The sequence below is a fragment of the Panicum virgatum genome, chromosome 4K (genome assembly GCF_016808335.1).
Source record: "Panicum virgatum strain AP13 chromosome 4K, P.virgatum_v5, whole genome shotgun sequence".
Lineage (NCBI taxonomy): Eukaryota > Viridiplantae > Streptophyta > Magnoliopsida > Poales > Poaceae > Panicum > Panicum virgatum.
The window spans coordinates 41,792,430-41,861,703 of NC_053139.1; the positions used below are offsets into that span (position 1 = coordinate 41,792,430).

The 69,274-nt window shown below is 48.8% G+C and overlaps 5 protein-coding genes, 1 long non-coding RNA gene, 1 other non-coding gene and 3 pseudogenes across 10 annotated transcripts in view; 7 read left to right on the forward strand and 3 right to left on the reverse strand.

Annotated features, from left to right (window-relative positions):
* The first annotated feature begins 2,512 nt into the window (after nucleotides 1-2,512).
* Nucleotides 2,513-17,056, forward strand: LOC120704894 (DNA-directed RNA polymerase 3B, chloroplastic-like). Of its 2 annotated transcripts, XM_039989434.1 has the most exons (19): nucleotides 2,515-3,420; nucleotides 4,117-4,314; nucleotides 4,398-4,531; nucleotides 4,672-4,738; nucleotides 4,971-5,029; nucleotides 5,164-5,281; nucleotides 5,605-5,718; nucleotides 5,835-5,966; nucleotides 6,076-6,492; nucleotides 6,856-6,906; nucleotides 12,933-13,003; nucleotides 13,649-13,733; nucleotides 13,839-13,991; nucleotides 14,097-14,171; nucleotides 14,333-14,422; nucleotides 15,170-15,217; nucleotides 15,296-15,410; nucleotides 16,061-16,164; nucleotides 16,287-17,056. In XM_039989434.1, the coding sequence occupies exons 1-19, from the start codon at nucleotides 2,698-2,700 to the stop codon at nucleotides 16,395-16,397; spliced, it is 2,865 nt and encodes a 954-aa protein (XP_039845368.1). In that variant the 5' UTR covers nucleotides 2,515-2,697; the 3' UTR covers nucleotides 16,398-17,056. The 2 variants fall into 2 exon arrangements, with proteins under 2 accessions (XP_039845369.1, XP_039845368.1); XM_039989435.1 differs by lacking the exon at nucleotides 6,856-6,906 and having other exon boundaries at nucleotides 2,513-3,420; nucleotides 16,287-16,408.
* Nucleotides 17,057-17,291: 235 nt separating this feature from the next.
* On the forward strand, nucleotides 17,292-22,148 carry LOC120702246 (annotated as a pseudogene).
* Nucleotides 22,149-25,711: 3,563 nt separating this feature from the next.
* LOC120704895 lies at nucleotides 25,712-27,671 on the forward strand (annotated as a pseudogene).
* Nucleotides 27,672-28,323: 652 nt separating this feature from the next.
* Nucleotides 28,324-29,316, reverse strand: LOC120704896. The gene is made up of 3 exons (XR_005687722.1): nucleotides 29,182-29,316; nucleotides 29,025-29,106; nucleotides 28,324-28,371 (listed from the first exon to the last, which is right to left on the reverse strand). It is a non-coding gene; the product is annotated as an uncharacterized LOC120704896 (long non-coding RNA).
* Nucleotides 29,317-33,855: 4,539 nt separating this feature from the next.
* On the forward strand, nucleotides 33,856-35,974 carry LOC120702247 (annotated as a pseudogene).
* Nucleotides 35,975-36,019: 45 nt separating this feature from the next.
* Nucleotides 36,020-38,840, reverse strand: LOC120704898 (heptahelical transmembrane protein ADIPOR2-like). The gene is made up of 3 exons (XM_039989436.1): nucleotides 38,204-38,840; nucleotides 37,912-38,062; nucleotides 36,020-36,859 (listed from the first exon to the last, which is right to left on the reverse strand). The coding sequence occupies exons 1-3, from the start codon at nucleotides 38,494-38,496 to the stop codon at nucleotides 36,158-36,160; spliced, it is 1,146 nt and encodes a 381-aa protein (XP_039845370.1). The 5' UTR covers nucleotides 38,497-38,840; the 3' UTR covers nucleotides 36,020-36,157.
* A 9,921-nt stretch (nucleotides 38,841-48,761) lies between these two features.
* LOC120704899 (putative GDP-L-fucose synthase 2) lies at nucleotides 48,762-50,030 on the reverse strand. Its single transcript, XM_039989437.1, has one exon. It carries the CDS (start codon nucleotides 49,963-49,965, stop codon nucleotides 48,958-48,960), a length of 1,008 nt encoding a protein of 335 aa, XP_039845371.1. The 5' UTR covers nucleotides 49,966-50,030; the 3' UTR covers nucleotides 48,762-48,957.
* An 11,992-nt stretch (nucleotides 50,031-62,022) lies between these two features.
* On the forward strand, nucleotides 62,023-63,500 carry LOC120704900 (probable GDP-L-fucose synthase 1). The gene is made up of 2 exons (XM_039989438.1): nucleotides 62,023-62,148; nucleotides 62,249-63,500. Exons 1-2 carry the CDS (start codon nucleotides 62,127-62,129, stop codon nucleotides 63,211-63,213), a joined length of 987 nt encoding a protein of 328 aa, XP_039845372.1. The 5' UTR covers nucleotides 62,023-62,126; the 3' UTR covers nucleotides 63,214-63,500.
* Nucleotides 63,501-65,167: 1,667 nt separating this feature from the next.
* Nucleotides 65,168-69,274, forward strand: part of LOC120704901 (E3 ubiquitin-protein ligase GW2-like) — a 5,065-nt gene continuing 958 nt past the window's right edge. Inside the window, exons 1-6 of one of the 3 annotated variants that reach the window (XR_005687724.1) lie at nucleotides 65,241-66,082; nucleotides 66,183-66,234; nucleotides 66,809-66,854; nucleotides 67,134-67,215; nucleotides 67,297-67,427; nucleotides 67,516-67,882. Coding sequence is in view for 2 of the 3 variants with exons in the window: in XM_039989440.1 (XP_039845374.1) it covers nucleotides 68,489-69,274 (786 nt within the window). In the remaining variant the exon portion in view is untranslated. Of the gene's footprint in view, nucleotides 66,083-66,182; nucleotides 66,235-66,808; nucleotides 66,855-67,133; nucleotides 67,216-67,296 lie in introns of all 3 variants that reach the window. The other 2 variants (XM_039989440.1, XM_039989441.1) reach the window with 2 other exon arrangements.
* TRNAE-CUC lies at nucleotides 65,370-65,442 on the forward strand. The gene has a single exon. It is a non-coding gene; the product is annotated as a tRNA-Glu (tRNA).

Sequence of the window (69,274 nt, forward strand, 5' to 3'; positions counted from 1 at the left end):
TGGATGTAGTGCCTAACAAACTATGGAGGAATCAAACCGTTGCCAATTATTGACTTATGACAGCCTCTGCTTTGGAGGGTTTTTTTTTTTGAAAACTAGGCAGGAGCACTGCCGATGCTTTTAAGTAAGGAATCAAGAGTTAACAGTTAACACAAGTAGTTGTGATTACAAAAAAAACAAATAAATCTCCTCGACTCAATCTCTGCTTTGGAGATGAGATTTGATATCTTTGTGCAGAAACTTCGAGAATTTTATATTGTGATCAACTGGTTTACTTCTGGACTTAACGTGCCTGATCAGAACAGTTGAACAGAATTATGTACTTGAAAAGAGACACTGATTAACCCAAACCGAAGGCAACACTCCGCAAACAGATTGCCTCAGGCAGTATCAGATCTGTTCAATGTTAGATCCAACAGCAGCAGCAGCAGGCTACACTAGAAGGTACAGCAAGCCAATTTGCCCATGTTCCTTCATGTGTTTGTGGGTTGCTGTAGGTGCAGAGTTACCGACCAATCCCAGTTTCTGTTCAGGATGCAGGACGGGAGTCGCCATCGTCATGCACAAACGAGCTTTTTTTTTTTTGAAAATACAACGAGCTGAAAAATACAAAGAACTGAAGAAGGCTATGCGCAGGGCTTTTGTGGAGTCCCGGACGGTAACTCAATGACATGTGCAGTAGTTAGCCCAATCATACGGTTGAAGTTGATGGAACGAGCACCTCCCAATACCCGTGTACTACTCCAACTCCAACTAGTTGGGGATGGAGCTTTTTTTTTCTCTCTCGATATAATGAGATCTGGTTGCAACGGCACTGCTATTTTTCAGTTGTCACGACGTTGGCTTCATACATTTGAGAGGAATGCTTCTGTTAAACGCCAGTTGAACAGTCTTGCTGTCAGCTACACTTTGGCCGTGTTTAGTTACAAAAATCAAAATTCCAAATTTTTTTCCGGCACCTGCATGGAGACTTAAATCTAGACGAAATAAAAAACGTATTACGACTGCTGCCTGTAAATCGCGAGACGAATCTAATGAACCTAATTAGGTCGTAATCAGAAGCTAAATTGCTACAGTAATGCTACAGTAAACAACCTCTAATGACGGATTAATTAGACTCATTAGATTCGTCTCGCGATTTACAGACGAGTTCTGTAATTTATTTTGTGATTAGTTTATGTTTAGTACTTCAAATGTTGAAAGATGCTTTTTCAAAAATTTTACGGAGCGCAACTAAACGGCGCTTTTGTCTGCCTAGAACATTTCAGAAAGTCAATGCTGAAGCGTAACCAGTGCTCAGAGTTTTGCCAGTAACATGCAAATGCAAGGCACACAAAATTCAGAAAACTCTGCATCTTCAGAGGAACCACACGTCCAGCAATGCGAGCGTGCATGTTCTCCTTCTATCTCAAATCTAGATGAGCTTTTTGCCAAAATAGTACTTCAAACATTTGGCTTCGCCGATTTACCATCTCAAACAACTGACTCGCAGATTTACCATTCCAATCGTGGGTACCTTGACAATTCTACCACTTAGACATTTCTACCCATGGTCCCACTTGTCATAATCTTCATCTCCCCTCTCCTGCATCCTCCCCCACGCCTCCCACTCGCCCGACGGTGGCGTCTGGATCCCAAGCTCCGGCTTGGCCGCGTGGTAGAACCCGGGAGCGGTCGGCGAGTAGCGTGCCGCAGGAGATGGCGTGGGCAGCGAGGGAGAAGCTGGGAGGACATGCGTGAGGGCCTGCGCCACGCGCTGCACATCCTGGCGGTGGCGGGCGCGGCGCCGGCAGCGGAGATCGGCACCCACCGCAGCGACGGGGCAGCGGGCGCTACGAACGCGGCGCTGGAGGAGTTCCTGGACGACGTGGGCGTGGTGCGGAGGCCCCAGTCGAAGGTCGAGGCCTGGAGCCTGTGTTGCATGGCGCACCAGATAGGCAGGCTGCGGTGGAGCGGGCAGAGGGCGGCGCGCGCGGTCAAGCACGCGGCGGTGCTCGCGGTAGAGGGCGGTAGAGGGCGCGTAGGGCGGCGGTTTTCACCTGCGGGCAGCCGTGGAGTGCGCAGAGGGCGTCGTGCTCGGGTGGCTCCTCTCGATGTGCTGAGGAAGATGGAGAGGTGGAGAAGAAAGATCTGACATGTGGGGTCAGGGGTAAGATGGTCTAAGTGGTGAGATAGTCAAAGGAGCAGCGTTTCGGATGGCAAATGGGCCAATCTAATGTTTAGCAGGGTAAATAGGTGAAGCCGCTTCTTTGAAATGGCAAATCGGCAAAAATCTCAATCTAGATTGGATTTTGTATAATACGAATCGTTGAACGTATAATCTAGATTGGTTAATCACTACTTAATCTAATTGGCGAACATATATACGACTAGAGTGTCACAGAAAGGCTAGCTCGTTTACACGGGGTCTCATCTCACCGTCCGATGCGACCCTGCGAAGGCGATCCAACGGCCGCGGTCTGCGGAAGCGGTCTCCTACCTCCGATATTCCCCCTTCCCCTTATCGCCACCGCCCTCCTCGCTCGTCGTCTCCGGCATCCCCCAAGGTTCTGCCGAGGTTTCTCTCCTCCTCCTCCGGCCACTACCAGGCCCAGCTACCCACCCACTCCCCTTTCCCTCGACCCACCACCCACAATCCAATCCGACAATCCGAGGTCGCCATTGGAGCCGGAGCCAGGGAAGGGACCCTAGGCGCGCATGCCGCTCCTCCTCTACCCGTTCTCCGCGTGCGTGCCGCCGCCGCGGGCGCTGCTCCGCCGCCTCTCGCCGCCGCCGCCCATGGCGGCCGTCGCGCCTCCGCCGCCCGCCGTGAGGATACTCCCCTCGGTGGGCGCGCTCGACCTCCCGCCGCTCCCGCCCCCCGCCACCGACGACTTCCACTGGCTCGACCTCTTCGCGTTCCTCAACTCCCCCGCCGACACCTACCACCAGATCCCCCCGCGGGGCGGGGAGGAGGAGGAGCTGGAGGCGGGGCTGGAGCTCGAGCTGGAGCTGGAGCTGGAGAGGCACGCCGAGGTGGAGAGGCAGCGGGAGCGGGCGCGGAAGGCGCAGCACCGGCGGCAGCGGCAGCGGCAGGTGAAGGCGGAGACGGAGGCCTGGGCGCGGGCCGCGGAGGAGTACCGCGAGATCGAGCGGGAGATGCTCGACCGCAGGCTCGCGCCCGCGCTGCCCTACGTCAAGTCGCTCTTCGTCGGATGGTTCGAGCCCCTGCGCGACGCCATCGCCAGGGACCAGGACGTGCAGCGGCGGAAGCGGGTCAAGCACGTCTACGCCAAGTACCTGCTCCTGCTCCCCGCCGACAAGGTCGCCGTCATCGTCATGCACAAGATGATGGGCCTGCTCATGTCCAGCAAGGACGGCACCGGCAGTGCCCGCGTCGTCCAGGCCGCGCACTGCATCGGCGAGGCTGTTGAGCGCGAGGTGAGTCAGCTTGTTTACTGCTATGTTTAGGAGACTGGGAGTGGGAGCAATACTAGACCATTTTGATGACTTGTGAGCCGCTCGAAGACATCAATGTGGCACTTACAATTGTCTGCCACATGATGGTCTATGCCTTAGAGAATTTGACAGTAGACGCCTTGCAGTGTTTGTTGGTGGTGGGGCATGATTCGATCTGATATTGTTTTTTATTTGACAAATCAAGCAAGAGGATCAATCAAGCTTGGGTAGCTAATTGGAGGTAGAGGAACTGATGAGGGCATTATGCAAGTAACATGTGCAACCTAAACTAAAATGCGCGATTATATAATCTCAGAACTGTGTTATGATGCAGCAATTATCTGAATTTTGATCGCTGAATGAGGATGGATTTGGCCTACTTGACATTGTGTGCGATAGCTGGCGTATGCGCATATGTGTCGGTGCATGAAAAAGCTTAGTAGAGTTAAAAGTTTGGAACTACTAAAGTGTGATTTAGAATCTGTCTTCTTGTAGAGTCAGTTGACCTTGTGCGCTAGAGTTTAGCTTCCGTACTTTTGGTAAAGTACTGAGTTCGACCACATCGTTTGGAGTAACTTAATACTATTTTTGGCTTCTTGCTTTTCCATTCATGTCCCGTAGTGAAAATTTATTTGGCAGTCCACTGAGAACTGGTGTTTTGCCTTCCTTTCTTTACAGTTCAAAGTGCAGACATTCTTTCAGAAAAGTAGGAAGAAGAAAGATCAAAGTGTAAATGATCCAGCATTGGAGAAGGAGCAAGCAAAATGCCGGAAACATGTTAAGAGTTTAGTTAGGAGGCGGAAGATGAGTGATGCGCAGAAGTTGGTTCAGCAGGAGTTGGAATTGGAGGAATGGGGCACAGAAGCCCAAGTGAAGGTTTGTTTTCTGCACAGTGCACACAGAAACACAAGCTTTCTCAATCATATTCTAAGATTCTAATACTTATTTCATGTCTACAGTTGGGAACTCGTCTGATTGAATTATTACTGGATTCAGCATTTGTGCAATCGCCAGCTGATCAAACACCAGATAGCTCTCCAGATATTCGACCTGCATTTAAGCACGTACTACGGCAGCCTATAATAGAAAATGGGTAGTGCTGTGCTTCTTCTTTACAATTTTGCGGCATAGGTTGTACTAGCATGCCTTGTTCCATCAACATCCTCTGTTTGCTTAGGCATGTATTTATGGATGTATGATGATTCTTCCGTGACATTTCTCTTCAACATGCAGGAGGCTAAAGAAGAAACATTGGGTGATAGAGTGTGACCATCTTGTGCATGAGGGGTTTGAAAGCACTGTAAGTTTATTTTTGCATCACCAGCCATGTCAGTTTTTTTTATCCCAAATAGATTTTTTGGTCATGACAAATAAAAGATTTATTGGAAAACAATTCTGCCCGGCTCGCTTTTCCTGTGGGCTTATGTTGTCTCAAGCTTTAAAATGTGGGGACAAAATTACAAATTTCCCTTTTCTGCTTGACTATTGTTTTGTTTGAATGTGATGGTTATTTGAATTTGAATTTCTTGCAGGCTAGATATGTTGATATACCCTACCTTCCTATGCTGGTACCTCCAAAAAAATGGAAGGGGTATGTTGGTGTTCATGTTTTGGACCTTTCCAGCAAGTTCTTTAACATGAAACAATTCATAATTGGATTCATTCTAGAACTTACTCTATCTTGTTGCTAGTGATTTGAATCATGCCAACTGTATTTTGTTGCAGTTATGATAAAGGTGGCCACCTTTTTCTTCCCTCATACATTATGCGTACACATGGTGTGAAGGACCAAAAGGATGCCATTAAGAGTGTTCCTAGGAAACAGTTGCGAAAAGTATTTGAGGTTTGCTGACCACTCATCTATGTCAGAACATGCATTTATGTTTCTTAATGTTGTCCTTGTGATTGATACTTCACGTGGGCTCTTTGTTGCTCTACTGAGTATTAGCCTGATGATAGCAGGCGCAGCAAACCATGATAATTATATAAATCTTTATCAAATTATATTTGTTTTTTTAAAAGCTAAAATCATTTCCCCAGGGCTACAAATACAGACCATGCTTCACGTGATTATATCCCTTGGGCCTTGGACCATTACTTGTAATGCCTGCTTAATTTCTGGTGAATGAGTCAGATATCGACCCTAAAGTATTAGCTTGTTGCCAGGCATTAGATATCCTTGGAAGTACTAAATGGAGGGTCAATCGTAGAGTTCATGATGTTGTTGAGACTATCTGGAGTCGAGGTGGAGGCATTGCAGGGCTGGTTGGCAAGACAAATGTGAGTGATTGCATTTGATTAGCATTTCTAGGGCTGGTTTTCTTTCCCAACCTGTTCATATTCTCTTCCACGTCCCTTTTTGAACATTCTTTCTATTTATTCTCTTTTGTTTATAGATTCCTCTGCCTGAACGACCAGAATCAGAGGACCCGGATGAAGTGCAGAAATGGAAATGGAGTTTAAAGAAGGCGAAGAAAACAAACCGTGAACTGCATGCTGAGCGATGTGATACTGAACTTAAACTCTCGGTACGCAATATAAATAATCACCAGTCATACTTCTTGAGATACTGGTGGTGTGATTCATATGCTATTGCATCGCTGGAGCTATATTTATTCCTTTTTGTTTTGTAAACAGGTTGCTCGTAAAATGAGAGAGGAGGATGGATTTTATTACCCTCACAATTTAGATTTCCGTGGTCGTGCATACCCTATGCATCCACATTTGAGTCACCTAGGCTCAGATCTATGCCGAGGTGTTCTAGAGTATGCTGAAGGGCGGCCACTAGGAAAGTCTGGATTGTGTTGGTTGAAGATACATTTGGCTAACAAATATGGTGGAGGTGTCGAAAAACTTTCTCATGAGGGCAAGCTAGAATTTGTGGAGAACCAACTGCTTGATATATTTGATTCAGCAGAAAATCCTGTTGATGGAAACTGCTGGTGGATTAATGCTGAGGATCCTTTTCAGTGTTTAGCAGCATGCATGGATCTTTCTGATGCCTTAAAAAGTTCATCACCTTACCGTGCAGTTTCTCACCTGCCTATTCATCAGGTATTGGTTTGTGCTGTATATCCTTGGACTATTCCTGCACTATATGGTGTTCCTTTGCTTTGTCGGGAATGGTGATGATTTTGGGATTAATTATTCACTTAAGATGTAGATAAATAGAAGGGTACCCTAGTTTGTTAATATAGTTAATGTCATATGCCTACTCGGCGATCACTGATATGCTTCGTGTTTCAAAGACAGTTGCTTTATATCATAAGCATATGACATTTTCAACTTCTTTTTATGTTGAAAGTATGGTTAATCCGTTGGAGCACTAAAGGGGCATTTGATGATGCTCCGAGCATTCTGCATAGCCTACATTTCCATGAACTTACTAACTGTTGGCTACATTTGTTTCCTTATCAGGACGGTTCATGCAATGGTTTACAACACTATGCCGCTCTTGGGAGGGACTATGTAAGTGTTGTGCTCTGTTGCACTTTCTGTCTTGTTAGACAAATAGATTATCTGTCTTGCGTGTACTGGGCCTGGGCTGTGTCATGCCTAGGCCCATGGGCGTCTCATCCGAGCCTGCTAGATGATAGGGAGGGCAATCTCGTGGGATCCTGTTTCTTTAAACCCTAACCGAGATTGCCCTATATATGTACACCCTTGTATACCCTAATCATCAATCAATATACGCAATTATCATTGCCTACATGGTATCAAGAGACCGGGCGCTTCCCGATCTCGCTTCCGCTCCCTAGCGTGCGCCGCCGCCGGCGCCGCGATTCGCACGCGATTCCCTCGCATTGCGTCCACCAGCCCCATCTCGCACCGGCTCCTTGCCGTCGCTGCCCGATGGTTGGCACCCTCCCTGCCGCGGAGGCCTCCCAGCACGGCGCCAGCGACGCCGCTGCAGAGTAGGCACGCGCCGCCCGCCGTGCGGCCCGCTAGGCCGCGCTCACCCGCGCCCTCGAGGCTGAGCAGGAGGCCGCCGCCGCCGCTCAGGAACAGGAGGCTGCAGCCGCCCGCGCGGCTGCGGAGCGCAAGGCGGCTGCTCCCTCGGACGACGAAGATGGCGACGATTCCTCCGCCGTCGACTCCGAGCCCCCTGCTACTCCCGATCCGCTCCTTCACGAAGCTGCGGCCCTCCTGAACCTCCACGCTCAGGCCGTCACTGTCCAGAGTATCCGGAGCCTCGTCCCCGTCGTCCTCGACGTCAACTCCGGCAGCTACTCCCATTGGCGTGAGCAGTTCCTCCTCACCCTCGGCAAGTACTTCCTCCAGACGCACGTCTTCGACGATTGCCCTGCCGCTCCTTCCGCTGACTGGACCCGCATAGATTGCGTGGTTTGGTCATGGCTCTACGGGACCCTCTCCGGCGACCTCGTCGACATCGTCTTGGCTCGGAGCGCCGGCGGCGCCACCGCTCGCTCCGCTTGGCTCGCCATCGAGGCCCAATTCTTGGGTAACTGTGAGGCTCGCGCCCTCATCCTCGACGCCAAGTTCCGAACTTTTGTGCAGGGTGATCTCTCCATCACCGATTACTGCAAACAGTTCAAGCGCATGGCCAACGACCTCGCCGACCTCGGCGAAACCGTTCAAGACCGCACCCTCGTCCTCAACGTCATCCGCGGCCTCAACGAACGGTTTGCATCTATTGGGCGTCACCTTCGGCGTGGCCGTCCGTTCCCCTCCTTCATTGAGGTCTGCGACGAGCTGATCCTTGAGGAGCTCACCATGGCGTCCCCGGCATCCGCTTCTTCCACCGCGCTCTTGGCCGGCTCCACCTTTGGCGCCCCCTCTGGGCGCGCCTCTGGCCAGCCCCCCAGCGCACTTCTGGGCGCAACTCCGGCTCTGGGGGTGGCAAGGGCGCTGGTGGCGGGGGCTCCAACGGCGGGAAGGGCGGCCGCGTCAAGCGTCGCACCAACAATACCAAGGGCGGCTCCAACACCGACTCCGCAGGCGGCAAGAACTCGAGCTCTACGGGCGCCACCTCGTCCTCTGCTCCTCGCCAGGGCTCCGTCGTGCCCTGGCCCTCGTTCTTCAACCCGTGGACCGGGACGATCGCCATGTATCCCGGTCCGCGGCTGTCTGTCGCCCCTGCTCCGGCCGCCAGCCCTGCTGGTGCTGCTGCACGCCTGCACCCCACCAGCAGGTGCTGGTCGCCCAGCAGCTCGCCATGCAGGCCATGCAGGCGCCCTTCCCCTTGGTCGCGCAGCACCCCTACTACGGCGTCGTCCCGCAGCAGTTCTACTACGGGTCGGCCCCTCCACCGCAGGCCCCAGCACCTGGATCGGCCAACCCCACCACCGGCCTTCCATCATCCTGGGATCAGCAGTCTCTCGCGTCGACTTTCAGCACCATGACGCTGCAGCAGCAACCTCAGACCGATTGGTTCTTCGACTTAGGTGCTACCTCGCATATGACCTCTCACCCCTCCACTCTTTCTCATATTTCATCCATGCGGTACCCTTTTCCTTCATCAATTGTCGTCGGCGACGGTTCCTTACTACCCGTCACTGCTACTGGCTCCACGTCTCTTTCTGGACCTTTGACTCTTAATAATGTTCTTGTTTCTCCTAGACTTATTAAGAATCTTATCTCTGTGCGCCAGTTTACCACCGATAACAATTGTTCTGTTGAATTTGACCCCGCTGGTTGTTCTGTGAAGGACCTGGAGTCTCAGAGGGTGATCATCAGGTGCAATAGCTCCGGTCTGCTCTACCCCTTGCGCCTTCCTGCTGCGCAAGCGTTTGCTGCTTCGTCTTCTGCTACTGCACTTTGGCATCGTCGTCTCGGTCACCCTGGTCGTGAGGTCTTAGCCAAAGTAGCGTCGGTCATTCCTTTTTGTAATAAAGGACCCAGCACTATATGTCATGCTTGTCAGCTTGGGCGCCACACACGTTTACCGTTTCAGTCATCATCTTCTCGTGCTACTAGTATTTTTGATCTAGTTCATTGTGACCTATGGACCTTGCCTGTTCCTAGTGTTTCTGGATACAAATACTATTTATTTGTCCTCGATGACTGCTCTCATTATTTGTGGACTTTTCCTTTGTGCCAGAAGTCTGACACTTTCGCCACTTTGGAGAACTTCGCCCATGTCCGTACTCAGTTCGGCGTCGTCATCAAGGCCGTCCAATGCGACAACGGCCGCGAGTTCGACAACCTCACCATGTGCACGTTTCTCCTCACTCGTGGCGTCCATCTCCGCATGTCGTGCCCCTACACTTCGCCCCAGAACGGTAAAGCCGAGCGTATCATTCACACCATTAATAATGCTACCCGCTCATTGCTGTTCCAGGCTAGCATGCCTCCCTCCTACTAGGTCGAAGCTCTTCATGTCGCAACGCATTTGCTGAATATTCTCCCCACCAAGACTCTAAAGTCCTCCACGCCACACCTCAGTCTGTTTGGCGTGCAGCCCTCTTATGAGCATCTTCGAGTCTTTGGTTGTGCCTGCTACTCTAATATTTCAGTAACTGCGTCCCATAAACTCGCTCCTCTCCACTCTGTGCGTCTTCCTTGGCTATTCTCCCAATCACAAAGGGTACCGCTGTCTTGACCTCCAGTCTAATCGTGTCATCATCTCTCGACATGTTGTCTTTGATGAAGACTCCTTTCCTATGTCTCGACAGTCCTCCACGCCTCGTGCCGAGGAGTTTGAGTTCTTTGATCACACTAATTTTGTACCAGCCCCTATTGGTCCCGTACAAGTGCCTACTGCTGCAGGTCATGGCGCTCCCGCACAGCCACGTGCGGCCCCCGGCGTTCCCGCATAGCCACGTGCGGCCGGCGTTCTCGCACAGCCATGTGCGGCCCCTGGCGTTCCCGCACAGCCACGTGCGGCTCCGTCCTCCTCTCTGGTGCGCCCAGGGACCACGCCCTTGCGTCCCGGGCCTGCGCCTGCTGCAGCTCGGCCGACTCCCAGTCCGACTGCCGGCCACTCGCCTGCAGGCCGCACTGCTGGTGCGCCCAGCCCTGCTGGTGCTCGGCCTGCACCCCTGCAGGTCTACTCGCGCCGTCCCCGACCTGCCCGAGTCCTTCCTCCTGGAGCTGTCCCGGTGCCGCCCGTGTCTAACCAACACACCATGGTGACACGCGGGAAGGCTGGTTTTCGACTGCCGGCCATCTACCACGCGGCTCCTCTGTCGCCCGTGCCTCGCACCTATCGTGGGGGTCTTGCTGATCCCAATTGGCGCCAGGCGATGCAGGAGGAGTTCGACGCCCTGCTGGTCAATCACACGTGGGACTTGGTTCCACGTCCGTCTCAGGCCAACATTGTCACCGGCAAGTGGGTATTCAAGCACAAATATCAGGCAGATGGTTCTTTGGAGAGGTACAAGGCTCGTTGGGTGCTCCGTGGCTTTACTCAGCGTCCAGGGATCGATTATGATGAGACTTTCAGCCCTGTTGTGAAGCCGGCTACCGTGCGCACAGTTCTCTCCTTGGCACTCTCTCGTTCTTGGCCGGTTCATCAGTTGGATGTGAAGATCGCATTTCTTCACGGCACTTTGTCTGAGACTGTTTACTGCTCCCAGCCCACAGGTTTTGAGGATCCAGCTCACCCTGATTATCTTTGTCGGCTTAATCGCTCTTTTTATGGTCTTAAGTAGGCTCCACATGCTTAGCAATGTTCTTATGGCGTCGCCTAGGCGTCGCCTAGGCGACAAGGCGCTCCCTATTTTGGCCCGCCTAGGCGGCTAGCCGGTGGTGACTCGCCACAACTCGCCTTAACGCCGTAAGAACATTGGTGCTTAGTATAGTTGCTTCGCCTCTTACCTCGTTCAGCTTGGATTCGTGGAGGCTAAGACGGACACTTCTCTGTTCGTGTACCACCAGGGCGCAAATACTGCTTACCTTCTGCTTTATGTCGACGACATTGTCTTGACTGCCTCCTCGACTCTTCTACGCTGCACCATTGCAGCACTGCAGCGAGAGTTCTCTATGAAGGACCTGGGCGCCCTTCATCACTTTCTGGGTATGCATGTGCAGCGTTCTGGCAGTGGTTTTCTTCTGTCTCAGAGGCAGTATATGATGGATATTCTGGCTCGTGCTGGTATGGCTGATTGCAAGTCTTGTTCTACGCCAGTTGACACCAACAGGAAGATGTCTGCTGATGATGGTCCCCCCATGGCTGATCCTACAGATTATCGTAATCTTGCTGGTGCCCTGCAGTACTTGACCTTCACTCGGCCTGATATTGCATATGCTGTTCAGCAGGTGTGTCTCTATATGCACGATCCTCGGGAGTCTCATCTTGCCGCTCTGAAGCGCATCCTGCGCTACATACGCGGTACACTGCACTTAGGGCTTCTCATTCGGCCTTCTTGACACTCGGCGCTCTACTTCTAGCTATGCAGTCTTCTTGGGAGATAACCTGGTTTCCTGGTCTTCCAAACGTCAGAATGCTGTGTCTTGATCCAGTGCAGAAGCTGAATACCGGGCTGTTGCCAATGCGGTGGCTGAGGTGTCCTGGTTGCGCCAACTCCTAGCAGAGTTGCATGCGCCCGTCAGTCGCGCCGCTCTGGTTTATTGTGATAATATCAGCACAGTTTATATGTCTTCCAACCCTGTCCAGCATCAACGCACTAAATATGTGGAAATTGATCTTCACTTCGTTTCGGGAGCGTGTTGCCACTGGAGCTGTTCGTGTTACACATGTTCCTACCAGCTCTCAGTACGCCGATATCTTCACCAAGGGCTTGCCATCGTCGGTCTTTGCTGATTTTCGGTCCAGCCTCAACGTCCAGGCTGCCGACGTTTCGACTGCGGGGGGTTAGACAAATAGATTGTCTGTCTTGCGTGTACTGGGCCTGGGCTGTGTCACGCCTAGGCCCATGGGCGGCTCATCCGAGCCTGCTAGATGATAGGGAGGGCAATCTCGTGGTATCCTGTTTCTATAAACCCTAACCGAGATTGCCCTATATATGTACACCCTTGTATACCCTAATCATCAATCAATATACACAATTATCATTGCCTACATGTCTTTCATTAAGCCTTTTTAGCCACCTCATGATGTGTTTAGGGTAGAATTAGCAATTTGTGCTTATCTGTTGTCATATGGTCTGATTACCCTTTTTACAACGTTTTGATAATCACAGGAATCTTCTGTTATCTTTAACAAATTCTTGAATATAGTTAATAGTCTGATTTTCTGCATGCATTGTTCAAGTGAGAGGACTAAATCTGTGAAGCTTACTATCATCCTCTGGTTTATAAGCATGTTGATGCCCTAGAAATCCTCATATGTACATGGATGATGCTGTCGATATGCTAGAACCAGCCTTGAATGTGAACCATTTGCCAATTACGACCATATCTTAGTTATTACTATCTGCAAGTAATCAATAGAGAACACTTTCTGGATTGTTCATTTGAAACCTCAACTTACAGAGCTCATTGCTTGTTATTTCATGAACTTCTAGACTGCAATTACCCAGATATACACTTTGGAAAATTAATTGCTAACACTAATTTATGCACCGCTATAGATGGGCGCGGTTGCTGTAAACCTTGTTCCCGGAGAGAAGCCTGCAGATATCTACTCAGAAATAGCTTCCAGGTGGGTTTCTTCTTGCTAGTTCCCTTTTGAGAGGAGCACTACAATCCAGGATGGTTGCTTGTTAATTTTGCATAGCTATCGGTTCTTGATGTCCTTTTTAAGATTTCATGATGTCTTCTGAATGCTTACACGAAGATGAAGCAACAAGGTCTATTTGATCCATAGTTCACGTAGTTCAAAACTTCTTGCTTGCAACTTGTTTGTTCTTATTTCAGTTCCATACAAAATGTATTTAAATTACTGTTTTCACCTGTATTTTTAAATTAAAATCTTCTCCACATGTGAAAATGAACATTTTTTTTTTCAGATATTGAAAATCCTCCTTTATTAAAATATAGGTTCTGCAAAATGCAAATCGTTTAAAACAATGTAACCCCTGAATTAAATATTTAGCTTCTTAAAAGTGAAGTAACTTGTGGTAAACTGAGTATTATTTCTGTATACACAAAATTCAAGTAACTTGCCTCTGTACTTGGTAAATTGCCAAAATAGAATGTGTCGGAGAAATCGAACTTGTCAGGTACTACTGTATAGGATGATCAACTTTGTAGTTTATAGATGATTGTATCATAATTATATTATCCTAGTGTTAGAATACTATTGAGGGTGTGGATTAATAACAGTTGTCAGCAAAATTGACTGAAGGGTACTGGATGTTGTACGCAAAGATTCATTGAAGGATCCTGCTACTAATCCAAATGCTTCATTAGCAAGAGTTTTAGTTGATCAGGTTAGCCCTCTCTCCAATCTTCTTCTATTTTTATAAAAGAAATATTCTTGAACACTCCATATCATCAAACAAACAGTTGAGGACTTGAGCATTGGTAGCTTACAGGTTGATAGGAAGCTTGTTAAGCAGACAGTCATGACATCAGTCTATGGTGTTACATACATTGGTGCTCGTCAGCAGATTACAAAGAGACTTCAAGAGAAAGGGCTGATCACAGATGACAAATTACTCTATGATGTATCCTGTTACGCTACTAGGGTAAGCAATATACTAGTATCCAGCATATTCTGGTGTATTTATAATTTCGTATCGATTGCTTTAGAGAGATGAGGATATGCTGTGACTTTTGAATTTCTGATGAAGGTAACTTTGGATGCACTGGGTCAAATGTTCCAATCTGCTCGTGGTATAATGGCCTGGCTGGGTGATTGTGCAAAGGTAGACCTCCACTCCTTTCTCATATGAAGTGATTCTATTTCAACCATCTAAAATGTGTTGACGTAGACATCCATTCTCTCACACTTGTGGCACTTTGCCCACCCTACATGTAATCATTTTTGGTATTTGGGGCATTGATTATTGCTTCCAATTCCTTATAGATGATTGCGTCAATAAACCAACCAGTCAAGTGGATGAGTCCAGTTGGTCTTCCAGTTGTTCAGCCCTACAAGAAATATAAGAACTACATGGTCAGTTATCTATCTTCTTTTTCTTTGTTTGCACTAACTAGATTTTTGCAACAGATGATGCGTAACGCTTCCCTGAACCTTGATAATCTGAATGAAGATGATTTTACATATGTTGGGAAAAAAAATCTAGAAAAATAAACACATATATGATTTCTATGTGCTATATTTTTTGTTTCTTATTAAATACCCCCTCCGTTCCAAATTGTAGGTTGTTTAGCAAATCTAGATATATAGATTTTTCTATGCACCTAGATATACACTGTCTATATACGTAGTAAACACTATGTATCTAGATTTGCTAAAATGACCTACAATTTGGAACAGAGGGAGTAGAAGCTATCATGTCTTATTTCTCTAGTACTTGCTTCCTGTGGCTGGGTGAAAGCTGTTTGGATCCTATGTTGGACTTGGACACTTGTGGTAGCTAACGCTAGCACCAAGCATGCAACAGGATCACAATCACTAGTTCGCCACCCCATTTTTATTCATGTATGAATTAATTATATTACTTTCTTTGAATACATATACATGCTTGGGAAAAGCTGAAACACAAATTGGTTCCATATCTTTGTAAGATCTTATGAACAACTTGATTCAAATATTGCATGGTTTGATGATATTATAGTTTGACAAGGCTCAGATTCAAACACACTTGATTTAACTTCTTTTTTGCCTTCAAACCACAGCTGCCCTTATATTTAATACATTTTCGTTTTTTGAACACGATTCGCTTCACCTATCATACAGATACGAACTTCCTTGCAATGTCTGGCTTTACGGCGTGAGGGTGACGCGGTAAGATAAGTTATTTTGTCAAACTTCTTTCTGTTTGTTTTCAGTTCTCTTAGCTAATTTAAATGCTATAATTTTCAGATTGCAATCCAATGGCAAAAGGCAGCTTTTCCACCGAATTTTGTGCACTCCCTGGATAGTTCACATATGATGATGACAGCTATTGCTTGCAAGGAGGCTGGTCTTCATTTTGCAGGTTTGTTTCTTATTGACATGAGAAACTGTTTTTTATTGCAAGCCACATATATTGAGCGGTACATATCATGTGGCACGGGAGTACAGGACAGATTTCCTGGAGAACTTGTGAGAATTTAGAAGTGAGTGGGAGCATCATTCTTTTTTTTTAAAGGATGGGGGCATGATTCTTAAAATCGCTAAAAACTGGTGAAACCGGTTTAGGCCCGAAATCATCCTACCCCCATTTCAGATGGAATTATCTTTTTTTTCCCTTAATGCCTGTTAGATTTCTCCTAGCATAAAAAGTCTTGAAACTACAATCAAATTTGACCTGAAAATGTGCAGAAGCTGCAACATGATTTTAGGTGTAAACCTGACAGCCCTGAAGCCTTTCACCATTAATTGTTTATTTGATGTAAGTTTAATATGCAAATTTCTTATTTTGAGTGGTGCTGGATTTCCAAACAACCAATAGAATGTCTTATCTTGAGTCTGTTTTGAATGCTGATCTGAGAGATCATTGCCTATTCTCATTTGTGTTGTGTGCATATGAATTTTGTCCGCAAACATCTCCTATGAGCTCATAAGAAGTGGAAACAGGCTTGCATTTTTACATTCTGTGTTCAATCTGTTATTATTGCTGCTTTTTGTTAACTACTTTGGATGCAGGGGTGCATGACTCATTTTGGGTGCATGCATGTGATGTTGATCAGATGAATCAGATCTTGAGAGAACAATTTGTGGAGCTTTACAGCATGCCAATCCTTGAAAATGTATGCCATTGGAACTATCCTCCCCATAGAACCTTAAGTTATCTCTTCATTTTTCAACTGTAGCACTGATGATTATGTGTGCCTAATGTTTTGTTTCCTGCGATTTGAATATGTTTATTCAGTTGCTGGAGGAGTTTCAGGAGTCATTTCCAACACTAGAATTCCCCCCCTGTCCGCCGCAAGGGAACTTCAATGTGAGAGAAGTTCTGACTTCAACATACTTCTTCAACTAGCACAACAGGGGAACCTCTGCACATACAACATTCTTAAAGTTACGGTGCTGTTGGACTAGCCTCCATATCGTTACACCGTAGCCATGCTGGAGCCAAGTATAAATTCTGATACAGAAACCGCCTCATGGGCTTTCTTTAGCATAAGAAGCTAGAGAACAGCAGCAACAATCTGGACCCCAGAGCGAGTCGAATGGTTCCAAGGAGTGTGAGATGAAAAGACTCAAAGTAGTTTCTGCTGAAGTTTTTAGGTTGATGCAGGATCTACTAGGATATGTTCAGGCTTCAGGTCAGACAGACAGTCACTAGCATCCATGACAAAGCATGTCAAGCTCTACCCAGAAGCCATTGGTTCGAATACTTGACTGATAGAAATCTTGCTGATCGTGCTGACTGCTGACCTCATTGATCATAGACAACAGTCGAACAATAAGTTCGCTGTATATACGTGTACCATCATCTTTTGTTGCCTTTAGGGCTTTATAGATGGTTGCGTAATGTTGCGGCATCACCCTGTAATAAAGTGTATAAGATGCTGTAGCCAAAGATAAATGTATACGAGAATTGTAGTTGCAGTTAGCAGCAAGTTTTGTAATAGAGAAATACACTTGAAAAATAAGCAGGCTTGATAAGAATTGTAATGCGTATTATGACAGTACAAATACTGTATGATTTTTTTTAATTCAAAAACGATAAATAAATAGTTAGTTAATGAGTGATAGTATATAGAGGGAATAGATATGGGGGAATGGTTGGAGAGGAGTTATAGGGGGAGGAATTTTTTGGAGGGAGATAGTAAAATATAGTAAATAGTATGTTTAGGGGAGTTGGAGAGGGGGAATGGTTGGAGATAGCTTGAGGGGAAATACAAATCCCAAAACCCTACCGGGCAACCAAATGGCGGCGGCGGCCGTCGCCGCGGCGTGCAGGAGGGCCGTGTCCTACACCCTCACCGGCCCACCGGTCGAGTTCTTCTGCGTCGCGGCCGCCGCGGCCACCACTGTCGACAAGGCGTGGGCACCAATAGCGCCCGCCGGCGCCAGCGACAAGTTCGTGCACCTGTTGCTGCCGGACGCCGGCTTCAAAACTCCGGACGCCACGCCGCCGCCGGTGAAGACGCGCACGGAGAACAACTCGCCGACGTTCGCGTCCTCGGGGGACCCGTGCCTCGACTTCTTCCACGTCGTCCCGGACACCCCGGCCGAGTACGTGGCCTCGCGCCTCGCTGACGCCTGGGCCGCCGAGCCGCTCACGGCGCTCCGCCTCACGTGCAACCTCCGCGGCGTGCGCGGCATGGGCAAGTCCTACCGCGAGGGCTTCTACGCCGCCGCGCTCTAGATGCACGAGCGCCACCCCAGGACGCTCGCGCTCAACGCACGCACCGTTGCGGGGTTCGGGTACCTCAAGGACCTCCCCGAGATCCTCCACCGGATCATCCACGGCGGCGTCGCCACCACGGGGCCTGCCGCCGCCGCCTCGCCGGCGACGAGGAGACGGAGTACGACAACCACGACGACGGCGGCACGCAGACGGAGGGGTCCAAGCCCGACGGCGGCGGCACGGATGCGGAGGAGGAGGACAACCCCGTTGCTGCCGAGGATCATGGGTTCACGGCCAGAAGACCAAGGCCGAGATCTCCGCGGAGCGCCAAAGGAGGCGCGCGGCGGCGGCGGCGCGAGCGCTCGACAGGTACAACCGTGACCCGAGCTACCGCTTCCTGCATGACTGCACGGCCGACGTGTTCGCAGACCTCCTGGACGAGGACATGCTTGTGACGGAACCGCCAAATTAAAACTCTAATTAAGCGTAATGGCCGTCATTTGAACACATCGGGCTCATTAGCTTAACGGTTTAATTTGGCGATCCTTTCTCAACCCACGTCCCGATCGAAACATCACCGATAGTCCCACGCGAAGGTGGGCGCAGATGGTACAAGCACGACACGTATTTGAAAATACAACAAATATACATAAGACTTTACCTTAAGTTTTACAAACCAAGTTTGGAATAAATACATAATTTACAAATTTTGCATTACTGAAATCCGGGCTCAACTAGAGGAAAGGGGCCTACAACTACCAAAAGTGTGCCCTAGAGAGATCACTAATTAAACGTCTGGCTCCACAACCTCTCATCCCTCTGCATCCCGGCGGATAAACTTGACGCAGTAGGGACAGAAGTCTACGTCTTCATGTCCTTAAATAATTGTGGCAACAAACCCTGAGTATACTAATACTCAGCAAGGCTTACCCGACCAGTGGGTATATCTTAGCCCACATATCTAGACATGCAAGGCTTTTGGCTGGTGGTTATTTTTGCAGGAAACAGCGACTAAAGTTATTCCTCACTTTCTTTATTTTAGCCAAAGTTCTATATAAATTAATATCGTCTAATATTTGCATAACCAAATCTAGAGCAACATAGTGGAACAATAAATAATAATTCATATGTTCATCAACATAGGTATAGCAATTTTTCCATCACAACACGACGCTGCGACGCAGTGACCAAGGTGCTCATATTCGAGAGCGACTGACGGCGAATCGATTCGATTTAACCTTGCAAGGTGGACCTAACCAACACGGCACGCGAATGCCCCGTCGGACCACACGCACCAACTTTTCCCCTCCCTGTCTCGAACTACAGAACCGCCCCACCTGCATATAGTCAGCCGAGTCCTATGAGAGACCACCAAAAGTAAACTCATGCATCCCAATTCTCTGCGGCCACTCGACTCGCCCTAAGGGGTGGGTAGAAGTTCTGTACTTCCGAAGTAAGGCAGTACTCGGTTTACCGGTTTCGACTACCTCCTACTCCCGGCATGCGGTTAGCATAGTTCAAACATGATCAGCATGGCCAACAACGGTTCGGTCCTTAACCGACACAGGCGGAACTACACTTCTCCCGCCCGGTCTCATATTCTATTCTTGCTTTCATTCCAAAACTTTCATCAAAAAATTAGTAACTCATATATGGAAACATAAAACTATCCTATATCTCGCGAGTAACCAAGAATTACTCGACTTCTACCGAACCCTATCTAGCATAGCATTTCTAACGTCCTATACATACTAGTGCAACTCAAGGACACATAGAGTTCATGCAACTAGGGTTTTAAACAACTCCTAACGTAATGCATAAGTAATAAATACATATATAGGTATCATAATTTAAATTAATAGGATGTGCACAGGGGTTTGCCTTCGGGCTGCTGCTCAGAGCTGGGGTCAGACGGGCCTTGGGCCGGGTGCTCACACCTCTCCTCCTAGGCTTGCGTCGGCTGCTCCTGCGGTGCCGCAATCACCTCAAATACGACGCCCTCAGCTGCGGATGCTACACGTATGCATATGAAATAAATGAGTGCAGCTCAATAATGTAACTATTTTACTTTAACTGAAATGCCCTGCGGACTGTCCGCACCCAAGTGGTGGACCGTCCGCCGTACCATTCTACCGACCCACCAGAACCAAGTACCTCTCTGGACAAACTTTAATTTAAACGGCGGACTGTCCGCTCACCCTTAGCGGACTGTCTGCAATACACCTACGCCAACCCACCAGAGACAACAACGTCTCTGGACCAATTTCTCATCCTACTGCGGACTGTCCGCCCCCCCTGGCGAACCGTCCGCAGTTCACGTATCCAATCCACCAGAGACGGCAACGTCTCTGGACAAAATCCTAAACTCTACTGCGGACTATCCGCTCTTCAATAGCGGACCGTCCGCAGCTCAATCCTGCGAACCCCACCAGAGACATCGTCTCTGGACAAATTTCAATTTTCAACGGCGGACCGTCCGCTCCCCTATAGCGGACTGTCCGCAGTCAGTTTTGCTAAACTACCAGAGACGAGATCGTCTCTGGACGAAACCTAATCTGACCGGCGGACTGTCCGCACCTCCCAGGCGGACCGTCCGCGATACCTAACTTTTGACCCGCGCCGCAGGCGGTAGCAAGTGCGGCGGCGACGGCGGCGGCCGTTCACCGGCGCCGGTGACACACCGCGGAAGGGGAAAAAGACCGGGGAGCGCAATGAACTCACCCCGAACCCATTCCCGCGGTCGGTTCGAGCGGAGGGCGACCGGAGTGGCGGATCAACGGTGGAGCAAAGCTTCAAGCACCTCCCATGGTGACCGGCGGTGGCGGGGATAATTCCGGCTGTAAGAAGCCGGTCAAGGGGTTGGGGAAGGTGGAGGAGGTGCCGAGGAAGATTCCCGCGCGAGGAATCGAGGTTTGGTGGCCGGAGGAGGGAGATCGACGGAAGGGGGCGACGACGGCGCGGGCGCTCGAGTTCCGCTCGGCTCTGGACGAAGTGAGGATGAAGAGAGGAATGACAGATGGGTCCCACGGCCATCTAGATAAATATCTGGGCATTGCCTGACGGACTGTCCGCCGACCCCGAGCGGACCGTCCGCGAGGCAGGTGTTACAATGCTGAAGCTCGCCGACGGCAGGCTCATCGACCTCTCGCTCGCCGCGAAATGGTGCCCGTCCATCGACTGCAGCTACGACCGCTCCACGCTCCTCTGCGAGGCCATCGGGCGCCGCCTCTTCCCCAGGGGCTCCTCGCCCGAGCTCCCCGAGGACCTGGAGGACCGGTACTACGCCTACCGCGTGCGCGAGCTCCTCCGCAAGCAGGCACTCACGCCCCTGCGCGCCGCCCTCAAGCTCCCGGAGGTCTTCATCTCCGACCGCGCGTGGGGGACGTGGCGTACGCGCGCGTCGCATCCGTGGCGATGCAGAACTACAGGGAGCACTTCCTCGAGCGCGACCCCGAGCGTTTCGAGAAGTACCTCGAGGACGTCAAGGCCGGCAAGGCGAAGATCGCCGCCGGCGCCCTGCTCCCCCACCAGATCATCGAGTCCATCGACAGCGACGGCGTCGCCGACCTGAAGTGGGAGCGCATGGTCTCCGATCTGCGGGCGCTCGGCAAGCTCAGCAACTGTATGGCCATCTGCGACGTGTCCGGCAGCATGTACGGCCTGCCCTTAAACGTGAGCGTCGCGCTCGGCCTCCTCATCTCCGAGCTCAGCGACGAGCCATGGCGCCACCGGCTCATCACCTTCAGCGAGCGGCCTGAGATGCAGCTGATCACTGGCGAGACCCTCGAGGAGAAGACGAACTTCATCCGTGAGATGGACTGGGACCTGAACACCAACTTCCAGGCGGTGTTCGACAAGCTCCTCAGCGTCGCGGTCGCCGGCAAGCTGCCACCGGAGCGGATGGTGAGGAGGCTGTTCGTGTTCAGCGACATGGAGTTCGACCAGAAGTCGTCGAATCCGTGGGAGACGGACTACGAGGCGATCAAGAGGAAGTTCGAGGAGGCCGGCTACGGCGCGGCGATACCGGAGATAGTGTTCTGGAACCTGCGGCACTCCAAGTCGGTGCCGGTGACCGCCGGGGAGAGAGGGGTGGCGCTGGTGAGCGGCTTCTCCAAGAACCCGGTGAAGATTTTCCTCGACAACGACGGGATCGTGTCGCCGAGGGCCATCATGGAGAAGGCCATCTCCGGCCGGGAGTACCAGGAGCTCGTCATCTATGACTGAATGAGCCGGCCTGCTCTGTTTCTACTAGTTCAGTTCGTTCTAAAACTCTTGTGTGGTCGCTACGGCAATTCAAATTTCCCTAGCTAATAAACATTTTATGATCAGATCTCTGATGTGCTGTAGGCAGTAAACAGAGGATCCTGGAATATTCTAGTGTTCTGTCACTGTGTGGAAAACATCTCTCGCCGGCTGCTGTTGGCAGTTGCATTATATTGTTTGTTCTAGAGTAGGTTTCAGTCTCTGACGAACTAACGATGCTTATGCCTAGTGTTCCGTTTCTCGGCATTTGGACTCCATGTTTCAGTCGAGTTGCTGGATCAAGACCCCCATTTTCAGTACTATATTCCAACTCGTACATTTCGGCGAAAAAACACTCAATGGCATGTCAATCGTCTACATTGTCCGTCCTTATATTACGTTGAATACCAGGGACGCGTCTCTTGCGCGCGTCACTGATCTTGTGTCACTTTTGATCATTTTTTTTCATCGCAGTGCATTAGCATACTAATCAACCTGTGAAATTTTCTTGCTTCTTTCCTGAAAAACTAGAAAATAAAATTCCTCTGCCTCGTTAAGTTAGTGCAAGTGTAACAATGGACTTAGAACATCTCCAAAAGCTTGCCAAATTAATTTGCTATACTTAGTTTTTTGAAAAAACAACAAAAATATGCCTCTAACAATTTGGCATATGACTTGGCAAAATTTAGCAACTTGATAAATAGAGGTCCTCCACGCGCATATTTGCGCGACGACTTCCGTCGCGCAAATGCATGTGCGTCTTCTCTTTCCGTCAGACCCGCACAAGGACCTCTTCCTCCCGTCTCTGATCTTCTGCTCAAGGAGTGCGTGGGTGTCGTCGTGTGACATGTATGTTGCCTTGCTGCTGCAAATCTACTGCAAGGACGTGGTGCTGGACGAGCACGATGGGGCCAAAGCCATCATCAAGAGTTCTCGGCGCCGCCGGCCGCAAGCATGCTAGCTAGCTACCGGCTCGTGCGTGTGCGTGTGTAGGTATCAGCTTATTACTATGTACAAGGTTTTCAAATCATAATCCGTCATGGCATATACACATATCTAGCCTTCTTGAACCACCGCCGGCTGGGACTGCAGGGCAGCGCTAGGGCACAACGAAGGGAAGAGGAGTGGCGGCGGCGTCGAAGACTTTTGCGTGCAAAAAAATACCACAAAAAAAAAAGTGGGACAAAACATTGCCATGGATCAGTGTGTGGGTCCACAAAACTGATTATTTTGGAAGTATATTATAGCAAACTGTTGGAGATGACCTCTTTTTTTTCCTCCCTATACTAATTTGTGAGTTGGCAAACTCCATATTTTGGGGAGTAAAAAATGTCAAACTCTTGGAGATGCTCTTATAGTGTATAATGAGGGGGAATATATATAGCAAAGAGAATGTGAGTCATATATATTGATTGGACGGCTGGATTGTTATATCATGGCTTGGACCATCTCCGGCAGTTCTCCAATAAATCATTTCCAAATACTAAAAAATTGCTGTCATTTCTTTTTGAAATATGTAAATCCATATCGCTGGAAGAATAGGAGTTCATCCGGTGCTCGGCGCGTCCTCGCTAGCCACGTACCTTCTGCACCTCGCTGGCGGCCATCGGCAGGTCGCATCCACCGTACGCGATGCGAATAGACGCCCACGCAAGGACTGCGAGAGGCCTACGCGTCGTTCGTGTCCGCCGACCAAATCGTCTTCGCCTGTGGAACCTCGCTTCGACGGCCTTCTCCATCGCCTCTTACCCTCGCCTCCCGCGCCGTCGACGGCCTTCTCCACCCCGCCACCATCGCGCCAGCCGCCCTAACACACCGTCACCGGTACGGTCGCCCATGGCGAGGACGAACATGTCAACACGCGTCGGCAGCCTGGACTGTCCACGGGCCAGGAGTGCGGCGGGGCATCGAGGTGTCGAGGACCTCCGGCGGTGAGCCGGCGAGGTGCTACCGGGCTCCCCGCAGGCGCAGGGCGCATGCAGACACGCGCTACCATGCTCAATCTCCGCTGCACCTGTTGTTTCACCTTTTGCCGAGCTCCTTCTCCGGCCAAAATTCCTCGCCATTGTTGGCTCCTTCAATTCCTTTCACATAAGCCATGCGCAGCACCTCATGAACCCATTTGAGTCGCTTGTGAGGTAAGCTCTTCACCGCAGTCACCTCCTCACCGTGTTCATCCCTCTCGGGCGCTGCCAGAGCTGAGCCGTCAAGCACGCCTGTGAGCAAGGTCTTTGTGGCTATGGGGATCAGTGTTGTGTGGTCTAGGGGATGCGAGGAGGTGCACAGGAGGGGTATAGGCGGTTTGCGGCGTCGTTCCATGGCCGGAGTGGCCGGAACGCGGCGTACCACTCTGGCCGTGCCGTGGCCGAGGGGACCGACGCGGAGCTCCCTGCTCCAGTGGTCCCGAGGCCCGGCTGGGGCCCATGGCTTATTACTGTGGTTGTGCTGGTGCTTCCGGAGCCGATGGCCAGCAAGGGGAAGCACTGCAGCAGCCGGCCGCCGTGGCTGGTCTCGCTGGATTTGGGGCCTGCCGCCACTGGCTTCTGTATACCGCTCTGCAGTCCGGACTGGCCAAACTTGAAGGCAATCTTTTTTTTGTTTTTTCTCCATACCAAGTGCCGAGAATGCGATCTTTTTTGTTCTGCTATTTTTGTTTTGCATGCTCCATGCCAATTGCCTAATATTGATGCTTCATTTTCTACACTTTATATTGCTTTTAGGCACTTTCCCTTCTCCGGTTAATAAAGTGAGTTTTTAGTATTTTGTATCTCATTCTCAGGTACGGTTGCGAGCTATTGTTAGTTCTTGGCGGTTTGATTTTCTCAGCTATGGGGAACTGAAACCCTTTCACATATGACTAGATTTTAATTAAAGAGGTCAAAGATGTCATTTGCATTATGCAGAAACTGTGCTGTTGAAGCGTGCATTCAATTTTATTATCACATAGAAGGCAATAATATGTTAAAACCTCTTGCTTGCCCACACGAGATACTACTATTTCATGTTCTACATAACATTTTGTTTGTGCTTTGTAAATCACATAACTCTTTACAATTTACTCAACCGATACATCAATCTTTAGCTTTTTGCCGATCTGAATAACTAGCCATTAGGCCATCATTATGGTTATATATAAAATTGTTTCATACCTTGTGGCCTTGCCTTTTCTTTTCCTTGAATTAACGTGTGTTTACACACTCAAATACAATCGGAAGGCATTATACGTGGTGACAATGCAGACCATCCACACTTCCCCAACGAGCGCGGCGTTAGCGCGCCAACCTTCCTAGTTAATTTAGAAGGACTCCAACTCGGATAGTTCCCATCGAACCTAACCAACATGCCGAATTTAATTACAAAACAGAAACGAGATAGCAGCCACGCCAACGACCGTTCGTATACGTCCAACAAGCCAGCCTGGCATTCTCTGCAGTTGACCAAAATCGATCACACGCACACGTTGGCATGCATATCCGGCCCTGTAGCTCATGCGTGCAAGCATGGGCGTTTCCACTTTCCTCTCTCCCTCTTCCATCGAATGACGAGAATTTCCTGGCCATCCAAGCACTGGCACTACGCAGACGCGTCCGTGAGCGGAGTCCGTTGGTCATCGACGACTCGCAGGTCGCAGCCTCGCAGGTCGCCGCAAATTAAATGATCTATTGACCGAGCTCACACATTCCGACTGCCGCCGGTGCATGCATCATCAGCTTATATATTTTCCAAATTCCTGTAGTAGCTAGCTACAACAAGAACTGGGCGCGATGGGGGCTCGTCTTGCGCTGTGCCTTGTGCTATGTCTGCAGGTGCTCGCCGCCGGCACCGTCGTCGCCGGCGGCGGCGCTCGGCCGCCGGCGATGTTCGTGTTCGAGTCCTCGATCGTGGACGTCGGCAACAACAACTACCTGCCGGGGCCGGGCGTCGCCAGGGCCAACAGGCCCTTCAACGGCATCGACTTCCCGGGCTCCATCCCCACCGGGAGGTTCAGCAACGGCTACAACACCGCCGACTACATCGGTAGTATATACGATGTATATACGCTTATACACAAATTATGAACATCAACCGGCCGCTTGCGGGCGCTGCAGCGAAGAACATGGGGTTTGCGTCGAGCCCTCCGGCCTACCTGTCGCTGGCGCCGAGCTCCTCCTCCGGCCCGCTGGTCCAGACCGCTCTCAGCAATGGCATCAACTACGCTTCCGGAGGAGCTGGGATCCTCGACTCCACCGTAAGTAGTTCAACATCCGTGAGCCGCGGACCAGCGGAGGGACGCCGCCGCGCTCTACGCCAGCCTTATCTCCAACTACTCCGCCGCCGTCACGGTCTGATTCTGACCATACACCAACCATTTCCCTTGCTCCAATCTTTTCCCCCCTCAAAATTAGAGAATCATTTTCCTTCAAAAAAAAAAGAGAATCATTAATGAATTTGATTGTCTTAATTACGAGTAAAATGCATCTGCAGGAGCTGTACTCGATGGGCGCCAGGAAGTTGGCCGTCATCAACGTGTGGACGCTGGGGGTGCGTGCCGGCGGTGCGGGTGCTGAGCCCGGCGGGCGCGTGCTCGGCGCTCCTCAACTAGCTCGCCGCCGGCTTCAACGACGCCCTGGGGACCCTGCTTGCGGGGCTCGCCCCGAGGTTGCCGGGCCTCGCCTACTCCCTCGCCGACTCCTTCGGCTTCACGCGGGACGCCCTGGCCGACCCACAGGCGTCGGGGTACGCCGACGCCGCCGCTGCGTGCTGCGGGAATGGGCGGCTCGGCGGGGAGGGGAGTGCCTCCCCGACTCCATGCTCTGCGGCGACCGCGACCGGCACGTGTTCTGGGACCGCGCACACCCGTCCCAGCGGGCCGTCTTTCTCGCGGCCCAGGAGTTCTATAACGGGCCGGCCAAGTATACCACTCCCATCAACTTCATGCAGCTGGCCCAGTCCAGTTAGCAAAAAAACATGGATGATTGTGAGACTTGACCCACAATTGGCAATTATTATCTCTTTTTGTTTGGGGGAAAAGTAGAGTTTACACCCTTCAACTATTACAAAGGTCCGATTTTTAATCTTCAACAACAAAACTGGAATCACAGAAACCATCCAACTATTGAAACCACGCAAAATTGACCCCTTAGGTGGTTTGGGAGATGGTTTTCCATTTTGTGTGAATTAAAAATATCCAAATTTAAACTAAAAAATCATAAGTAATTCATTTTAGACTAGAAAAATACGGAATGGGTATCAAAATTTACCTAGAAATGTAACCTATCTAGTGGCATGATATTTATCAGTTATTTAGATCTAATTGTTTTATGTTCATAATATTTGGTTGCTTATAGTATGCCTATTTTGTTAAATAACTAAGATTCAAATAGACTAATAATATAGATAGGTTATATTTTTAGAAAAATTCCGGTACTAGTTTCATATTTTATTGATTTAAAATGAATTAGTTTTTTATTTTTTTAGAAAATACAAAACTACCTTCAAAACCACCCTAAGGGTCTAATTTGGTCTAATTTGAGCGGTTTCGACAGTTGGATGGCCGTTGTTACCCAATTTTGTAATTAAAAGTTAGAAATTAGACTTTTGCGATAGTTTAAGGATGTAGATGGACTTTTCCCTTTTTGTTTACGGTCTTTTCAAGTTTGACTAGGTGTATGCCCGTACATTGCTGCGGGTGGAAAAAATTTTCAAAACAATATATAGAGTATTGGCAAGACATGATATTTTAAGACTCATTGATATCCACGAGGTAATTTTGACATAATAGACCTATTCCCTTTGTCCCAAAAAAACAAGTCATCCTAGAAATTTTAGGACAGATTAACAAGAATGTAAAATGATCATATTTGCCCCTATTTATTTTTCATATTTGGTACTTTTCAAATAGTGTAGGATGACTTGTTTTTTGGGACAAAATTTGAATCTTAGAATGGCTTGTTTTTAAGACGGAGAGAGTATGTCCATACATTGCTATGGGATATAGAAAGTATATACTTCCAACATTATCCGAATAGAGTACAAATATTTCCAATCCAACATATAGACATGAGCCAGCTGATAATCCGGAGCTTTGACAGACTACTAAATAGATCAATCAGTTAGGATTTTCAAATAATCCGGAGCTTTCAATGTTATCGTCCAATGATCAGAAAATATCTGGAACGGTCAGCCACCTGGAAGACCACCTGAGGAATTGTTAGTCCAAGCAGCAGGGGCGGAGCCAGGATTGAAACATAGGGGGGCAATTTAGATCAGGAGGGGGCCACACCTTGTTAATGAGTAATATTAGCAACGAGATTAGGGGGTTTTATGTGGAGTTGCAGCAACGTTAGGGGGGGCCTGGCCCCTGCCGCCCCCCTGTCTCCGCCCCTGCCAAGCAGTGCCCGGGCATAATATAGCTTGCCAGTGCTAAACAGGTAGCCTGGAAAGTGTAACTTCTATGTTAAAATAAACTCTTACAGAAATTCAGCATAGATGATAAATCAAGCATATCTCTTGGGGTACCTCATATTTTGTACTGGTAGAATGTGGAAACAAGTGGAAACACTCACTTCATTCGAATACTCAGAGAGAAGTTGTAATGTTAAACTTAATTTATAGTCTGCTGTCATGTGAAGTTTTCTAAAGTTAAGCAATAAGCAGCACAAGATTTTCACTAAGCACATCTTGTGTCCAAAGCAACCGCCCTACAAAGTTCCTTTTAAGGCTCCATCAATAAAAAGGATACTTAAAATCTGATGCATTATCATGACAAGTGCATAGATTATTATGGTATGCTTAGCAGCAGCATGGAGCCATGAACCACATGGCAATCCGAATCATAGTCACCAGGAACATGGTACAGTGCCCGTGTTCCCGTACCGGGAACGCGGGTACATTTTCGTTCCAATAGTGTTAAAATCACCCTTAAACAACGTACCATGTACCACGTTCCACGTTCCTCGATCCATTGATCCGGGAACTTTTGTGACTGTGATCCGAATATGTCAAACAACTGAAGCTAATACAGTAATTCTTGAAGGTAATTTATATGGAAATAAAAGGAGTGAGCAATAGATAAAATTTCTGCCTAACCTGCAACAGATAATTGAGTGATGTCAATTGCTCCAACACATATCCATTTTGCAGTTTCCATCCCAAAAGCAACAGGAAGTGACTAAAAAAGAAAAGGTAAACTGGTATGGAGAAGCGCTTCAACAATGAAAACATTTTATTCAGAAAGGAGAATAACCTGAAGCCCCATAGCTCTATCCCCCTCAATGCTCTTAAAGTCGTTTATGATAACGTTTTGTTTCAATCAAAAGGAATATTGAGTCCTAAGAAACTACTTTTCAAAAAGCACAATCAGTATAAAGAAGAAACACTCAAATACCTTGAGTCTTGAGAGGTGGTGCTGAATATATGTAGGGCAGTAAGGAACCACCCCACAGCAAGATTAAAAAAACAATAGGAAAATCGTGCCCTGCCTGAAATGAAGCAGGCCATGAGAAAATTTGGTGACAGTCAACATGTTAGTGCACAAAAGCAGTTTCTAGGTGACAGTCAACATGTTAGTGCACAAAAACAGTTTCTAAGGACTTACCCACACGTTTAACAAAGCACACAATCCAAGCCCCGCTAACAATAGCACCAGATCTGAGTAATTACCTGAAGAGAATCATTGTCATCAGTAAGACAGCCACAACATGACTACTTGGCCAGTAGAAGCTGGCAAAACCCTTGTAAATGATTTCAAAAGATCATTATCATCATGGTTCAGTTTCATCTCAAATTTTATACAGCAGTAAATGGCATTACATGCATCACAAGGGAAAATACGTTCACCCAGATGTTAACGACGATTTGAAAGAGGATATTTGCAGATAGCAATAGCACTTAGTGATAATGCATGTAATTAAAAAAAGAATACCTCTCTAAATGAATTGAAGATTAAATGCAAAGCAAAAACAAATAAATAATTTAGAAATCTATATAGATTTCATGTTTTGGAAAAAAAAATATGAATCATCATTCTATAGACTCTGTTTTATACAAATAATTTAGAAATTCGAATACAAAGAATGTCGAAGAAGGATTCACCTTATATTAACCAGAAAACAAGTTACTAGTAAAGTGTGTTGACGGTAACATTATCTCAAACTATGATGAACTCATATTTTAGACAACTGATTGGACCGGTCCGGGGAGCGGTTCGGGCAAAGCAACGTCCAATTCACTCAGTAAAGAATTGAATACCAAAACTCTGACGAACGCATCCTAGTGCACCTATCCCATATATCCGAAACTTTCTGGTCCAGTTGTTATGCAATGATTGCAGTTTGACCAGGAACGCATCACTAATTAAGCACAAATGAAAGTATTTGAGTTTAGTCTAGCATCGTTGTATGATATAATGAAAATTAGCTCACATGCCTTTTGCTCTCCCTGCCTCTCGCACTGCCTGCCCTCTACGACTCTGCCAAACAAAACTCGCCACCAAAAAAAATCATCACACTCCGCTATCCAAGGGTATCATACAACGATTCATATGGTTTAAATGCCAAAAGTATCTATAAGATGTGCTGGAATATTATTAAACCCGATGTGTTGGTGGCATTGGCAGCAGTACAAAGTGGAAATTTTAGGAACCTTCAACTCCTTAACACAACCCTGCTAACTTTGTTGCCCAAGAAGGAGGATGCTGTCTTGGTCAAGGATTTTCGGCCAATCAGCCTAATTCACAGTTTCGCCAAACTAGTCACTAAGCTGGTGGCTAATCGGTTGGCCAGCAAGCTTAATGAAATGGTGGCAGCAAACCAACAAAGTGCTTTTATCAAGGGCCGCTGCATTTCAAGTTGCAAGCTAGTCCCCCATCACACATGTGTCATCGTCGCATCTCTTCACACTCGGATCGGATGCCAAACACACACACGCACGCACCCAAGCCATTAGCCCATTAGACAGGGGGCGGGCAACTGATGAATTTTGTAGCACGAGATGGGGGAATGAACAATCAAAACGCCCTCGGAGAAATCTGCTAGTACTCCGATCCTACCTGGCTGACTTGCCTGCACAGCACTAGTCCAATCCGGCAAGCAACAGCAACCCCAACTTGCTTGCCGAACGCCCCCGCTGGGCTATAAATACTTGCATGCTCGCTACCCCTTGAAGCAGGCAGGCACAGGCACCTCCACAGACCACAGTCCACAGTACACTGCTCCGGTTGAGAACATCCCACTGATCAGCTGGCAATGGCCTTGGTGACGCCCATGGCTGGTGCTCCCCCTGAGCTCCTGCTGTGCCTCGCCGTGGTGGCTCTCGCGCTCGCGGCTTCCGCCAAGGCCTAGGCGCCGGCGCCGGCGCCGACACCATCTCCGATGCCGGCTCCGGCTCCAACACCGTCGTCTCCTACGCCGGCTCCAACACCCGCGCCGACACCATCTCCGACTCCCGCTCCGGCACCATCCGCGTGCCTGTGCCCGACCGGCTTTAGGAACATATCCGAGTTTATTGCAGCTGCTCCTGAACTGCTTGCTAAGTGCCACATCAGTATGACTCTACTTTCTTCGACCACCAGCATCCCCAGCCTCCGTCAAACCCCCGGCATTGCTGCCACCTCGAAGAGCATCGCCCACCGCACCATCAGGTGCAACTGCCACCGCCTTGTTGACTCCGCCATCAAGTGCGAACCCGCCGTCCTGGCTTGAGCGCGCGTATGCAAAACACCACCGCCTTGCCCGGGATCGGATGCGCTGCATGAGCGACGAGTGTCGTGCAGTGTGTGTGCTTGTTGCTTGGCTATATTTTATTAATTCGTCCTACATACCGCTACTCCGTATGAACTGAATAATAAGTTGCCACTTATTATATGTATTCTTGGGCTGTCTGATGATCGATTCGCGTGCGACGACACAATGGTGGTGGCAAATCGTAAATGGAAGTTTGTAACCTACCTACTTGTTGTGTGCTCATGAATTAATACCATTATTTCTTGGGAACATATCTAGTGCAAACCCGTGCAAACCTACTAAACAAAGTTTCAAAAAATTCTGAAAAAAATCATGAATGTGCTTCTAAGATTACATCATCTATATATAAAATTTCATGGTCAAATTCGTCTTACTCTAGAAGTTACAAAAAAGACAAATTTGAGATGCATTTGAACCATTATTGTTGTCAGAAAATTTGTCTTTTTTGTAACTTCTAGAGTAAGACGAATTTGACCATGAAATTTTATATATAGATGAGGTAAGCTGAGAAGCACATTCATGATTTTTTCAGAATTTTTTAAAACTTTGTTTAGCAGGTTTGCACGAGGTCTTTGGTTTGCACTAGATACGTTGCCTTATTTCTTATCTATATATATATATATATATATATATATACACACTGGAAGCATTTTAAAGGATTTATTGTCATCAGCACTTATGTTCACCCTGATTTTTGTTGGGGAACGTAATCTCCCACCAAGGGGTATGGGAGATTGGGTAATTTTATAATCTGAACCCGTCCTTGGATTGTGTAGTTACATTTTTGCAAATTCTCCCTCCCACCTCTCTGCGTCCCTCCTCTTGGATGTTGATCTGATGGTCCAGATTGAAATTTTCATAGTTTGCACGAAAAGGTTGATTTACACCTGATATATTCCTTTTTTGTTGGCCATTGATATGAGTGCTAAGTAATGTCGCGCTTGTGATAGTCGGGGCACCCAACACGCACCGCACTCTGCGGCCTCCGTCCGTACCGGCAGGCCCACGGCGGGATCCCGCGCTCGCCGACCGTCCCCACCGAATCCATTTGCATGCCTGTCATCCTCGCTGCTGGATCCTGCGCCCGCCGGATCTGAGAGAGAAAGCAGCGAGAGAGAGGGGGGGCACCGTCCCCGATGCGGCATCCCGCCCCCGTGCTGCTCCTCGTCGAACCGCCGCCACGCCTGCTGCGGTTCGGCCTCCGCGGAGGCGCTATGGGAAGGGCGGTGTGGCAACGTTGGCCGCAGCAGCGGCACGGTGTTGAGGCGCGCTGGGGAGGGCGGCTTCATGATGTCGGCGATGAGGTGCCAGAGGATGGGGACCGCCGTGCTGCGGCCTGTTCGCCCGTTGGCAGCCATTGCTGGCTCGGCCTTGCCGTCGCCGGCATGCTGGTGCTGCGGCCTAGGCTGGGGGCGTGTCAGTGCGTGTGGCGGGTCATGGATGGCGGCCGATGGTCTGCGGCTTGGGCTGGACGGCGAGCGGGGGCGGCAGTTTCCACGGAGGGGCGACGAACCCTGCCGAGATTTGGGGAGATGCGGATAGTCGCGAGCGGAGACAGTGCGAGCGGGGGGGGGGGGGGGGGGGGGGGGGGGCTCAGCAGGGCGGCGGCGGCGTCGAGCGCGAGGATGTAGCGCGTCCATCTCGCGAGTGAGACGCGCGGGGAGATTGGTCGTGGAAGCAGGTGAGTGCAACACACGGCCGTGATTAGCGTCGTCGGACTTGGGGTTGCTGTTGATTCGTGTGCGATTTTAAACGGATGAATCACAACCGTCGAAGGATTAACCAAAGAGGGGGCGACGATGTTGACGAAAAAAATGTCACTCTTAATCTCTTTTTAATAGTAGAGTAGAGATAGAGAAGAGAAAATGTTGTCTTTCGAACTTCGAAATCACGTGGACCGACGATTGTTTTCCAGGTTTGGTTCGGTCATTTTGAAATTTGAAAAACGCCTGGGCGCTTTGAATTTCGACAGCCCACTGAAAACTTGGAGGGGTTTATTAAAGGGCAGACTGATTCACTAATCCTCCCATCCTGGTCAACGCCTCACCCGTGACCGTGACAGCTCCGGCCCCACACCATCAGGTTCTCTCCTCAGTACTCACTACTCACCGCGCGCCCATTGCCTAATAGACGAATTAAAAGGAAAAATCTCGTGATTAAACCCTAGCCGCGAACCAATGGCAGCGTGCCGGCGAGCCGCATCCTCCAGCCTCGTCGGCTCACCGGGGGAATTCCTCCGAGCCGCGGCCGCGATCCCGGCGGCGTCCGCGCCCACGAAGCCGCCGCCGGCGAAGCGGCTCACGGAGAACTCGTCGCCCACGTTCGCCTCCTCGGGGGACCCCTGCCTCGACTTCTTCTTCCACGTCGTCCCCGGCACGACGGCCGCGAGGGTCGCCTCCCTCCTCGCCGACGCGTGGGCCGCCGAGCCGAACACGGCGCTCCGCCTCGCGTGCAACCTCCTCGGCGTGCGCGGCACGGGCAAGTCCGACCGGAGGGGGTTCTACGCCGCCGCGCTCTGGATGCACGAGTGCCACCCGGTCACGCTCGCCCTCAACACGCCCGCCATCGTGGAGTTCGGCTACCTCAAGGCCCTCCCCGAGATCCTCCACCGCATCGTCGGCGGCGCCGTCTCCGCCAAGAGGCCGGGGAAGAAGGTCGAGACCCGCCTCGTCGGCGCCGCCCAGGGGCTGCTCCGCCTGGACACCAACGAGTGCGCCGCCGCGTTCCAGGAGCTCGAACGGAAGGTCGAACGGAGGTGGCGCGCGGAGGCCGCGGCAAGAGCCGTCGAGAGGTACAGCGGTGACCCGAACTACCGGTTCCTGCACGACTGCACGGCGGGCATGTTCGCCGACCTCCTCGCCAGGGACTTGCGGAGCCTCGCCGACGGCAAGCTCTACGAGATCTCCCTCGCCGGGAAATGGTGCCCGTCGCTGAACTGCCGCTACGACCGCTCCACGCTCCTCAGCGAGGCCATCGCGCGCCGCCTCTTCCCCAAGGGGTCGGCGCCCGATCTCCCCGAGGACATGGCGGACGTCCACTACGTCTACCAGGTCCGCAACCGCCTCCGCAAGGCGCTCGCGTCCCTGCGCCGCGCCCTCCAGCTCCCGGAGATCTTCATCACGGCTCAGGCGTGGGGGGACGTGGTGTACCCGCGCGTCGCCTCAAGGGCGATGAGGAGATACCGGGAGCTCTTCCTCAAGCACGACGCCGAGCGCTTCGAGAAGTACCTCGAGGACGTCAAGGCCGGCAAGGCGATGATCGCGGCGGGCGCCCTGCTCCCGCACGAGATCCTCGCGTCCGTCGACGGCGACGGCGTCGCCGACCTGCAGTGGGAGCGCATGGTCAGCGATCTGCGGGCGCTCGGCAAGCTCAGCAACTGCGTCGCCATCTGCGACGTGTCGGGGAGCATGTCAGGGCCTGCCCATGGACGTCTGCGTCGCGCTCGGCCTCCTCGTCTCCGAGCTCAGCGACGAGCCGTGGCACCACCGGCTCATCACCTTCAGCGCGAAGCCTGAGCTGCATAAGATAACTGGCACGACCCTCACGGAGAAGACAACCTTCATCCGTCAGATGCACTGGATGATGAACACCGACTTCCAAGCAGTGTTCGACAAGCTCCTCGGCCTCGCGAAAGCCTTCAAGCTGCCCCCGGAGCAGATGGTGAGGAAGGTGTTCGTGTTCAGCGACATGGAGTTCGACCAGGCGTCATCGAGGCCGTGGGAGACAGACTACGAGGCGATCACGAGGAAGTTCGAGGAGGCCGGGTATGGCGCGGTGGTGCCGGAGATAGTGTTCTGGAACCTGAGGGACTCCATGTCCGTGCCTGTGACAGCGAGTCAGAAGGGGGCAGCTATGGTGAGCGGCTTCTCCAAGAACTTTGTGAAGCTGTTCCTGGACAACGATGGGGTAATATCGCCGAGAGCCATAATGGAGAAGGCCATCTCCGGGCCGGAGTACCGGAAGCTCGTCGTCTTTGACTGATCGGCTGGAGGGTAAATTAGGTTCGCTCTCTGCTTCATACACATGCTGTGTTTCTAAGAACTCGCTGCTGCATCTTCACTGAAATCCGTAGTTTTTGTGTTTTGCATTCCACTGATTTTGGTGCCTCAGGTGCGAAAAACTAAGACGGTTTCGAAATGCATTTGAAATCTTATCATTGTAATTTATTTAGATCTGCAACTTTGCTCTGTTTTGTATGACATGTGGAATTTTCTTTTATTATTTAGATTGTTATTTCACCAAGTCTCATGTTTTCATCGCGCACTGCTGAAAATAGGAAAACTTGGTGGAGGAGTTGGTGATGGCGAGATTGATGCCACGGCACGGGCGTTGGCGATTCCATATATAATTTGCATATGAAATGCCAAGAAGAACAAATATTTTTGATTGATGCATGTCGAGTACAAAGAATGAATGAATGAACGAATCAATTGCGCACCCTTTGCCTACATATACATTGTTCCGCCAGCGAGCCACAAGTCACAATGTCAACGCTGGCGCCCCGCCGGCGGTGGCGACGGCGGCCATGGCCTCCCGCCAGTTGATGAGGATGGCCGTGGCGGCGTAGTGCGTGAGCGCGCCGACGAGCACGAGCACGTGGAAGATCTGGTGGCTGTGGCCGACGCAGTCGAACTTGCCCGGCCTCCACCTCTCCGGCACCCGGCTGACGTAGAACCCGGCGCCCGCCGCGTAGACGAGCCCCATGACGAGCTCGAGCGCCAGGGCGAGGTGGCACTCGCGGTGGCCCCAGTGGAGCGCCAGCGCGTGCAGCGCCGGCACCGCCCCCGACAGCGCCATGCACACGAACAGGCCGGCGCGGAAGTGGCGGAGGCGCGGCGACGACCGCGCCGGCGACAGCATGAGCCCCACCACGAGCAGGCCCAGCGCGGTGATCAGGGACAGGTAGAGGAGCTGCGTGCGGGCGTCGCCGAGGAAGGCGTAGTAGACCGGCGGGAAGAAGGAGGCGACGATCATGACGGCGATCCCCGCGTAGTCGAGCTGCCAGAAGAGGCGGTTGAAGCGCCGCGAGTGGCACGCCAGCAGGTGCGCCGCCGCGCTCACCGCCAGGCACGTCATCGCCCCCGCCAGGAACACCGTCCGCGGCCACCTCGGCACCGCCTGGGCGAGGCCGCTGCTCCCGCTCGCCAGCACGGCCGACAAGTCCGTGCTCGCCAGCAAGCTCTGAAAAAAAGTATCAAAAACATCTTCAGGTTAGCAACAACAATTACACATCTTTTTTTTTGAAAAAAAAACACTACAGTATGGTATACAACAACTACTGTACTAGTAAGCTGTTAACCATGGCAATTACTGAAGAAATTTTACAGCTTTATTTAATGAGCACTGAAACAAATCTGGAATTTTGTCGGCACATACATGGTTTTTTAAAAAAAAATGCTGCGCCACTCGACCTCGGCACCTCGCCATGTGCAACAAACGACATGGATTTTTATTAGGACAAAAGGCCTGCATCAAGTTGGTGCCTGAAGACCCGGGACGCGATGATTGCGTTTTTCAGTTAGCTGGGCGGAAGCTGAAAGTCTCAACGGAACAGCGCGATGGACGCAGTTAGGTAAGTGGGGATTGATTGATCGATTAGGAAACAGTCGTCCAGCTAGAGGAGACTAACGCACAGTGCAACCGTTTTCCTACCAGATTGTTTTTTCTTGATGATGATGACAGTGACAGAGATGATTGATGTACTAATCTAGGACCTCACATTCAGGCTCATGGTACTTAGCCATTATCAGGCATCGCCATGAGCTGTGCCTGGGACTGAAATCTCACCAGGTCCAAACATATGGCTGGCCATCAGCATGCAACAACCTGATCTTTCGTGGTGGTCTGGTGGACAACGGGGCGTGGCCTGGGCCTCTGTTTCGCGCCTAGTCTCGTCTCTCTCTGTGGACAGCTCATGGGATGCGATCTGGGCCTCACGATCCAGCGCTTTTTTTTTCGAGCTGTATGCTACACCAGTAGTACTATTTTTTTTATAAATATATTATATATTCTGTGAGTAATACTATACTGGATGCAGTGCAGGCAAGGGGCGCTTGGAGATTCTGCTGGATTAGTGGCCGAGCTAGCTGCCAATGATTTGCATAGCTGGGGGAGTCTGTTCTTGGCTGCTTTTCTCATCGGGAAGCTAATAATATGCTATGGTTTGTGAAAAGAAAAGGTCTAGACTCGGAGACGGAAAAGTCTGTGCGAAGGTTGGTGGTTGCGTTGCTTACCGAGTTGCCGCTGCGGGTCTCCCACGACGCGTTGGCCGACGTCAGGACGAGCGTCACGATGCCGGGGGCGGCGCGGGCGGCGGCGGCGGCCACCCTCCCCGTCTCCTTGGCGACGGCGAGGTAGAGGAAGAGGAAGAAGCCGCCCAGGTGGCTGCAAAAGCGCGCATCGCAATGCAAACGAGTCAGATCATCAACCAGAGACCCGAGAACCAGAGGAGAGGCCGGCCGGGCCGGCGGGCGGGCAAGAAGGGGCGGCGCCGGCGCCGGCGGGGGGTGGGCGTGTTCTACATACCTCCAGACGTTGAGCGTCTCGTTGTGCCACGCGAAGACGCTGCGCAGCGCGTCGCGGACGGACCACTCGCAGCGGTAGTGCGCGTGGATGTACTCGTTGTCGCGCAGGTAGTCCGGCAGCTCCTCGAACCGCACCAGCCGCGGCAGCTGCTTCCCCTCGCCCCCCTCCCCCCGCGACGAGAGCACCACGCCGGCGGCGGCGGGCGTCGCCGCCGCGTGCCGGCAGCACCCCCCGCCGTGCCGCCTCTCCATCGCGCTCGCCGTCGCCGTCGTCGTCACCGTCTCCGTCGCCATGTCTGCTCCTCCTCCTGCTGGACCCTGGCGAGCGTGGGAGACGGCGCGCACGGATGCCGGACGGACAGGGGAACTCGTGTGTCTTTTGGGCTTGCGGTCAAGCCGCGCACGCCGGGGGCGCGGGCCTTATATGTAGAGGGGAGCTCTGGGCAGCGCCGTCACGACTCGGATTCCGAGAGCCCCCGGGCGGGCGGCTCGGTTCCGTCTCGGCAAGGGCTCGGCTTGCGCCGTCTCGAACTCGCTCACGCTGGCGCCGCGGGCGGCATCCATCACGGGCACGTTTATACTTGCCGTGGCCTTGGCGTGGGCGGGCGGCGAGGGCGGGTGGGGAGGTTGGCCGAGTTGGCGCGACGGGCGCGGCACGGGCCGCGGGTGGGGCATGGGGCGGGCGGCTTCGTTGCCGCTGCCGCCTGCGGCATGGCGGCCACGAGGGAGGTTCGCTTGTTCTGGACGGGCTCGGGGGTTGGGCTGGGTCGCGCTTTGACCGTGGACTTCCGCCGGCGACGTGAGGGATGACACTGGCAGCAGAGAGCGGTCGGGGATGCATCCATGGCGCGCCTTGAGCGGAGCGGAGTGGGTGCTGGTGTGGGGCACGGAAGCGACCTCGGGTTGACCCGTGCTCGGGCATTGAATGGACTCGACGGGGGTTCAAACTCGAGCGGGGTTTGCGAGCGAAGTTTCCGCCGGCCGTGGACTTTCGGGTTGGACAGCGGGCCGTCGAGCCGTGCAACGCCCCAGCTCCTCCCTGCGTCTGATCGCGCGGAAGACGACGTGGAGGGAGCCGGAGCCGGGAGGGCGGTGACCGGCCGCACCCGTGCATGTGAACGAGGGGGTCTCATCAGAGAGGGTCGTGGCGAGTGGCAGCCGGCATGGCCTGCGTGCGAGGACTCGCCGCGGCCACGTGGCTGCTGGGGATGGTGACGAGGAGGAACCGAGCACGAGTTTTTGGTGACGCCGATCGGATGGGCAGCGACGGCGAGCCAGACCAGGCACGTGCGATGAGCGAGCGGAGCATCTCCCCGTGTATGTGGCGTGCTCGGCTCGCCGACGGTGAGCACGCGTCCCGCGCGGGGGTTCCGAACGCAAGCTGGCAAGCTAAACACGAGCCAAGTGGCTCTGGACTTCTTTCTGGGCTCACGCAAAGCTCGGAGGCCGCCCACGGGCCAACCTGCAACGAACATGGCACCATTTATGTCATTTCGAGTGATTTTGGTGATCGAATGACAACGCAATCAATGGGACTAATTATTTTGTTAATTGAATATTTCTAGATCCCATAGATGAAGTAAAAAGTCCATGCAAAGCAAAATACGAAGAAAGAACTCAAAAAAACACTGAATTGGACGAGTTCTACTGAAATCAGTAGCACTGGAAGATCCGACGGCCTGACTTTGGTGCAAGACTGAGCGCCTCTGGAGATCAAGTGAAGAAAGAATGAAGCACCGGTTGAACCGACGGTGTCAAGAGAAGCGTCGGTGCATTCAACGTACTATGTTCAAGAGACGTTGTCAAGCGTGCAGCAGCCAAGCCTTCAGCACCGGTTGAACCGGTGGTGCGTCGGAGCAAGGCGTCGATGCAATGACGTCAGCAAGAGCAACGGCTATCTACGGATCAAGTGTCACCGGAAGAACCGACGTCTAAGCATCGGTTCAACCGATGGTCCCTGAAGGAGCTGCGGCCGTGTCAGAGAAGCCAACGGCTAGTTCAGAGCGCAGAGTGACCGGAAGAACCGATGTACTATGCACCGGATGTTCTGATGCCTACGCAGAAAGCTGCTAACGGCTACAAACAGCTAGTTCGACTTAGAGGCCTATATATATGAGCTCCCCCGGTCATTTGAAGATTGCTGGATGTAACGGCCTAGGTTTTTAAATAGCCAATTTAGGGTAATTAGAACCAAATCATGCATCATGTGCTTGAATTGCTTGAAAAAGGATCTTTTTGTAATTATAAAAGATTATGTGTGTAATTATGATTTTATGCAAGGTCCTTTCTGTAGTTATATAGAATAGGGTGTGCTATTATAGCTTTGTGGAGGGTGTTTTTGCAAAATTCAGTGCATTTATTGCTTGGCAAGAAACTTTTCAAATCAGCCCATATTTGAAGTGAAATTGCTTGAAAAAGACAAAATTCCTAGAACTCAAATTCCCTTCTATGTTTTAAAAATTAGCTCTTGAATCTTTGGTCAAATAAATTTTTGCACAACATCAAAGTTGTAGATCTTGAAAAGTTGAACAACTTTCCTGTTGGGCACTTTTTCATTTGAGCCCTAGATTAATAGTTATCAATGTTTTACAGTTAGGTCCTTGGAATTTTCTGAAATTGCGTTTAGGTCCCTGTCTTCCTCCCCTGTCTGTCTCTCTCTGCTCTCTCTCACCGCCGACAGCGCCACGCCGCCCGCCGCCGCGCTGGGTCGCCCCGGCCAAGTCCGACTTCGCCTCCGCTTCACGTGGCGCCCCCGCAAGCTTCTAGACCCACTGTCCCCTCGTGCTGGAGCCTCCACCCTTCGCCACGCCCCCGCCGAAGCTTCGCGCGGCCGCCACCGCGACGCCGCCGTGGCGAGCCCGCTGCAGCACCAAGGACCCCCAATTCGCGCGCGCTTCGGAACCCTGAGCACCGTAGCCTTCTTTTCCCCTCACTTGTTTGGCCTCTCGCCGCTCCGGAAGCCCAGAACAGCGCCACCGTCCGCTCAAACCCCGGCAGTTCGACCTCGCCGTCGAACCCACCTCTCAGCAGCTCCTCTGCCCACGCTGACACCGCATTCAGCACCTCTTGAGCCTCGCACATCTCCCTGGCCTCTTCTCGTCGCCGATTGTCCACCAAAACCCCTCGCCGTAGAGCTCCGCCGCCGTGCCGAGCTCCGCCGCCGCCTGCTCATCGTGGAGCTCATAGCTCCGGTCTTCCACCATTCAACCCGACCCCTCCATTAGCTTCGCATCGATCTCAGGCAGCTCACTCACCCCTTCCCTTCGCCCAGAACCCGTTGGAGCAACCTCACCGACGATTTCCCTTCTCCGCCGCCGCACCTCGCCGCGGGGAACCTCCAATCCGCCCACCCCGAGCCCCAAGAAGACGACCAAAAGGTTCGCAAGGGCGTCCTCTTTCTTTTACCTAACCTTCCCCTCGCTCCCAGGGCCGGACCTCGCCGGTTTTGGCCGGTCAACCGTCGCCCTTCTCTCTGACCCAGCCAAGGGCCTTCGGTTTTGAATTCGAAGAAGCCCAGGGGGCTGTCTGCAAACCCAAGACACATATGAATAGTGCCTTCAGGGACTTGTTTGTTAGGATTTGCTGTAAACTTTGAAATTCAGTATAAATTCATAGGAAATTCGTAAAATAACAAATCTTGGTGTTTTGGAATCCTCTTGAAGAGCTCTATGCAGTAGAACCATAATATGTTAGGCTTTAGTTGCAAGTTTTTGCTGTAGATTTTGTTTTGTGTTACTAGTGCATAAATATTGGTTGATTTTATCTTTTTCTTAACTACTGTTTGAAGCTAGGTATTGCAGTGAAACTTTTATGGTAGTTTGTTCTTATAACACTAGTATTGCTATAAAAATTTCATGATTAGTTCTTTGGTGTAGCTATTTATTTGATTTAATCCTTGTTTAGTAGACTTTAATTATGGTAAATAGTTTCTGTTCTTATTAAATCCTGAAAATATTCCTGAGTGTTCATCTAGAATATATTAACTTGTCCAGAAAGTTTGAGCCTTAGTTCATGGCTATATCAGGGGCTAAAATATAAATCTTGCTAATCTGTTGTCTGTTTTATTTATTTTCTCAGAATTATTTCGGTGTAGATAAAATCATGAAAAATTCACAGTAGATAGATCTTACCTGTGTAGATCTCCTGTTAATTTTTGAGCTTCTACTTTGCTATATTTTAGTCTGTATAATTCAAGCTTGTTCTAGGTGTTGCCTGCATAAATGATTTATTGTGATTAAATGGTTACATGTCTTCATATGATTTTTGTAGGGTAGATTACTTTGTTCATGTTCTGTTTAGTGTAATTTTGGTAGATTTTATTACTATTTGTACTTTGAGTTGTTGGTTTATTTACAAACCATGACTTAATTGTATAGGAAATCACCACCACTCGTTTTATGAAGTTAGTTAACTTCTTTTGTGCTGTTGATCATGATGCCTTGTGTAGTTAAATTTGTTATTTAACTACTCTATAAACGATTGCCCATGTTTGTTTATAATGTTGTTCTTGCATTACATATAGATACGACTACTTTGTCAGACGGGACGTACGAGTTGATTCCGGAATCTGACGGAGGTGATCTCGAAGCTCAAGTGAACACTGCGGAACTAACTGAAGCCCCGAACCAAAGTTCGGAAGAGCCTAGCGCTGAAATAGTTAGCAATTACCGAGAAGGCAAGCCCCGGACATAACCTATATTTCAAATTATTATCATTTACTGTTGTTACTTACTTGTGCATTTACAGTTCTTAGGATTTGAATTGAAACCCTAGATGCATGATCCTAGGAACCTATGTACTGAACACTAGACCTGAGTTCGACTATCTGCTAAGCTTATAGGACCGGTAAAAGTCGAGTGATTGCCTGTCACTCGCGAGCTTTGTAGGAATTGCCTGTTTACTTTTGTTATCAATATAAGGACGACGGACGGGGTTGTGTTCGAGATCATGTCCTATGTGAGACCCCGTCTGTGTTAATGAACTTGCTAAGGTCGCGGTGTGTGGTAGTGCTGGTTAAGTTTTTGAAAGTACTAGTCACATGCCGTAAATATGGTACGCGGCAAGCCTAGTAGCCGATTGGACCGGGGAGTGGATATACCTCCCACTCTCTCAGTAGGGATAGGTTTTATTATATGTTGCGCAACACTACGACTTCTAGGGACAAGGTTCGGCCTTGGAGCCCTGTAGTCGGGGAGAGTGGCACTATCCACAAGCCGGAAAGAAAGGTTAACGGTTGTTTGGGAATGACCCGACGGTATTCCAGACGTGTGTGCTAGGTTACCCTTGCAAGGTTGAATTTCGATTCAGAATCGTCCGCCTCTCACGATGAAATGAGACTGCTTGATCTCTTTGCCACACAGAGTAATAAGAGCAACAATAGTCTTATTAATCTTGATGTTTGCTTAGAAGTTTCACCATGAATGATTAGTAGATGCTTACATAGAATGGTTAATCAACTAGAATCTTGCAGCTAAAATTTGAAAGTAAGGACCTACTCTTTATTGCTTTTCAGCAAAGGAAAACCAGAGCCTTACAAAGCCTTGCATAATCTAGCTAAGGTGGGCTACTTATACCCGTTGTCGGTTAAGTCTTGCTGAGTATTAGAATACTCAGCCTTGCTGTTGAAACCCTTTTTCAGGTATGAGTTTTGAGGATCAGATCGCTAGCTTGACCTATCCTTGCGCTTTGCCTCCTGGCTGGTCCGTAGAATGGGATACGTCTTCGGCCGGCAATGACTATGACGAGTGATACCCGGCTTGGGCTAGCTTGGTATACTTTTGGCGACGTGTTGTAGAAATCGTGTTTCATCTTCCGCTGTTTAGACTCTGAACTTATAATTATGTTTTGTAGAACTGTTTTACTTAAGTTGGTTTTGTAATAATGGTTTGAACTATTTTGTAATCACTACTAAACTTGCCTGTGTTGTAAAATTTGTGGTTGTAATATCTCTGGACTCGCCTTCGTGCGAGGTATGCTTGTTCGATCCGAGAATCGGTGGTTGTATCGGGACGTTACCCGACAGACCAAAAATTGTTCCGTTTGAAGTGCGTTTAAGCTAATGTTGCCTTTATGGTGATGGTTTACGCACTTGAGCCGGGATAATTTAGGCGGTTCTGCCACACTGGAGTTGCTGGACATCCTACTCACACCCAATAACACCTCCAAGCCATCCAAGAGCATAAAGATCAAATTCTTAATCCTTAGCACAAGCTTTGTGAGTGTTAGTGCTAGATTAGCTCTTGAGTGAGTGATCAAGTAAGGTTTAGATCCTTGTGCTATGGTTCTAGAGTGAACCATCTTTGTATTTTGGTGCGCCGGCCATCCTTGGAGCTTTGGTGGCTCGCCGGCAAGTCAACGACCCTCCGGCTTGGTGTGGAGCGGCGTCGACGACATTGTGCGGGGGACGGAGACCCCTCCTTCGTGGGCAATCTCCCTTAGTGAAGATCGGGATCAAGGTGACCGTGATTGTGCTCACGGAAGAGACTTGATTGCTGGGACGCGATACTCTTCGTGAGTGCTTCAACAACGTGGACATAGGGGCACCTTTGTGGCAATCCGAACCACGGGATAAATCCTCGTGTCGAGAGTTTGCTTCCTCTCATCCCTCTATTTAAGCTTCCGCATTTCATATTGCAACTTGTGTGCCTTTATTTTCTTAGTGTAGTATCTTGCTAGGATTGGCTATAGGTTGCAAAACTCTTTTGGGATGAGGGTTACACACTAGGGTGAACCGTAGTTGCACATCTAGATAACTTGAATTAGTTTAAGTTTTGTGCAAACTAGTTGGAGCCATAGGTTAAGGTTTTAATTGTGCCTAATTCACCCTCTCCCCCTCTTAGGCTAGAGTACCCGATCGCTTTCAGCCAACCACCCCACCACCAACAATCGTGTTAATCTTTCAAAAAAATAAACAACAATGTGTTCTGGGCTTAGCTAGCGGGCTCCTCGCCGGCGTAAATATTAGGAGTCGCTCGGTCGACTTGCAGTCAAATTATCGCACAAGATCCAACAACTATTTTTTGTTCTAGACTAATTTTTTTATTTCCAAATAAATTTTTTATATTGCTTAAATAATTAAAAAATTATTTCGGAATGAAAAAAAATTGTTCTGAAACAAATTTGACTGGATTACACGTATAGGCCAATTTATTGAGCTAGTTTATGTCTATAACATAAAATCTGTACTAGTGTGATAGGTTGGCTGCGGGTCACCTGCGTGAACCCCCCCCAGCGCCCCTCACCGGGTGCGTATTATTTTACGGTAATGCTATAGATCGGCCGTCCGGACGCCAAACAAAAATCAGGCATGAAGGCATTATACGCTCCACTCTTTTACTCACAGGCATTATCATTCATCTCTACAACTACAAGCACATCACTCTAAAAAAAACTATAAGCACATCTACTCCTAGACCTTGTTTGGTTTCCTATAATTCTAGAAACAGTAACACTTTGACCGCTAGTTATGGTGTCAAACAAAACTGGTTTACAAAACCAACTTCAGAACCCCGCACTAGGAACCCTGAAGAATCTAACGAGGCATTTGACCGCGTGATTAGAGGATGGTTATTGTAGTATCACTGTAGCTGTCGGCGTACAGGAAATGGGGGCCCATTAGCAGACAAATTATGGATAGACTCGACCGACAAGTTGCACAAAGAAATAATCTACGAGATAGACCCACCTAGTCTCACACCCCGGGATAGCATCTTGGAGGACCCCGGGGTGCTACTCACCACCTCGAGATGGCACTGTGGAGGACCCCGAGACACGGGCGAGCTTCCTTGGGCTCTAAGGAAACGCTATGATAGCTCCCAGAACAGACATCAGTGCTCCTGTAGGAGTGCAGAGAGATAGCCTGCACGCATGCACGTGTCAGGATAACTCAAAACAAGACATGACATGACATAAAGGGAGGGGCAACCATGTGCTCTCTCTCCCTCATCCTCTCACCGTGGGAAAGAAAATAAATAAAGAGATGCATACATGCATGCACACAATGATGAGGAGATGAACAACTCTATATGCACGCAATGATGAGGAGATGGGCAACCTGCCGGGGTGCATGGCATATGCACCCCGGGATGCAAAGGTGCACCCCGGGGTGCATCCCGGGATGCATGCGTGCATGTCCATTAAAAAGAGGGAGAACATGCTCATTAAAAGGCTTCTCTCTCTATCTCACTCACTTGATGCATGGGCTTCAAGGTGAAAACAGGTTCCTACCGCACTCAAGTACGTATGGAGGACGATGCATGCATCTGCAAGCATTAAAGGAAGAAACACATGCATGAAGGACACGTCGCCTGAGGAGGACACCTCATATGTTTTCTATACGCAGCCTGATGTGGTGATCCCTCTTGAGCTATAAAAGAGGAGACCCGGGGCAGAAACGGGACGGCTTCTTCTCCCCCAAAAATTGACTACAGAGCTGATGCATAAGCTCGGCCCTTGTACCCTCTGATTCACACTCCACTAAGAGATATACAAACAAGCAGGACGTAGGGCTGTTATCCTCCGGGAGGCCTGAACCTGGGTAAAAATCCTCCGTGTGTTCTTTGTTCTCTCACAAGTTATTGCAAGAGGTTACAACATGTTCATCTCCTGGCCGAATATCTAAATGGGGGTTCCTCGAATCCCTGCTTGCGGTACTCACCCACCATCAGTAGCTAATTATTGATTAATTATCGTCATTAGATTCGTCGCGAAAAATTACATCAATCTTTAAAGAAATTTTGCAAATAGACTCTATTTAGTAGCCTATACATACAAGATTCTTTTCTAGAAGATATTAGATTATATCCTTGGTCTCGCATACAGCGCCTTCCCGCTGCCTCTTTTCTGCACTATGCAAGCGGCCCATGGCCCACATTGCCAGGCGTGGCTTAGTAGCACTGGAATGCAGCCTTTCTCAAAATACAAATCACTGGAATGCAGTGTTTCTTTATTCTTTTATAAATAGTGTCCAAGCGTGTGACTCGTCCACAACCAAGCGTGTGATAGTTCATTTGCATGTGGTAAGTCGTTTTGAACTTTCATTACAAATAATATGCTATCTGTTGAGTTTTTGGATACGTTGTTTATAAAAGTATATGCTTTGCTATTCTTTATTACTAGTATATAAAAGTATATGCTTTGCTATTCTTTATTACTAGTATATAATATAACAACAAAAATTACTAGCCAACCATTTGTTTTAGTGATCCTGTCCATATCTAAAATCGCGACAGGGAGTACTAATTTCTTTGTCCCGTCATGGGAGTAAATAAGGCACGTTTGGATACGAGCTTGTCACGTGTGTTTCTAGGGGGGGTTACTTGGGTCACCCTTTGAGAGAGAGAAATGCTAGTCGACCAATACCTGAAGAAATCACATCGATCGTACTGCTGAAATTGACACGATCTATATCTTGATGCAGGTCTCTGAGGCTGTATTTAGATGTTTTGGCAAAAAAAATTTGAAAGGGAATTTTGCAATTTAGGAGTATTAAATAAAATTTATTTATAAAACTTTTTGCACGGATAGATTGTAAACCGTGAGACAAATCTAATGGACCTAATTAATCCATAATTAATTTATAATTAACGGATACTTACTGCAGTATCACCGTTGCAAATTATAAATTAAGTTTCTAGGGGTACTTGTGTCACCCTTTGAGAGAGAAATGCTAGTCGACCAATACCTGAAGAAATCACATCGATCGTACTGCTGAAATTGACACGATCTACTATCTTGATGCAGGTCTCTGAGAAGGATGCTCTCAGAAGGACATAACCCTCCCCCCCCCCCCCCCCCCCCCCCCCCCCCCCCCCCCCCCCCTCCAAGGGGCGATAGTACAAGTCTCCATCATGGTCGGATCTGGTCGAGATCATGTTAGGCCCGTTTTGGGACCGCGGCGAGAGCGTGGTTGAGAGGTGAGTGCGAGGTAAGGCAGCCTTAGGCTAGATTGACTGGCCTGCAGCTACGGTGACGTGGAGCAACGACACATTTAATAAATGGTCTACATACGTGTACGTGGTGCTTCTTTGCATGCACATTTTCTAGACCTCGTGGTTGCTATATATGGACACCGGTTTGCAGTTTTGAGGTTGGGACTACCCTAAGTAGTCGAGGTGTTTGGAGAACAAGAGTTGGAGTTTCAAGAGGCTGAACATCGTAGTCTCTAGTATGACTGTGCATTCGGTGGCAAATGAGATGTTAGAGAGACTGGTGGTGATCGATGACGACCCAGTGACGTTAAAAAAATGGTGATAACCACTCTGTTCGCTGCAACCAGCCAACAATATTTTTCTCTCACGCTAAACCAGCACCAGCCATCAGGCAGCCAACAGTACTTTTTTTTACAACAAATCAGCACCAGCCACTAGCCACATCACAGCAAACATAGTGAATGCAGCTAGGTAAGATGATGTGTGGCGTTCACAATAAATGGTGATAAGCTAGCTCAGGTTGATTCCATGGATGATTGTCCATTTGTCCTCAAGAAGGCCCCTACCTTGCTTTGTCAGTGTTGTCTTAAATTAAATTTTTTTGGTGTTCTTTTTCTATATACAGTGTGATTCAGCGAGAAGCACAGGGATTATATATATCACTGAATAATGATACGAGAATTGTTATACTAGTGTATGCCACTGAATAATATAATCCTCCGTGTCAAATACTGCATGCAATTGAAATATTTTAATCAGCTAGTTTATTGCAGAGCAAGCTGCATCAGCAAGTCGAATCACACGGAGTCCATTTGTACGCTTGAGTTCATCTGCTCATGGTTTCAAAGTTGGTGACGACGCTGCCACGCAGGTACCCCTCGTACAGCTTCTTGAGCCCATCCCTCAGATCGACCTTGGGCTCCCACCCCATGGCCCTCATCTTGGAGCTATCCAGCAGCCGCCTCATCACACCGTCCGGCCGGGTCGTGTCCCAGACGACCCGCCCCTCGTAACCGACCACCTCCCTCACCATCTCCGCGAGCTCGCGCACCGTCACCTCGCGCCCGCTCCCGACGTTGACGTGCTCGGCGCCCGAGTACCTGTCCATGAGCAGCACGATGGCGTCCGCGGCGTCGTCGGCGTGCGTGAACTCGCGCAGCTGGAGGCCGGAGCCCCATACGGCGACCTCGGGCGCGCCGGCGGCCTTGGCGCGGTGGAAGCGGCGGATGAGCGCCGGGATGACGTGGGAGCTCTCCGACGGGAACGGCTCGCGCGGGCCGTACAGGTTGTTGGGCGCCGCCACGATGGCGTCCATGCCGAGCTCGGCGCGGTAGGCCTGGCACATCTTGATGCCCACGATCTTGGGGATGGCGTACCACTCGTTCCCCGGCGCCGGCGGGCCGGCGAGGAGCGCGGACTCCGGGATCGGCTGCGGGGCGTCCGCGGGGTAGACGGCGGAGGTGGCGAGGAAGAGCAGCTTGCGCACGGTGCCGCAGTGGCGGGCGGCGGCGAGGACGTTGGTGGTGATGCGGAGGTTCTCGGTCATGAAGTCGACCGGCGCGGCGGAGCTGGCGTGCAGGCCGCCCACCTTGCCCGCGGCGAGGATCACGTAGCGGGGCCGCTCTGCGTCGAAGAACTTGCGCACCGCGGCCTCGCAGGTGAGGTCCAGCTCCGCGCGGGTGCGGCCGACGACGTTGGTGAAGCCCAGCGCGGCCAGGCGGCGGTGCACGGCGGAGCCCAGCATGCCTTTGTGGCCGGCGAGGAAGACCTTCGCGGACTTGTCGCCGAGGAACGACATGCCATCATCGTTGGCAACAGCCCCGTGGGAAGGCATTATATTGTGGCACTTGTAGGTAGCTAAATTCTGCGCGCTCGAGTGTGTTTCTGCCGTGCCGTGGATTGGCCTTAAATAGAGACCCGAAACTCCTCTCGAATTTGGAGGGAACATTTTTATTTATTTCCTAATTGCAAGGTTAAAAAACTCAGGCCACTCACATAGCAAGAGCACGTGTGCACACCATATTGAACCACCTGTGGGTGCACGTGCTAATTTTACGAAACCGTGAGCACGCTAATAAGTACTTCTAGGACTGAGTTTGGGTGGGCAAGCTGTTGGAGTAATGGGCGTGGTCCATTCATTCTAAAACATTAAAAGAATTTAAAGCCCACTATTAATGCTAGGGAATCAATGCTTAATTCCGTACCGGGAATTGAGGAGGATCTCAACCGACTTAAAAGGTGGACTTCGTGTACACCACTTGTGAAGCCGGTAAGAGGAGGACAGTGAACCACACGCGCGCTCGCTCGCCTCGCCGGGCCGGGCCGGGCCGGGCCGGGCCGAGGCCGAGACAAGGCGCGTGGTGCGGACGTGACGTGCAGGTGCGGTGCGGTGCGGTGCGGTGCGGTGCGGTGCGGTGCGGCGGGCGCGGTGCGATGTGATGGCTATTTTGCCGTTGACAGCAATTAATCGTGCGTTTAAACGTGTAATTAAATATGTAATTAATGGCCATAACCGCATCTCCTAAATGACTCTGATGGTGTCCAGATTCAACGATCCTGAGCACCTGAGTCACTATATAAGGAGTGACATTCTCCTCATCCATTCTGCACCAGAGCACTGAGGCAACTCGGCTCCTCTCTTCTCCCTCTCCAGTTGCAACAACTGAGTTCCCCAACACTAATTTCTGCGCGCACAGAATTAGCGTGAGCAGGCCTCCGAAACCTTGCTCGCCTTGAGATCCTGCACGGGATAGGCGGGCAATCAGGTTTTTGGGTAACGCTTTAGCGTGACTGCTCAAAAATACTAAGGCTTTGCCCGATTGTACGACTACTTCCTGGTGGACGAGCCGAACGACTACGTCGACTACATTCTGGTGGCCGAACGACTACGTCGACTACATCTTGGTGACCGTTCGCGGGACTGCACTGCGAACTTCTTCCTGCACCGATTTAGTTCGACTACTTCGACTGAGGCCAACCGAGTAGATGTCTACTCCAGTTGGTAACAGCGCAGCCAATGCCTCCGGCAACGGCCCCGCTTCAGGGTACTCCCTGAAACTTTGGTTATTTATATTGTTTATGCTTATATGTGTGATAAGTATAAACATGTTCACATGTTTTATTTTACTCCTTAAAGTCATAGAAATATTGTTAGTTTATACATTTAATTTTGGAATTAAAATATACCGAAAATTGCCTAGATATCTAACAATCTAAAAACCTGATTGTGTTAATAGGCTTTCGGTATCTAGCTTTGCTGCATCAATCAAACCATCACCTTTTGATGGTTCAAATTACAAACGTTGGCAAGAGCGGCTTATACTGTGGTTAACACTATCGAGAGTGATCCATGTGAAAGAGGGTAAGCCTGAACAATTCTCTCCAGAGGAAGGGAGTGCGTTCGATGAGGCTGATATCCTCTTTCGAGGCTTGATCATTAGTGTTCTCGGTGATAACCTGGTGGATTCTTATATCCGGCTGCCAACTGGCAAAGCATTGTGGGATGCTCTTGAGGCTCAATATGGAGTATCTGACGCCGGGAGTGAGTTGTATATCATGGAGCAGTTCCTTGAGTACATGATGGTCGAAGACCGTTCTGTAGTGGAACAGGCTCATGAAATACATACTCTAGCAAAAGATCTCAAAAATTGCAGCAAAGAGTCCCCATGTGTGTTACCCAATAAGTTTGTGGCTGGAGGTATAATCTCTAAGCTGCCACCTTCTTGGAGGGACTTTGCTACTTCTCTAAAACACAAGAGACAGGAGTTCACAATAGATGGACTCATAGGGACTCTTGATGTTGAGGAGAAGGCGAGAGCAAAGGACATACGTGGGAAAGGAGTTGTTGGTGCTTCAAGTGCCAATCTTGTTCAGAAGAACAACTCCCATAAGAACAAGAAAAAGCCACCGCAGAACCAACCAAAGACTAAAAAGACAACCACTTTTAAGAAGAAGAAGAAGACGGGAGCTTGCTATGTGTGCGCTAGTACGGATCACTTTGCTGCAAAGTGTCCGAACCGCAAAGGCAACAACTCCGCCAACATGGTTATTAGCGAGCCTGGAGGAACTTCGGGGTACGGTAATTTATTACCTACTGTTCTTTCAGTCTTTGGTTCACCCGAGTGGTGGGTTGACACTGTGCTAATATTCATGTTTGTGCTGATGCTTCTTTGTTCTCTTCTTACCAGACCGGCGGGACTTCCTCCTTGCTGATGGGGAACGGATCACATGCGCGTGTTCTTGGTGTTGGTACGGTAAATCTGAAGTTTACTTCGGGGAAGACCGTGCAGCTGAAGAACGTACAGCATGTCCCCACCATCAAGAAGAATTTAGTCAGCGGCTCTCTACTGTGTAGAGATGGTTTCAAATTAGTCTTTGAGTCCAATAAATGTATCTTGTCTAAGTTTGGTACTTTTGTTGGAAAAGGTTATGAAAGCGGAGGCTTGTTCCGTCTTTCTTTGTCAGATGTTTGTAATAAAATTGCATACAATGTTATTAACGTTGATGAAACAAATGTTTGGCATTCGAGGCTTTGTCACGTTAATTTTGGTTGTATGATGCGCTTAGCTAATTTGAGCTTAATTCCAAAGTTCACTTTTGTCAAAAATTCTAAGTGTCATGTATGTGTTGAATCAAAACAAACTCGTAAGCCTCATAAGACCGCGGAGGCAAGGAGCTTGGCACCCTTAGAATTAATTCATTCCGATTTGTGCGAAATGAATGGAGTGTTGACAAAAGGTGGTAAAAAATATTTCATGACTTTGATTGATGATAGTACTAGATTTTGTTACATCTATTTGTTGAAGTCAAAAGATGAAGCTTTATACTACTTTAAAATCTATAAAGCTGAAGTAGAAAACCAACTTGAGAGAAAGATCAAAAGAGTTAGGTCAGATCGTGGTGGCGAGTATTTCTCAAATTTATTTACTTTATTCTGCGAGGAACATGGTATTATTCATGAGAGGACGCCTCCCTATTCACCTCAGTCAAATGGGGTTGCCGAAAGAAAGAACCGCACTCTAACGGATTTGGTTAACGCCATGTTAGATACAGCGGGTCTTTCCAAGGAATGGTGGGGTGAGGCTATATTGACTGCATGTCATGTCCTAAATCGTGTTCCTACAAAGAATAAAGAGATAACTCCATTCGAGGAATGGGAGAAGAAAAGGCCAACACTGTCATACTTACGTACATGGGTTGTTTGGCAAAAGTGAGTGTGCCAATAACCAAGAAACGTAAGCTTGGACCTAAAATTGTGGATTGTATCTTTCTAGGTTATGCTATTCACAGCGTTGGATATAGATTTTTAATAGTGAAATCTGGAGTACCTGACATGCATGTTGGTACTATAATGGAGTCCAGAGATGCTACATTTTTTGAAAACATTTTTCCCATGAGAGATGAAACAAGTTCATCTAGACAAGAGTTCATCGAGGATGATGGCTCTGCTGAGCCGATAGAACACAATAAACATACACTTGTAGAAAATCCTGAGGAGAATAACAATGATGCTCCGGGAAAGAGCAAGAGACAAAGGACTGTAAAGTCTTTTGGTGATGATTTCATTGTATACCTCATAGATGATGCACCCAGAACCATTGAAGAGGCATATTCATCTCCTGATGCTGACTATTGGAAGGAAGCAGTAAGGAGTGAGATGGATTCTATTATGTCTAATGGAACCTGGGAGGTCGTTGAACGTCCTTATGGATGTAAACTGGTTGGATGCAAGTGGGTGTTCAAGAAAAATCTTAGGCCAGATGGTACTATTGAAAAGTACAAGGCTAGGCTTGTGGCCAAGGGTTATACCCAAAAAGAAGGAGAAGATTTCTTTGACACTTATTCACCAGTTGCCCGATTGACCACAATTCGGGTGTTACTTTCCCTGGCAGCCTCTTATGGTCTTCTCGTTCATCAGATGGACGTTAAGACGGCTTTCCTCAATGGAGAGTTAGAAGAGGAGATCTATATGGATCAGCCGGATGGGTTTGTATTAAAGGGTCAAGAAGGAATGGTTTGTAAGTTGTTAAAATCTTTATATGGTCTCAAGCAAGCGCCTAAGCAGTGGCATGAAAAGTTTGATAGAACTTTGACCTCTGCCGGGTTTGTTGTGAACGAAGCTGACAGATGTGTGTACTATCGCTATGGTGGAGCTGAAGGAGTGATTTTGTGCTTGTATGTGGATGACATACTGATCTTTGGCACTAGCCTTAATGTGATTAAGGAAGTCAAAGAGTTTTTATCTCAAAATTTTGAGATGAAGGATCTGGGAGAAGCTGATGTTATCCTTAATATAAAACTGGTAAAAGAGATCAATGGTGGGGTGATTCTTACACAGTCTCACTATGTGGAGAAGGTGTTAAGTCGCTTTGGTTATAGCGACTATAAACCTGTCTCAACACCATATGATGCCAGTTTAATTCTTAGAAAGAACAAAAGGATAATGCGAGATCAGCTGAGATATTCTCAGATCATTGGTTCATTAATGTATTTAGCAAGCGCTACAAGACCCGACATCTCGTTTGCTGTAAGCAAACTGAGCCGGTTTGTTTTAAACCCGGGAGATGATCATTGGAAGGCTTTTGAAAGAGTAATGCGCTATCTGAAGGGGACAATGAACTATGGAATTCACTACACCGGGTACCCAAGGGTACTAGAAGGGTATAGTGATTCAAATTGGATTTCTGATGCTGATGAGATAAAGGCCACAAGTGGATATGTGTTTACACTTGGTGGTGGAGCTGTTTCCTGGAAGTCTTGCAAGCAGACCATCTTAACGAGGTCAACTATGGAAGCAGAACTCACAGCATTAGATACCGCCACTGTTGAGGCTGAGTGGCTTCGTGAGCTCCTTATGGACTTGCCGATAGTTGAAAAACCGTTACCGGCAATCCTAATGAACTGTGACAATCAAATGGTAATTGTCAAGGTGAATAGTTCTAAGGATAACATGAAGTCATCTAGACATGTGAAAAGGCGGTTGAAATCTGTCAGAAAATTGAGAAACTCCGGAGTTATAGCTCTGGACTATGTTCAGACGGCTAAAAATCTGGCAGATCAGTTTACAAAGGGTCTTTCACGAAATGTGATAGACAATGCATCTATGGAATTGGGCTTGAGACCCACGTGAGTCATTCTATAGTGGAAACCTGTCCTATGTGATCGGAGATCCCGTGAATTAGGATGGTGAAACAAACTAAAGTCTGACTGTGAGAAGAGAACCTTTGTGAAAAGGGCTCATTCCGTGTATAAGGTGCATTTCTCTTCTAATCTGTATGGCAGGTTGGTCTATACCTTAATGTGTGCCAGGTGGTTTCTTTTAAACAAATGAGTTGTTTTCTTGAAACAAAGATGTTGTCCTACAGAACATCTGAAAGGAACACACCTATATGAGTTTGACCACTGGTCATGGTCTATGAGAATTGGGTATTCTCTAGAAACTCATGAAGGGCCTGGAGTATGACTTATAAGCTCCAAACCGCGGGGATGCTTATGCAGCCTAGTACCAGTGTAGGGCTCTGGTCAAACTTGTTTGCACAAAACTGGCAATTCAAGGCATAGTCCATTGCACAGTTGTGAATAAGTGTAGCCTTTGTCCTAGATGGAAGTTCAACTTAACAGTCTCTGTCGAATACTGGTATATCAATGAGGGAATGAGGGTATTTCTAGTGTGGCTTGAATTTCTTGGTGGGGATTGTTGGAGTAATGGGCTTGGCCCATTCATTCTAAAACATTAAAAGAATTTAAAGCCCACTATTAATGCTAGGGAATCAATGCTTAATTCCGTACCGGGAATTGAGGAGGATCTCAACCGACTTAAAAGGTGGACTTCGTGTACACCTCTTGTGAAGCCGGTAAGAGGAGGACGGTGAACCACACGTGCGCGCGCGCTCGCTCGCCTCGCCGAGCCGGGCCGGGCCGGGCCGGGCCGGGCCGTGGCCGTGGCCGTGGCCGAGGCCGAGGCCGAGACAAGGCGCGGCGCGGCCGGCCGGGCGGGCGGGCGGTGCGGTGCGCGTGCGCGTGCACGGCCGGACGTGACGTGCAGGTGCGGTGCGGTGCGGTGCGGTGCGGCGGGCGCGGTGCGATGTGATGGCTATTTTGCCGTTGACAGCAATTAATCGTGCGTTTAAACGTGCAATTAAATCTGTAATTAATGGCCATAACCGCATCTCCTAAATGACTCTGATGGTGTCCAGATTCAACGATCCTGAGCACCTGAGTCACTATATAAGGAGTGACATTCCCCTCATCCATTCTGCACCAGAGCACTGAGGCAACTCGGCTCCTCTCTTCTCCCTCTCCAGTTGCAACAACTGAGTTCCCCAACGCTAATTTCTGCGCGCACAGAATTAGCGTGAGCAGGCCTCCGAAACCTTGCTCGCCTTGAGATCCTGCACGGGATAGGCGGGCAATCAGGTTTTTGGGTAACGCTTTAGCGTGACTGCTCAAAAATACTAAGGCTTTGCCCGATTGTACGACTACTTCCTGGTGGACGAGCCGAACGACTACGTCGACTACATTCTGGTGGCCGAACGACTACGTCGACTACATCTTGGCCGAACGACTACGTCGACTACATCTTGGTGACCGTTCGCGGGACTGCACTGCGAACTTCTTCCTGCACCGATTTAGTTCGACTACTTCGACTGAGGCCAACCGAGTAGATGTCTACTCCAGTTGGTAACAGCGCAGCCAATGCCTCCGGCAACGGCCCCGCTTCAGGGTACTCCCTGAAACTTTGGTTATTTATATTGTTTATGCTTATATGTGTGATAAGTATAAACATGTTCACATGTTTTATTTTACTCCTTAAAGTCATAGAAATATTGTTAGTTTATACATTTAATTTTGGAATTAAAATATACCGAAAATTGCCTAGATATCTAACACAAGCAAATGCTACGCTCGTGAAGTCGACGGTATATTTGACGAAGAGGGAGACAATGCAAGCTAACTATTTTCAATTTAGTGGAGTAGCAGAAACAGTTTTTCTTCCTTTTCATTTTCATCTTCCTCACACCCGATGTTTTTTCGCTCTCCCTCGTTTCACCTTAGCTTCTTCTACAAGTTCGTCGAGCTCCGGCTAACTTTTTAGGGTTTGAGGTTTAGAAGTACCTGTATCTGGTGGATCTAGAGGAAGGTCTGGACAGCAGGGTAGTAGGCGGGTAGTGGTGGTAGGAAAGACGATGGCGAGGCGGCGTTGGACCCCCGGTTGGGTCGTGTAGGGGCGGGGCGAGCATCAGCTGTGACTTGGAGTTGGAGAACCATTCCGTCAAGATGACAGCATTGGATCCAGTGGCGATGGAGGCGGGGGCAAACGTTGGAGGCAAGCTCGGAAAGAAGGGAGGAAGGTGGAGGAGGGAGGGAGGGCCTTGTTGGCGTCGGGGACGACGCCGGCGAGGCAGTGGGTCGGAGGGAGGGGCGGAAGCGTCGGGCGTCGGGTGTTTTGGAAAAAGGAAGAGGCAGGGGTGGCAAGAGATATATGGTGGGGACTGGGTTTTGAGCTATTTATTCTGGATCGTACGGTCAGACATTCGAGTGTGGGGAAGAACTCTCTGTATCGAGTATGGTGTAGTTAGTTTCTACATCATTAATTACATTTTTATAAAGAACTTATAAATGAGAGAGAAGAAGAAACTGAATCGCATATCTTCATGATAAATTTGCATCTATTACTAAAAGCGAGTAAGATTTCCACCTAAATTTTTTGTTTGGTATGTTGGTTTGGTCTGCTTGTGCTATTGACAAGTGGGCCTTACTCCTTCCCGTATGCGAGTCGGACCAACTCCCTCTGTCCACAACTCGATCACGTAGGTCCCTATAAATTAACACACGGGCACCATACATTTCCGACACTTATACTAACTTTAGCATAAGCATAATTGCCTAGTGAAGAATAAAGGCAAAATAGCTATTTTGGTCCCTCAACTTTATTATATGGGTCAAATTTCGTCCCTCAACTTTCAAATTGGCCAATATAGTCCCTCAACTTTCAAATTGGCCAATACATGGATAAATAACATTCTATGTTCCAAATTTAACACTTGTGATGTTTAGCTCATAAATGTGTTAATGCTCATGCCACCACACTGATTTGCTCATTAGCTAATTATTTTTTTAGTAATAATAAATTGTTGAGAAATTTAGAAGGAGAAGGAGACAAGGGTAAAGAGGACTTTTTGCATGAATCTCATATTATTATGGAGTATAATATAGCACAAGGATGAGTTTTTCCCAAAAATAAAAGTTGAGGGACTTATATTGGCCTACTAAAGTTGAGAGATGAAATTGACCCTCAGATTAAAGTTAAGCGACCAAAACGCCTACTTTGGCAAAAATAAATATGATAAGTGCATAGGAGATAGTGAATTTATTAGAGACCTACGCTGAAAATATAGGTTTTATAGAGCGTATACGTTGGAACTGTCACACCCGTGGACAGAACACCGTACAAGTACAACATGCGCAGGTGCCCACACATCCTATTACATCGTCTTCTACAAATAATAGAGCTCACATGGCTAGCCAACCTTGGTGGATTAAAATATTAAATCGCCGACAACACCGGTGGTTTCTAGAATTGACACGTTTAATTTTGTTGCCGCAGATGTCGGTCAGGCACCGCAAATTTAGTCTTGATTTGCTCCTCGCTCACCGTTAACGACACACAAAAATGCCTTGACCTTTCCACGCGAATAGCTAGGGTTACCGTGTGGCAGGCGCGGTGAGCAACCACCCAAAAAAAAAAAAGAATAGCTAGGGTTTGACGTGGATGTTCATGCCCATTCGAATCTCGTGACGGGACCATCTATGGTCACCGCTGCTGTAGCCACAGCAGCACCAATGAAGATGTCGCTTTGATGGTCTCCTCCTCACTCAGGAGATGCCGCATGACGTGTCCACCGTTATAAAAGAAGAAAAACACCGTCCTGTACGCTGTACGGAGCGCTAATATTAGGGTCGCGCGACGCGAGTATGATCGGATCTGGCACAGAATTGCCGTCTCTGTCGCTGTAAATGGGTTTCAGCAAGAGGGGCTGTTGGGAGCTAGGAATCCATCACCGTCAGATATAGAACAAGTGTGGCGACAGGCAAACCTGGCAGTGGTGGTGGTTTGAGAGGGCGGTGCAGCGAGACGGCAGAGCGGCATTGGCTCCGGCAATCGAACAGATAACCGATGGATCAAAACTAGGGTAAGGATGTATGAAGCTGAGCTTGCCGGTCGGTGGCGTGGGAGCCGTCGGAGACGAGAAAAGTTACCTCCTCTGACGGGCCTCATAACTTCACGAGCCTTTTGCAATAGGTCACCTTCCATTTCTTTTTTTAAAAATAACTCGCATCTTAATCACACTGCGACTGGAAACAGCGTCGAGATGGAGACTATATCAGCACGTGCCTCTTCGGGCAACAAAAGCGCCCGGCCTCTTGTTCGATCTGGCCCAGCCAAGCAGCAGCAGCAGCACCTGTGCCCGGCATCATCCGGCCCGTGGATGCGGTGTGCGCGCTGGATTTGGGTGTCATCATGTGTGTCTGGCCCGAACAATCTGGCCCGCAGACGGTGTCGGATGGGCTGGTCTTCCAGGCTCAGGCCAGTGCACGAACCAGTTTTTAAGGCCCGTTTTGATGGCAACAAGTGCAGCCATCGTGCTACCTGCTCTGCTACGCAATTGACCAAGGAATGAGTGCACGCGCAAGTAGCAAGCTACTGGCAACGTGCATGCTGCTCACTCTCTTGGATCTCGTGCGGCCTCACGTGCCCCTCCTTCCTCCCCGTCCCCGATCTCTTCTCCTACCGGATACTTGAAACATGAGCAGTAACCCAACACTGCTCGTACAATTATAAAAAAAAACACTGCTCGTCCGAGATACGACGGACGATCTAGTCTACTTGTTGTAATGGTGTTTGTTTTGGATTAATCCATTAATTTTTAATCTGGGCACATAGATATCATTTACAAGGATTAAATATAAGCCAACTATAAAACTAATTCACCGGGCGAATCTGTTATGTCTAATTAATTCATATTAGCATATATTTTTTTAGCACAACATGATTAAATCATGAACTAATTAGATTTAATAGGTTCGTCTTGCTAATTAATTTCCATTTATACAATTAGTTTTAAAATTAGTACATGTTTAATACTATTTAAATATATGATATCTGTTTATGCAATTAGTTTTAAAATTAGTCTATATTTAATACTGTTTAAATTTACGATGTGGTGTGGTGGGATTAAAATTTAATTTAGTCTGGACGAAACAAACCCTTGGTGACTCGTGAAAAACAAACCTCTCTGGCAAGCCGGCCAATGCCGAAAACTTATAAGACCAATTTCAGTGGGAGTTTCATAAATATAGTTATCTAGACTAAGAACTACTCCTTCCATCCAAAAAACAAATCACTCTAGAATTCAAAATTTGTCCAAAAAATAAGTCATCCTACCCTATTTAGAAAGGGCAAAAGTCTATTTTACCTCCTCCAACTATCACCAAAGTTTGGTTTTCCTCCTACAACTATAAAACCGGGTATTTCACCTCCCTCAACTGTTCAAACCGTGCATTTTACCTCCCTCGTGCGGTTTTGAAGACTGTTTGCTACAGTAACCGTAGTTTTGTCTTTTTCTTTTTTAAAAAAATTTCAGTTGAATCTTTAAAAAATCATAGTAAATCACAAAAAAAATCATAAAATAGAAAATCCAATTTTTTGGACTCCACATGAGTAGATATACGCAGTGAATATATTATATGGTATACTTTAGTACAATTTTTTTACTGTAACTTTAGATATATACTTTTCTGTAATTAATTTATAGCTACAGTTTTCGTCGTCCCATTATGGTGAAATTTTTATGGTGAGCTAATCATTATATGATTGAGCTGTAGTAAAAATTTTATGATTATTAGATCATGTTTGACTGATCTATAGATTTATCTATATAAACTAGATAAATCTACAGAAAAATCTAGACGAATCTATAGATAAATCTATAACTCAGTCATACATGATCTAATAATCATAAAATTTTTACTACAACTCAACCATATAATGATTATCCCACCATAAAAATTTCACCATAATGGGACGACGAAAACTGTAGCTATAAATTAATTACAGAAAAGTATATATCTAAAGTTACAGTAAAAAATTGTACTAAAGTATACCATATAATATATTCACTGCGTATATCTACTCATGTGGAGTCCAACAAAATTAGATTTTCTATTTTATGATTTTTTTGTGATTTACTATGATTTTTCAAAGATTCAACTGAAATTTTTTTAAAAAAGAAAAAGACAAAACTACGGTTACTGTAGCAAACAGTCTTCAAAACCGCACGAGGGATGTAAAATGCACGGTTTGAACAGTTGAGGGAGGTGAAATACCCGGTTTTATAGTTGTAGGAGGAAAACCAAACTTTGGTGATAGTTGGAGGAGGTAAAATAGACTTTTGCCTTTAGAAAGTACATGTGCATGCAAGTGCCAAATATGGATAATAAATAAGAACAAATATGATCATTTTATCTTCTTATTAATTTGTCTGGGAATTCCTATGATGACTTATTTTCTGAGACTGAGGGAGTAAGTAACTGTGGCAGATAGGTTTTATGGTGATGAAACTTTTTTTACATCCCATGAAATCTATCTTTCTCTCTCATTGTTATATCAGTAAAATAAATTATATTTAATGTTATGAAACCTTTCATAAAATTTCAATTGAGACTGATCTAATAAAAAAATTCTCTCTTTATTTTCTTGAGTTAAAAAAGTGAGAGGTAAAAGGTCAACGGCCCGGCTTGATGTTTGTGCCAAGCCACAATTCCTGGCCCGGCCCACGACAGCAACGAGGACTGCGCCTTACCCCGGCTGACTCTGTTCTTGAGAATAGCCTCAAGTTATGAACCTGCACCTGCAGCAGTGCTCGGTCCGGCGGTTCCCCATCCGACCATCTCCGGCAGCCGCGCCCCGCCCCGCCCGCCCGTCCCTTCAGCGACATGGGCACCGCCACGGCCGCCGGTAAACCCTCCGACGCCTCTCTCACCCCTCCGGAGACCCGGTCTCCCCGCGACGACGCCTACCTCTGACTCTGAACCCGTTGCCGCGCGGCTCCCCGCAGATCCGCACCCCTCCTTCCTCGCCGACAAGGACGCCAAGGTCTTCGTCGCCGGGCACCGGGGCCTCGTCGGGTCCGCGGTCCTGCGCCGCCTCCTCTCGCTCGGCTTCACCTCCGTCGTCGTCCGGACCCACGCCGAGCTCGACCTCACCCGCCAGGCCGACGTCGAGGCCTTCTTCGCCGCCGAGCGCCCGCGCTACGTCGTCCTCGCCGCCGCCAAGGTCGGCGGCATCCACGCCAACTCCACCTTCCCGGCCGACTTCATCGCCGCCAACCTCCAGATCCAGACCAACGTCGTCGACGCCGCGCTGCGCTGCGGCTCCGTCCGCAAGCTCCTCTTCCTGGGCTCCTCCTGCATCTACCCCAAGTTCGCGCCGCAGCCCATCACCGAGAGCGCGCTCCTTTCCGGCCCGCTCGAGCCCACCAACGAGTGGTACGCCGTCGCCAAGATCGCCGGCATCAAGATGTGCCAGGCATACCGCATCCAGCACGGCCTCGACGCCGTCTCCGCCATGCCCACCAACCTCTACGGCCCGCACGACAACTTCCACCCGGAGAACTCGCACGTCCTGCCCGCGCTCATCCGCAGGTTCCACGAGGCCAAGGCCTGCGACGCCCCCGAGGTCGTCGTCTGGGGCTCGGGCTCGCCGCTGCGGGAGTTCCTGCACGTCGATGACCTCGCCGACGCGGTCATCTTCTTGATGGACCAGTACTCCGGGCTGGAGCACGTCAATGTGGGGAGTGGCAGCGAGGTCACCATCAAGGAGCTCGCTGAGTTGGTGAAGGAGGTGGTGGGGTTCCAGGGGAAGCTGGTGTGGGACTCCAGCAAGCCGGACGGCACACCCAGGAAGCTCATGGATAGCTCCAAGATACAAGGCATGGGGTGGAAGCCCAAGATCGCCCTCAAGGAGGGCCTCGTCGAAACCTACAAATGGTATGTTGAGAATGTCGTCTCCGACAAGAAGTAGAGCCTTGCTTGCCAGTGGTGGTGGTATCTTGCTCTCCATTGCTACGCTTGCAAGTTGGTGTCATGATTTCTAGTGTTCCTATGGTTGTTGATTATCAGATCATACGATTCTGTTTTACTGTAACTTAAACCCACATAGAAGAGGTTTGTTATAATGTTATGTGTTGGCTGAATAATCCGTGGGTCAAATTAGTATACTGCTAGGATCATAATTGATCTTGAACACTTTTTGTTGATTAGAAAGTTTAACGACCATCTGATGAATGGGAGATGTTCTTGGCCTAGAAACAACTGCTTGTTGATTGAGGGGGCTCTGTTTGGGCCCTGTTCGGATGAGCGCATTTGGCTGGGCTGGAGCCAGCCAGCGCTGGTTCCGTCCTCGCCTCCCAACGGGAAAAGAGTGTGTGTGGGTCCTAGGACTAATAAAAAATTTTATTTGTAAAGTCATTGTTTGAGCTGATATTGTTTGTTTTTCTAAAAAATTTTAGAAACAGTAATATTTTGACCCCTAATTACGGTGTCAAATAAAGTCAGTTTATAAAACCAACTTCAGAACCCCGTGCTAGTAATCCTGAAGAATCTAACGAGTACTTTGACCGCGTGATTAGAGGATGATTACTGTAGCATTACCATAGTTAAACATCGATTAATTACTGTCATTAAATTTGTCGTGAAAAATTACACCCATCCCTAAAGAGATTTTGCAAATAGACTTTATTTAGTAGCTCATGCATACAAGATTCTTTTCTAGAAGAGATTAGATTAGAAAGGAATGAAACAAAATCCATGACCACATATACTACTACTTTCTAGAAAGATTTTTTATTAGTCCTAGGACCCACGCACTCTCTTTTCCGTTTGGAGGCGAGGACGGAACCAGCGTTGGCTGGCTCCAGCCCAGACATGCGCTCATCCGAACAGGCCCTTGATCTGTGGAATATCACAATGTATTCAGAAAAAAACAGTGCTTCTTTCAGTTTGTACTCTACTGATGACTATTGAGATTTGACTATTTGAGAGGAACTTTTGTTCAAAGATGATTTGTTCAATTGATTTTGTTGCCATCAATAGAACGGTTCAGTAGGTCACTGAAGAGTTGTTTGCTTAAGAATAGAGTTTTGCTCTTCTGATCGAGTAAGCACTCTGTTATCACCATCTTTTGTCGAACAATATTGTAACCCACTATGTTTGGCAAGCACTTTATCCACTCAGAATGTAACTTTGTCTTCTGAAAATGGTGAAAGTTAGCCTTCAGCTGAAGTAAATAGAAAAACTCAGAAGGGGAAAACACATTTTCTGGATGAGGCATTCAGATGTCTGTGACTGCACGCTTCGTAATGTGATATTACAGCAGAAGCCTATCCCCTTTCTTATATGTCCACCATATTGGACATTAACTGGACTGCAGATATCTTGGCAAAATGCCAAAATTCACTCCCAATCGAAGTTGTCTAGTATTTACTTAAGAAAAAGGACTGCAGTGGATCTTTTTGTACGACCTAGGAAAGCCCAACCTATAATCAGTACTGCAATCTCTTTCGTTTCTTCAGCTGTAGTTTAAAGCAGCAGAAACCTCTTGGGCTCATGGCAGCAAAATTTTGAATTTTTTTTGCCTTTTCTGATAATAACATTATTTGGTTTAAGCTAAAGCAGATAGAAAACGTGACATAAAATAAAACTGAGCAATCTGGATTGCCAAGGTATGCTGCCTGACTCAACATAGTAACCTTCAGCCTCAAGTCTTCCTTTTCATTTTTTTTTCGCGACCGTGCGTGGGCACGTTTTTCATTAAGAGAAGTCTTCCTTTTCATTGAGATACTAATATGCCAGATCACTCGGATTTCATGCTTATAATGAATGTTTCCTCAAACGTACAAGGCTTGTACGGTTGTGTAGTATACCCCCGGCCCTGTGTTTGAACTTGGAACAGTCTATTTTGTACATTGAATTGTGGGAATATACTGCCGGGTCGCTGATACAAATTGCACGTACTCAACAAACTGGACACTGAATTGGGCTGTTCAGCTGTTGTATCTGTAATCACTTCAGGAGATGGTTTACCAGGCTGGAACGCGCAGGTACCAAAGCGCTGGGAGTATGTTGAAGGCTGGTGATGGCTCAAGGATTTTAAGAAGCTGAATCCAGAGGCAAACAAACTCCGTTGTAGTCTAGCTGGTTAGGATACTCGGCTCTCACCCGAGAGACCCGGGTTCGAGTCCCGGCAACGGAATTTTTGTTTTTTTGTTTTCCATTTTCCGGACCTACACTTTTACTGATCTTTTCTGAGTTTTTTTATATTTTCTGGACCTCACCTTTACTGCTCTTTTCTGAGTATTTTTTTTGCCACACGTAATTCTTCCGTTCTTCGTTGAACTTTTGATACTTCAGCTTTAGACACCTCAGTTCTGAGTGTGATAATGGGGCACCAAGTCACCAACGCATTTCAAAAGGGACAAGAAAAAAAAGGATGCCTTGCTTCCTTCCCTCCATTTCCCCTCTCTCCTCAGCTCAAAAAGCGCAGCCACCCCACCCACACTTCATATCCTCGTCTCCGTCCACACCTGCATCGGCTTTGCACCCGAACTGCGGCTGCTGCTGCGAAGGCTATAAACCACGGCCCCTGCCACGGCTGCCTTCGCAAGCGTAGCGCAGGCATGGGCAACGTCGTCGTCTCGAGCGTGCAGGTCCGGCGGCGGCTGCCTGCGGTGGAGGAGCGGCTCACGCGGCCGCGCCGCCTCGTCCGGGAGCTGCCCGACCTTGACGCCGGCCGCCTGCATCGCCTCATCCGCGGCGGCGACCTCGCGCCGTGCTTCGACGCGGCCGAGGACGCCGGCGACGGGCGAGCGGAGGAGTGCCCGATTTGCTTCTACGTATGATCGATCGATCGCTCATAGTCGTAGCTCCCGGTTTCAGATGTTTACTCCTCGTTCTAATTGTTCTTTTTTTCCTCTGTCTTTGTGGCCCATGCAGTTCTATCCGAGTCTGAATAGATCCAAGTGTTGCGGCAAAGGGATCTGCACCGGTGAGTTTCTTATTCCCGATGCTTTTTCGTTCAGCAGCAGCACAATATATACTGAAATGTGCTGTGTATTTGTTGGGTTACCAACTGTTCAAACATGGAAGCAAGCAGCGTCCTTATATTTGCCTTAATTCAAAATTTCCAGCAACAGTGACATTGCACTAAACAACAGTAGTAAAGAATACACGGGTCCATTTCGGCTCCTGGGCTTAGTAGGGCAGTAGGCTAGCACCAGCAGTGCCAATCATTATTAACTTTATTTTCTTTTAAAAGGCTTTGTCATATTTCTGTATGATCATCGTACTTTGATTGATTTGCGGAGGCACTTTCCATGAGCACATGACAAGTTATGGGCATCTAAAGTAGCCAAGAGGCTAATTCAGGCCACCATGTTCAATCTTAAAATTGTGTCCATCTTCTTTTGCTATAGTGATGCTTTTGGCCTATTACTAGTACTAGTATTATTTGGTTTTGTCCACAAAGAATTCACATCTTCAGTTCCCTTGTGCTTAAGGAATGTTACATCCTTCTAAAGGCTTAGGGACACTAAGTTTCTCCATGTCTCTTCTGCCTGCAGAATGCTTCTTACAGTTGATGCCATCCAAGACTTCTAAAGCTGTCCAGTATCCCGACATATGATTTGAACAATTGATGTGAGATTTCTGAGATGTGCATTGTAGTACATTATGTGTCCCATTGACGTACAAAACATCTTCTGCTGAACTCAAATTTTCAGAGATGTTCAGCGCTTCACACTTGCATGGAATTAATCCTGAAGAATGTTCAGTTTGATTGGAGTTTTAGACATGTAACCTTAAGTTGAGACAATGATACATGGATGAAACTACTGGCTTGTTCAAATTTTCCATCTAAATCCTTGAGGTCCTTAGCTAACAATGCAGCTGTCCTTTCTGCAAAACCAAGTCTTACGCAATTGAATACCGAGGTGCCCAACCAACAAGTGAGAAGAAAATTAAACAGCAGGTATGTTTTCTGCCTGTAGATTCTGAATTTTTAATGGTACTACTAGTCTACTACTTACCGGTCTTTCACCTATTTGTGCAGGGAGAACAAAAAGTCAATGAGAGCAAATTGAGAATACATTCAAAATCTCAAATTGCTGGCAAAATTAGTCTACCTTAAAATTAGCGAGTCCAATTTTTTTTTTAAACCGATGCAAGCTCACTAACTTATTGGTAATTTTTTTCTTATCTTTGATGAAAGCTTTCATGACAGCCATTACTCATGATCCTAACTGAGTTGTTTGGATATCATTTTGCTCAGAAAGAGAGTCTGATTCAGCTTGGGTGGCTCTGCACTGCAGTCCACTGTATACTGAAGCAAAATATTCTGCTAGTGGCTGTAAAAGAATGAGGAGTTGGTGTAGAATTGTACGTTGATTCTATAGGAGTCTCTGAAGACAAAAATTAAGCTCCAAGTGTTTTGTCCTTGATTACATTAGTGGTGATCAAGACCTCCACGTCAGCATCCAGTATCTGACAGCAATTACTTGGATTCCATGCGGTGCGCTTAGACATTTCAAGATCATTGTATTATTTTTTTGCCTTTAACAACTCAATTACTTTTCTGTTTTTAATAAAAAATTGTTAGTGATGGACATTTTCTCATCCTACTGCTGTTACGTTCAGAATTTGATAGCCTTTGCATCAAATGTTTCCTCAACTTAGAAGCAAACTTTTTTCTCGTTTAGGAATTCTTGGAACCATACTATGTTCGGTGACTCCATTCCAAGTGCTTGTAGTCGAACTCTATTTTGTCAGGAAACATCCCTTTGTTGCATTTGAATCCGAAAAGCTGTTTCACAACTGAGCTGAATAAGGTTTCAGAAGCAAGAAATCTTTGCAACTTACTTGAGTTCCGCTTCCGTAGGACTAATCAGAACCTGACCACAAAGCGAAATTGCATCCATTTTTCGTGTCTATGGCTCTATGCACACCACGAAGCATGCCCAATTCTACTCAGTATTGAGAGTCCTCTAGCGCAGAAATTGGCAATAGCACCCACTGATTCAGACAAACCTCTCATCACCTCCTAGTACAAGACGAACCGCCAATGGCGAAGTTCCAAAGCATTAGGTCGCCTTCACATGCACCCGTGAAGGAATCCAGCCACCTTTTACAGTAAGCATCATGTGCAGCAAATATACATTATTCAAGAACTGCGGCTATAAATATAGAATCGCAGCCTGAGCACACCATCAGCCATCAGGAAACACAGGCTTGATCGGTGATCAGCAATGGCCTCGAACAGAGTCCTTGCTCTTGCCGTTCTTGTGGTGCTAGTCTCTGTAGGCGTTGCAAACTGCAGGCCGGTGAGGAGCAATCTAGGCCTCGGCATTGGCGCCGGCGGAGGCCTCGGCATTGGGCTTGATCTTGGGTTGGGTGGTGGTGCTAGCTCGGCGTCCAGCTCAGGCCAGGGATCGGGCTACGGTGCCTGGTCCGGTCCAAATGGTGGTTCGTATGCCGCATCTGGGCATGGGTCGGGCACGGGCTCTGGGTTTGGGTACGGCTCCGGCTCTGCCTATGGAGGAGCCGGGAATGGGGGCTCAGCTTCTGGTTGTGGCTCGGGCACATCACCGTGCTCGGGCTCGGGTTTGGGCTCGGGGTCGGTCGGCTTAGGCACATCTATCAACGTCGGTGTCGGTGTTGGTGCAAATGGTGGAATTACTGGTAGTGCAGATTGTAATACTGGTTCTGGCACGGGCTTTGCATCGGGCGGAGGCTCGTATCGTTCACGTGGGCACGAGTCATCCAATGTTGGTAAGGGTTCGGTTTCAGGGGTTGGTTTAGGCGGATCCACTGGGTTTAGTAGTGGTTCTAATGTTGGGCCAAGCGGTGGATGCTCTAATTGTGGGTCTGGGTCAGGCTCAGGATCAGCTGGTGGCTCGTACTCGGGATCAGCTGGTGGCTCTGGCTCATCCGCTAGCTCCGGCTCTGGGTCTGGCATGAGCACAAGCTCAGGCTTCGGTGCATCTGGTTCTGGTTCGAGCTCTATGGCGGGATCAGGCTCGTCATCCGGATCT

Coding starts and splice junctions, on each gene's coding strand:
- LOC120704894 (XM_039989434.1), top strand. CDS start 2,698: ATGCCGCTCCTCCTCTACCCGTTCTCCGCGTGCGTGCCGCCGCCGCGG. Junction 3,421..4,116: donor GCGAGGCTGTTGAGCGCGAG/GTGAGTCAGCTT, acceptor CTTTCTTTACAG/TTCAAAGTGCAGACATTCTT. Junction 13,734..13,838: donor CAAGAGTTTTAGTTGATCAG/GTTAGCCCTCTC, acceptor GGTAGCTTACAG/GTTGATAGGAAGCTTGTTAA.
- LOC120704898 (XM_039989436.1), bottom strand. CDS start 38,496: ATGGCGACGGAGACGGTGACGACGACGGCGACGGCGAGCGCGATGGAG. Junction 38,063..38,203: donor GAGACGCTCAACGTCTGGAG/GTATGTAGAACA, acceptor GCGCTTTTGCAG/CCACCTGGGCGGCTTCTTCC. Junction 36,860..37,911: donor AGACCCGCAGCGGCAACTCG/GTAAGCAACGCA, acceptor ACTTTTTTTCAG/AGCTTGCTGGCGAGCACGGA.
- LOC120704899 (XM_039989437.1), bottom strand. CDS start 49,965: ATGCCTTCCCACGGGGCTGTTGCCAACGATGATGGCATGTCGTTCCTC.
- LOC120704900 (XM_039989438.1), top strand. CDS start 62,127: ATGGGCACCGCCACGGCCGCCG. Junction 62,149..62,248: donor GGGCACCGCCACGGCCGCCG/GTAAACCCTCCG, acceptor GGCTCCCCGCAG/ATCCGCACCCCTCCTTCCTC.